The 72,089-nt window shown below is 44.3% G+C and overlaps 1 protein-coding gene across 3 annotated transcripts; it reads right to left on the reverse strand.

Annotated features, from left to right (window-relative positions):
- Positions 1–18,139: 18,139 nt before the first annotated feature.
- On the reverse strand, positions 18,140–53,124 carry LOC141106421 (uncharacterized). 3 transcript variants are annotated; one of them, XM_073597191.1, is made up of 6 exons: positions 53,027–53,124; positions 44,170–44,277; positions 43,067–43,240; positions 42,830–42,949; positions 27,334–27,367; positions 18,141–27,210 (listed from the first exon to the last, which is right to left on the reverse strand). In XM_073597191.1, exons 2-6 carry the CDS (start codon positions 44,269–44,271, stop codon positions 25,853–25,855), a joined length of 1,788 nt encoding a protein of 595 aa, XP_073453292.1. In that variant the 5' UTR covers positions 44,272–44,277; positions 53,027–53,124; the 3' UTR covers positions 18,141–25,852. The 3 variants fall into 3 exon arrangements, with proteins under 3 accessions (XP_073453295.1, XP_073453292.1, XP_073453294.1); XM_073597194.1 differs by lacking the exons at positions 44,170–44,277; positions 53,027–53,124 and adding an exon at positions 44,024–44,156 and having other exon boundaries at positions 18,140–27,210; XM_073597193.1 differs by lacking the exon at positions 27,334–27,367 and having other exon boundaries at positions 42,847–42,949.
- Positions 53,125–72,089: the final 18,965 nt, after the last annotated feature.

Below are 72,089 nucleotides of genomic sequence, written 5' to 3' on the forward strand. Positions count from 1 at the left end.
TTAAGCAGTATAATGGCAACAATTAATTGTCTAAATCAAAAAACATTCGTTCAGATATGGTGTCAGAGTTACAATCCACTGTTCCCAGGCTCTATGGAACTGTCTCAGATGAACCTCACAGTGAGCTAAAAGCACTGTTTAGCACTCCAGATCGGGAATCTGAGTCTTTACATCAGAGCTATTAGGATCTAAAAGACCTCTCCACTTTCTAAGAATCATCAATCTGGCGTAAACAGTAGATGGTCTACCATAGGGCTGAAAGTTATCCATTGCTATGCTGAATAGGGCTAATGCAGTATTTGGGTTTTGTCAGCCTGTGACCTCGGAGATGAGTGTGAAAATTCTGTTCCAGAAGCTTTTCAGGGGTGGGCATTCCCACAGTGTATGGATCAGAGTACCCACTCTGGGATCCACTCCAGCATAAATGGTCATTGGTGTTTGTGAATTTCACTAAACGTGCTGGGCTTAGATACCACCTGTGTAGTATTTTCTGGGATATTTCCCAATAGTTAATACATTTAGTAAATGTTGAGTTGTACTGTATAGCCTTCAGCCAGTGGGAGTCTGAGAATACAGAACCCAACTCTTGTTCCCATTTCATCATGGAGGTGGATTTCACAAACTAATTTTTAGCTTGTAGGAGATTATATAGAATGGAGATGCCCTTTGCTCTAGGGGAGGTGGAGGTACAGTATGACCAGGCTGTATGGGGTATCGTAAGAGAAGGGGTCAGATTATGACGTAGGTATGCTGAAATTTGCAGAAATGTAAAGTGGTCCAAGGAGACAATGTAAGTCTCTTTAATAGTATCAAGGGAGGGCAATTGGTCATTAGTCACTAGATCCTGAAGAGGGCTCAGGTTTAGAGGAAGATCTTTTTTGAGGGGCAGATTGGGTATTGGAGATCTGAAAATCTCCTGAACCGGTTTGATTTTAAGCTTACAGCGGAGCAAGCTGTCAACCACAATGAATACTTTCCTTTACACACCGAAGCTTGGTGTAGGAAGACCTAGGGGACTCATCATGGGCCTTTTTTGCTAGAATTGTTTTTTTTGACATGTTTTATAACTTCACAACATAAACTGCATTAAAGCGGAGTTCTGCTTGTAAAAAAAAATTAAAAGTCAGCAGCTACAAATACTGCAGCTGCTGACTTTTAATAATCGGACACTTACCTGTCCCAGGGTGCAGCGATGCGGGGGAACGAAGCCCTGCTCATCTCTGGCATTGTAACTGTGGGCGTCAGCTGGGCACCCACTGCGCATGCGCGAGCCATGCGCCGTGACTAGCCGGGCAATCATCTGGGACCTGTGACGTGTCCCAGATGATTGCCGAGAGGGAGGGGGGAGAGGTGATCTCCCTTCCGGTGCCGCGGTGCGCCAGGTGGAAGTGGAAGCTGGGATCCTCTAAAAAGAGGGTATTCGCTCCACCCAAAAAAATGACATGCCAAATGTGGCATGTCAGGTCGTCACCTCCCTTAAAGCGGTAGTTCCTTTTTTGGGTAGAACTCCGCTTTAAGCAGTTTTTAAGAGACCCTTTTTTTACAATATGGACTATTCTATCCAAACATTTATATAAAACTCAACATAACATGAACCCGTGCTTTGCTAATGCAGGACTCCCAAGAACAGAGGGAAAGGTGAGTATTAGATGCTGTAGGCCCAGATTTAATGTGAGCTTGTTGTTTTGCCCTTCATGAGCATAAGAGCAGGTTCACCATAAATCTATAATACCATAATAATTGCAACATTACAGTATGTGGGACACTCTGGGGCTAAGGGACGGGGAGATAGATACTTCTGCAAAGCACTTGACCTTTTTTGGAAGCACCATGGATGGCCACTCGAGCCACATGATCACCTCCTTTACAGGGCAGTGTTAAGAAAGTAAGTGATGTCAGCATACCAGTCAGACATGTGCAATTTTATAATGAATTGAAATGCTGATGAAATTTGCGTGATTCAGAGATTCTAATGTATCCAAATCACAAAAGTAACAAATTTCAACTCTTCCGAAATAAATAACAAAAACAATTCATTCGGATGACATGGTGCAATAGTTTGAGCTTTTTTGTTAATGTTTGAAGTATTGGAATTAACGAAATTACATAACGAATGATCCGAATTGATTTGGATCTATTTGTTTCCATTCTAGTGAGAGCATTGTGAATATTCAAATAAGATTCTTTTTGTATTGGGGTTAAAATTGAGAGCAATTGTTTAATTTGTATGTGCGTGGCCTACCCAACAAAGTCAGTTGGGAATGAGAACATTAATTCAACTTAATATTATAATGAATGAAAACAACTTCCAAAAATACAAACTGATTCGGAACAACAAATATGTACTCTCCTGAAATAACAAATCATTCTAACATAAGGATTATGACAAAACAAAATGATTTTACTTAATGAATGAAACTGAAACAAAGCATATTTTTTCATTGTGCACATCTCTAATACTATCACACAGGCATCAAAGAAGGACCTTAGGGGATGGAAGTTGCTTCAAGAACAGGGTTCCCCTGTTGCTACAGCCAGAGGAAAACTTGGCATCCAATTATTTACCCATAAGAGAAATGGAAAAAAAAAAAATTAAGGAAGGTGTATGCTTTAAAAGGACATGGAAAACTTAAAATCTTGCTCGCTCTGACTTATCTGTAACATTTGGGTTGAGGCTTCAGCGGGGCCCTAAATTGAATTGATTCACTTGCCTGAGTGAAGTGATATACTCCAGGTATGAATGGGGCATTTGACTTTCCCCCACCTTACAGTGCTGGGTGGTTGACCAACCAATAGCTAGGCTCCTCCACTGTTAAGCGAGTCCTCAGACCCGTGTAGGCTCCAGCTAACTCCTATGCCCTCTCAAGCTATTGGGAGGTTGGGTGTATGCAGGCTACTAGATGAGCATATACTTTGCAAGGGTGTGGCAGGTGCCTTCCGTGGCCTAAGGAACTCAAATAGTAAAGATCCTCACAAAGAAGGGACGGTAATACAACTCAGGTGATCATGTGAATGGAGAGAGCAAGCGTGGTCCTACTTATCATGGGGGGAGGTACAGTATGTGGGTGGGAGGGGGTGCTGGGTCAGGAAACTTTAATTTCATGTATATGGGCAAGGAACTACAATTCGAGTATGTACTGTATGTATTGCATTATTCCAGGTAACACTTATTTGTAGCAGATATGCTAAATCTGGATCAGGTCACTAAGGAAGAAATCCAAGGTTTTACAAAGGTACTTGCCTTTTAATTAATTAATTTATTTTTTCTTAATTTTCACACTTGGATGGCTCAGTGGTACGAGCACGATCTTCTTTTTTTTTTTCCTGCTTTATACTATTAAATATGTAACAGTATGTTCTTTGTACAACACAATGAATATGTTTCTTTTATACATTTGATGATGTAAAGCTATGTATAAATCTAAATATATATAAATATATATATATACACCTGTTGTTCAGTAGATCTGATCATGTGTATGACCCTTCATTAATAAAATGAGATTGATGTCCAAGAAGTATTTTGTGCCAGTCTTATGCATAAATGTGACTTGTCACACAGAGAAATCCAGTAGATGCCATTGCCAAGCTCCTGAAAATGTTAGTTGACTGACTTTGTGTGGTCTGATATGAATAAATTTAATTGAAAAAGACGTTTATGGATATTTGACAATATTATCTACACTATATGATCTAATGTGGACATCCCTTCAGATGATTGTGTCAGTGTTTCCAGCTACAGCATACAAAAGACATTTTAGACATTTATGAACATTGAACCGTGTGTGAACAATTTTGAGGAAGGACTTTTCTGTTCCAGCATGACTGTGTCCAAAGCCAGCTTTAAAAGCCATGGTTTTGGTGTGGAGGAGCTCAAGTGACCTGCACAGAGCTTAGACCTTATCCCTACCAAACACCTTTGGAATGAATTTGAATGCCACTTCTAAGCCAGGTCTTCTCATCCAACATCAGTACCTCACAAATGGTCCTTTTGGCTGAATGGGCACAAATTCAGACACACCAAAATCTTACGGAAAGCATTCTCAGAAGAATGTAGACCAGGGGTCACCAAACTTTCTAAAGAAAGGGCCAGTTTACTGTCCTTCAGACTTTAGAAGGGCCAGACTGTGCCCAGTGGGACTTAATGCCCAATCTTTGGTATTAGGAAGAAATAGTATCATTGGGAGGAATAGAGCCCTATTTTTGTTGTCCGTTGTCCATTCTGCCCTGTTGTAGGTGGCAGGAATAATGCCTCAAGGGCCGAATAAAGGTAAGCAAAGGGTCGCAGTTTGAAGACCATTGATGTAGACTATTATGAAGTACATAATTTGCAGCCATAACAACGTCTATGGTTTTGGAATAGGATGTTCCAACAAATTCATACAGGTTTAAGAGGGAGCTTAGGTGCCTTGCATTTTTTCACATGCTTGGTATTCCATATTTTCATTATGTTATTATAGTACCTATGCTAGTGGCTTCCTTCACTGCAGTCATTAACAACTGCTAAGATATAGAAGATGGACAGTAGCTAGTTTTTGTGCATTGAAGTATTGGTTGAACTAGATAGACTTGTACTTACATGGTTACATAGTTAGTCTGGTTGAAAAAAGACATTTCGTTAAGTTAGGCAGCCCAGCTCATTGCCTGAAAATTTCGGCCCTGCTGTTTTTGTGCGTGGGAGTAGAAAAAAAAAAAAGCACCCACACAACTGTCAAATTGGGAGCAGCAGCTGTCTGTACAGCCGCTGCGTCCCAGTTGACATGAATAGGATCACCTGCACAGGGATGCATGGAACACCTGTGCATCCCAGTGTGGGCAAACACATATCAATGAGGCTTAATAGTGCTTCCCAGCTTTGATGCCTGTGGCTGCAATCAAAACCTCCTGCATCGGTGTCAGTGGCTAACTAGAGGGTCTTCCTATAAGGATCCAGTCAGTGTTAGTGTCAGTAGTGTACATGAGGAAAGAACCAGGCGTCTTGCCCCAGCAAGCATAGAAATAATTCTATCTTGGACAGAACTTTACTCTACACTGATTACAGCTCACACCTGGGAATGCTTGATTTCACACGCTTGTTTTCAAGATTTTCCTGGTTATTCAACCTAGACACAGCGGCTGCTACTGGGCTCATCCCCTCCGTATATATCTTCTTTTAAATGGGGTTAAATTACCATCAACCCCAAACGCTAATCTAGTGTGCTGTCATTCCCAGGTGCTCTAATCAAACAGGTACACCTCAGGCGTTACCAAATTTTCTGCCTCCCGTGTCCGCCCGGGGTGAGACACCAGTTTGTGGTGTCTCAATAGCCGTCTTTGCACCCCCTCTGGGTCTTCACTGATGCTTTGGGTAATCCTCCTGAAGAAGCGACAGTTGTCGCGAAACTAGTCGAGGACCTGCTTCTACCCGCATCACTCTGCCCCCACCTACCTGATGGGTTTTAGAATATATCATTGTTAATGCGTTACTCCTTATAATAAATTTGTCACACTCTATTGTGTCTATTTTAATTTTTATATTTTTCTAATAAATGTATACTTTTTAAAAAAAATGTCCTTATGTGTTTCCTACTCACTGGGTACAGAGATAGTCCATTTTCAACACTGGTGTTACTGGGCAATAACAATGGAGTAGCCTAGTTAACCCCCCTTCTCCCTCATACTGATTACATCCCAGTCATGGAAAATTGGCAGGGAGACTTCCTCAGCTGGCAGCGCCTGGATCCAGGGGAGTGCTTCCTACATCAGGAGGTGTTCCAGGACCAGTGTCAAAGGAGAAGGACGCCGGATGTGGACCTCCTAGTTTCCAGGTTCAATACACTGGACAGGTTTATCAACAGGTACAGAGAAGCTCTAGTGGAAGCAGTACATGCTATGGTGGCTCTATGGGATCAGTACTGCCTTTCATTCTCTGAAACTCCTTCCTTATCTACTCCACAAGTTTGAGATGGAGGGTATTTTGGTGATCCTCAAAGCTCCATATTGGCCCACGCAGATGTGGTATTCTAGCCTGATCCTGGCATATATTCTATGGGCTTTTTTCAGATCGTCTGGACCTTTTGTTTTAAGGACCAAAGTTTACCATCCTGCTTTATGGTCACTTGTTTTAATAGCATGGCCCAAGCCCAAGCCTTGAGGGACAAGGGTATCTTTAAATTAGGGATTCCAACAATGTTAATAGTAGTAAGGAAGTCTAATCCTGCAAAGTCTACCATCGCGCATGGAAGATGTACTTTGCTTGGTGCAAGGAAAAAGATTAATTCTAGAAAATACTCTGTGGGATGAATCCTCACCCTTTTGTAGTCAGGATCAACAGTTGGTCCTTAGTATTATCATTAGCCAGAACTCTGCACTTATAAACGTGTTCCAAACAGTAATAAAAAACAAACAAATGGCACACAAGTAAATTAGATGCTAGGTATTGGAGAGGATGTGGATGAAATTGCACGAGTCCACTAGGAGTTAAGTTACTATACAGTGCCTTGAAAGAGTATTCATACCCCTTGAAATTTTCCACATTTTGTCATGTTACAACCAAATATTAAAACGTATTTTATTGGGATTTTATGTGAAAGACCAACACAAAGTGGCACATAATTGTGAAGTAGAAATAAAATTATAAATGGTTTTCAGATTTATTTATTTTTTTTTACAAATAAATATGTGAAAAGTGTGGCGTGCATTTGTATTCAGCCCCCTTTATTCTGATACCTCTAACTAATATCTAGTGGAACCAATTTCCTTCAGAAGTCACCTAATTAGTAAATAGAGTCCACCTGTGTGTAATTTAATCTCATTATAAATACAGTTGTTTTTTGTTCACTAAGGTTCTCTAACAAACTTCTGAGGGCTTCAAACCACATCATGGCGGCCAAGGAACACACCAGACAGGTCAGGGATAAAGTTGTGGAGAAGTTTAAAGCAGGGTTAGGTTATAAAAAAATATCTCAAGCTTTGAACATCTCACTGAGCACTGTTCAATCCATCATTCGAAAATGGAAAGATTATGGCACAACTGCAAACCTACCAAGACATGGTTGTCCACCTAAACTGACAGGCCGGGCAAGGAGAGCATTCATCAGAGAAGCAGTCAAAAGGCCCATGGTAACTCTGGAGGAGCTGCAGAGATCCACAGCTCAGGTGGGAGAATCTGTCCACAGGACAACTATTAGTCGTGCACTCCACAAATCTGGCCTTTATGGAAGAGTGGCAAGGAGAAAGTAATTGTTGAAAGAAAGCCATAAGAAGTCCCATTTGCAGTTTGCCATGTGAGGGACACATCAAACATGTGGAAGATGTCAGATGAGACCTAAATTAGCGTTTTGCTTTTAGGCCAAAAAGTTCATGTGTGGCGGAAAACTAACACTGAAAGACAAAAACAGAACAATTCATAGCTCGCCAACCAGTCTGCCATCCAACCAAATTAACCTGTCCAACAGTTGGATGACTGGTTGGTGAGTTAAGCTATGGAATGTTCTGTTTTTGTCTTTCATGCGTTTTCCCTTCCATGTGCTCCTTGCTGTGAAGGCCAGTTATAGGTGGGGGCAGGGGCCATTTGTTGTTACTGAAAACTAACACTGCACATCACCCCAAACACACCATCCCCATCGTGAAACATGGTGGTGACAGCATTATGTTGTGGGGATGCCTTTCTTCAGCAGAGGCAGGAAAGCTGGTCAAAGTTGATGTGAAGATGGATGGAGCCAAATACAGGGAAATCTTAAAAGAACACTAATGCCCCGTACACACGGTCGGATTTTCCGATGGACAATGTCCGATCGGAGCGTGTTGTCGGAAATTCCGACCGTGTGTGGGCGCCATCGGACATTTTCCATCGGATTTTCCGACACACAAAGTTGGACAGCAGGAGATAAAATTTTCCGACAACAAAATCCGATCGCGTCAATTCCGACCGTGTGTGGCCTGTTCCGACGCACAAAGTGCCACGCATGCTCAGAAGAAATTCCGACACGGGACAGCTCGTTCTGGTAAACGTAGCGTTCGGAATGGATACAGCACTTTCGTCACGCTGCAATGTTCAAAATGGTTTAATACAGCGCACTCTCTTCTTCTTTATAATGTGACAAGAATTAAGTAGTTTTGCTGCTCATATTCACACACACTTCTCACAAACTTATTTCGTTACTATTTATCAGGATTCCCTCAATATATTTTGATTTCTCACATCTGACAACAAAATTTTTTTTTTGTTTGGACTTTAATGTAGATTCTTTTTTTGTGTTTCTCTTTTTTATTTTTATTTTTTTTCGTGATTTTGATTTGTATTCCCGAAAATGTTTGTGTGTTTTTTGTGACAAGTTCCCACAACACCACTAATATGTTGTTCTATTTAATCTGTAGGAGATTGTTTGGTGTTGTTGTCCCTTGTTAATTTCACATTGTACTTTAGAAATGTACCTGAATCGTCACCAACAAACTGTCCTTTTTGGATGAAAACACACACAGGAGAGTAGAATTTACCCAAAAATATTTTATTAAGGGCTCACAACTAAACAAAGAGGGAGGCAACGCTGGAGAAACTGCAGAAGTGGGCGAAGCCTTGGACCCCCGGGGCAGACATCAACTATTTAAAAGCAAAATTGGTGGCCTGAGGAGTCCATATCATAAGGGAGGGCAGTCTGGTCCAGAAGTCCCAGAGATCCGGAAAGCAGCAGATGACATCTGTGTCCCCAGGCTGTGGTCATACGAGAGACTGCAGCTTCTGTCAGACCAGACTGAACCCAGGGCAATCACTCTCAGGTCTTCTTTCCACGCTTCCTTCCAGCCTTTGGCTGTGGTGGTGGAGTTGTGGCAGCAGGAGGAGGAGGAGGAGGATCGTCCCTCTCAATGACATCCGTCTTGTGTGTCAGTTCCCCACTCTCCCCCTTATGAAGGACTTTATAAATCAGGTCCTCAGAGATCTTGCGTTGACCCTCCTGCATGCCCTGCAACTTTGTGGCAGCCATGCAGGCAAAGGCCTCTTCAGAACTGGGGAAGGCTCGGAGGGACGCCGAAGCCTCCTGGATCAGCCTGTACGCTGAATCCTGCACGGGACTCGGAGTGGCCTTCCTGGCTCGTTTATATGGCAGGCGGAGGGGAGGGACCTGAGACTCAGTCAGGCTGCGACTTGTCCCTGGCTTCTCTTGGCTGACACTTAGCCCCGCCTCCTCCTGACTGACACTAATAATCCCCGCCTGCTCCTGACTGCCACATTCCACAACCTCCTCCTGGCTGAGGTCTTCCTGTGTATGAAAAAGGGACATAGTTTTAGTTTTTTATTCATCAATCACACACAATTTTCACCTCCTGACTGCTGCAAATTGAATGTTAACAAATATAACAGACTATCCTTCTGAGGCCAGCAGTTTTCATTCTTTTCCCAATTTTGGGTGCCCACTACTGTCTATTGATATGTAAAACAGCAATTAGTGATCAATAATAACATCTAATAAACATCATTTATTTATTGACCAGAAATCTGTAGAAGAATGCTATACCTGACTCCAGCTGGGCTCCTCCATTTCTTCCTGGCTGGAAGGCCCAGGTTGGACATCGGAAGCCTCAGCTGGGGTGGAAGGAAGAGTGGAAGGAAGAGTTGAGAGGGATTCCCTGACTTCAGTGTGGTCTGACAGAAATCGCAGTCTCTCATAGTACCACAGCCTGGGGACATAAACGTCATCTGCTGCAGCTCCGGATCTCTGGGAATCTGTGACCTTCTTGCGCTCCCTAAGATATGTGCTCCTCAGGCCACCAATTTTAGCTTTCAAATAAGGGATGGTTGCTGTGGGGACCACCGGCTTCACCAACTCCAGCAGTTTCTCCAGCGCTGTCTGCCTCTTCTGTTTGTGGTTATAGTGGGGGTGTCTCACTTGCCACAGACAGGGCAGCTCCCTGTACTTGTCTATGAACAGGGGCAGGAAATTGTGGTCGTTGAACCCATCCATTTTCTCTGTAAGACACAACACACGACAAAGCCTAATGTCAGGCCAAACTCCCCTAATCTTGTTACAATATAGGCTTCCATTTCGAAGCAGTATAGGCCCAAGTTTAGATCCTACCTTCGTTAGCACGATCGGCGTCTCCGATGCTCCTTCCTCCGCTCACAGATCGTACGTAAGACACGCGCGTTACGATTTATACACACTGCGCATGCGTATAACTCCGCCTGCCCCTGACGTTCTTTCTAGTCTATTCCCCGCCCCTTTTCGTTCGGCGCAGTGGGGGAAGAGCACATGGCGGATAGACAGCAGGATCATGCTAATTGTAGCAACGAGGAGGAGGAGGAAAGGCCAGAGCCTGAAACGTCCCGATCCAGAAGGAGATTAAAGGACTCAAATATGTCCTTTGGGGAGATGTTGGAGATGGTGGACATCCTGAAGAAAGCCGACTATGATGGAAAGTATGGGCCTTACCCCAACCCCAATGTCTGAAAGGCCAAGATCATGGCGAAAGTGGTCAGGAGTCTGCACCGGAAATTCGGGGTACGACGATCGAAAGATCAGCTCAGGAAGCGGTGGTCGGACCTGAAATTACGAGAACATGAGCAGTACAGAAAGATCCGGAGAGTGCTGCAAAAAAGTAAGTAGTTGTGTTGTGTTCCTATTCTTTATGTTTATTACGTTTGTGCTGCTCCATGTGCTTTTAGGAACTGTTTAAAATGGCAACTTTCATGTTCATGGGCACATTATTCGTTCGGATCACACATTGTTATTTCGGACGATAAAATACCATTGTTTAGGCCATATGCATTTGGCCACCATTTTGACGCCCTATACTTGTCTTCAAAGAATTGGATTGTGTAGATGGCTTTGTTACTAGAATGAAATGCAAACTAGATTGTGTGTAAGGAGAGGACACTGAGCAGCTGTTTTCACATCTGGACACTGGAGCACTAGTGTGGGACCCCAGAACACCATTTTTATTAGGGGGCCACACAGGTGCTCCAATGTATACTATATGGGGGGGATACATCTGTGAAGCTTTTACCAAACAGGTAAAGTATTGCAGCTTGACAAAGGACACTAAAAAAGCTACATGTTGGAACTCGGCTAAAATAGATAATTGTACCCCACTTCCAAGCAATGTTTCATCTTCATAGTTCTGACATTAAATATCTGTGTGCTAATTATACCATTTTTGTTTTACATAGGGGAGAAAAGACACGGAAGACACCCCTCATCCGAGGAGACCAGAGCCCCCCCCCCTCTGGAAGAAGGGGAAATCCCCCCAACACAAGATGAGCAGGAGGATGAAGACGTGGTGGAAGTAGTTACCACAACAGGTGAGTGTCTGCGACCACAGGCTCAGATAAGAGATGGATGGCGGCATTTTTTTTAGACCTAATTTATTTTGGGGTTCCTCTCTTTTTAGGTGATCGTGAGGTTGTGGATGAAGATCCTTTCACATCCGAAAGTGCCCAGATCCTGATCGGGGAGATCATGGGGTGTAATTTACAATTGGAAAACATCAAGCAAAACATCAATGATGTTATTCCAAAATATAAAAACATCATTGATGTTTTGGGGCGAGTTTAAAGCCCCTCCAAATCACTTTCTTCTTTTGTGTGCTACAATGTGCGAAATGTTTTTGTGATTTTTCCCAAAGCCAAATTTGGAGGATGCACACAGTGTGCCAACATGTGCTATCTGCCATCACGGGAGATCAATGGATGCGTTTTGGGGGTGCAACCCCTTCCTCAATAATAAAGTAGCGGTGAGGAAGGGCTTTCTCCCCCAAAACACGTCCCTTGATCCCCCGTGATGGCAGGTTGCACATGTTGACATTGTGAAATTTGGCTTTTCCAGGGGTGATTTCCCCCCATCTGAACGCAATATCAAACACAGTTCCTAAATACTTATGTCTGATATTGCCTTCCAGTTCTACCAAATGTGAACTTTGTAAGATCAAGATTTGTGTCTTTCTTGTGGGTTTTACACAGGCCTGTTTTCTATAAAATGCACATTTTGATTTTGGATAATGACACCACAAAAATTGTTATACAACAAACATGTTGGTTTGTCAGAAAAACCTTTGGTAAATGCACATGTGATTGTGCAGGTATTAAAAAGATTGTTCATCAAGAATGTGTGGATTATTGTCTCAACGCTACAACACTTTTGGGGTGATGTAATTGTTGTTTGATGAGAAAATGGGGGTTATTTCCTAAGGGGAAATCCACTTTGCACTACAAGTGCAGTTTCAGTGCAGTTGCAAGTGCACTTGTAGTGAAAAGTGTCTTTGCATTTAGTAAATAACAGCCAACAGTGCTTTGTATAAGGTTACACAATCACGACATTTTCTGCACTCCACACATTTCTGTCAGGGTCAGCTCAAACAAACACAAGCAGTAAATGTCCACAAAGAAGAGCCTGGGGGGAGATGCCTGTCGAGAACTTGAGGTCCTGCAAGCTTCTCCCTGTGGCCAAATACCGCAGGGTAGCGACCAACCTCTGCTCCGGAGTGATGGCTTGCCTCATGCAGGTATCCTGCCTGCTAATATAAGGGGTCAGCAAAGCCAACAAACGGTGAAACACGGGGTCCGTCATCCTGAGAAAGTTCCTGAAATCATCAGGATTATTCTCACGGATCTCACGGAGCAAAAGCATATGAGAGAACTGGTGACGCTGAAGCAACCAATTCTTGGTCCATGAACTCCTCCCCACCCTGTTCATGGACTGGACTTGTGTCAAGGTCAGGACCCCAACACCAAGCCCCCGCACAGCACGAACTGTACAAGGAGTACGCATACGAAACATGGCTAGAAAACGGTCGGCTGCTCAGAACGAAGTAACAGAACGCACTGAAGAACAGCAAGGCCTGTGAAGAGCGACCTGAAAAACAGCAACGAGCAGGCAAGATCACACAGAAAACTCTGATACGAACTGACTGCACGCACTGAAGAGCAGATACAAACCCACAAGCACAAACTGAACAGCAGAAAACGATCTGAAAGCCACGAGTCTGAAAAAGCGCGAATCGTCTCTCACCAAACTTTTACTAACACGAGATTAGCAAAAGGAGCCCAAAGGGTGCCGCGCTTGGTTCTGAACCGGCCTTTTCTAGTCTCGTCGTACGTGGTGTACGTGACCGCGTGGTTGTCGATCGGAAATTCCGACAACTTTGTGCGACCGTGTGTAAGCAAAACAAGTTTGAGCCAACATCCGTGGGAAAAAATCCTAGGATTTTGTTGTCGGAATGTCCGAACAAAGTCCGACCGTGTGTACGGGGCATAACTGTTGAGTCTGCAAAAGACTTGAAACTGGGGCAGAGGTTCAGCTTCCAGCAGGAAAACGACCCTAAACATATAGCAAGAGCTACAATGGAATGCTTTATATCAAAGCGTATTCATGTATTAGAATGGCCCAGTGAAAGTCCCGTCCTAAATCCAATTGAGAATCTGTGGTAAGACATGAAAATTGCTGTTCACAGACGCTCTCCATCCAATCTGACAGAGTTTGAGCTATTTTGCAAAAAAGAATGGGCACAAATTTCACTCTCTAGATGTGCAAAGCTGGCAGACATAAAAAGACTTGCAGCTATAATTGTAGAACCACCTTTCGCTGCAAAGTATTGAGTCAGGGGGGCTGAATACAAATGCATGCCACACTGTTCACATATTTATTTGTAAAAAATTTTGAAAACCATTTCATTTCACCAATCATTTTCCTTCCACTTCACAATTATGTGCCACTTTATGTTGGTCTAACACATAAAATCCCAATAAAATACATTTACGTTTTTGGTTGTAACATGACAAAATGTGGAAAATTTCAAGGGGTGTGAATACTTTTTCAAGGCACTGTACATTCAACAAACCGGCACAACTATGTGAATCCACATCACTCCCAGCTATGCCAATCTCACAATGGGAGTATGGTAGCTCCAATATATTTAGAACATTAATCCCTATGCTGCCAACATTGTTATGGCTGCTATATTGTATAGATGACATGGTCATTGTTTGTTTGGGACAATCTGTCTTCATCTGTAGTAGATTTTGTAGCCTGGTGCAATCAGAATAACTTTGGATTATCCTTCACCTTTGTGATGCCATGTGCCTTTTTTTGGCCTTGAATTTAGTCACTTGGAGGGTAGTATTGTAGCCAATAATTATTTTAAGCCCACATCTGGGAATACTTACAGTATATACTCAAGAATAGGCCGACCCGAATCTAAACCGAGCCACCTAATTTTACCACAAAAAACTGGGAAAGCTTATTGACTCGAGTATAAGCCTAGGGTTGGAAAATGCAGCAGCTACTGGGTAAACAATGCCCATTTGCAGCCTAACTGTGCCCATTTGCAGCCTCATTGTGTCCATTTGCAGCCTCACTGTGCCCATCTGCCGCCGTACCTTTGATTACTAAAACAGCGGGTGTCTCCTGCTGTGTTATGCAGTCTGTTCAGCCGTCCATTGTAAAAAAGCCCTGCCTCCTCCTTGTCTGTGATAGACGGAACACTGATACAGTTTCCCAGCACTGTATCAGTGTTCCTCTATCACGGACGAGGAGGAGGCGGGGCTTTGTTACAATGGATGGCTGCCGAACAGACTGCATAACACAGCGGGAGTCATCCGCTGTTTTAATAATCAAAGGTACGGCTGCTGTACGGCTCACTCGAGGGGGGGGGTTCAGCCTAAAAAATGGGCTGAAAAACTCGGCTTACACTCGAGTATATACGGTACATTATACAAGTTGCCATCATCCCAGACAAGTGCAAAACATCCTAAAAAGTCAATTCTGTAGGCTGAAGCAAAATTGCACTAGGGATTAAGGCTATATACAATATAGTTTTATTCCAAAAAATGAATGAGCTGAAAGAACAGCCTGCAGAATTAGTTGAAAAAGCTTACTCTTTTTTTTTTTTAATCTTATTTCACCTGTATGTGCAGGCTATAAAATTTTTGTCTGATGTGAACTCAACGTCTGATTTTCTGATGGTGAGTACAGAAATCCATCACACAAAAGTCGAAAGAACTTACAAACACGCATGCTCGGAATCAAGGAACGACTGGGAAGAGTTTGGTCTTGTAAACTACTGTTCGTAATCCAGAATTAACATTCGTGACGTGGCAATTGATTAAATGTCAAAATTCTCATCTTCTTTAATGGGATAATAATGAAGCTGCTTTGCTGGTGATACTGATGTAGTTATGCTAAACGTATTTTAAAAGGCATTTGTTTTGTATGATCTGAAAATCGTGAATCAAAGCTCACCAAACTTCTACTAACACGAAATTAGCAGAAGGGGCCCAAAAGGGTGGCCCTTGAGAAATGAACTTCCGCTTTATATTCCCATAGTACGTCACTACGTTCGTGTTTGTCAAACGACAATTTGAGGATAGTTAGTATGCTAGACAAAATCCTGCACACGCGCTTTTGACAAAAATCAGACGCTCGGTCGTCCAACAATCAAACCGTGTGTACGAGGCCTTAGTGTCATGCATATAGGCCATATGCAATAGTAGGCCTAAAGTTTCGTACAGAAAAGCCCCTAGCAAAGTTCTTGATTATACCTGGAAATACAGTTGAAATATCAACGTTCCAATGTAAAAAGAAAAAATGTCTAATTTGCAAACACGTTTCACTTGGTCAAAAATCCTTTGTGGGAAAGGACAAGACCATCCAATCCTTTCAGAACCTGTTCTTCAAAGTATGTCATCTATTGTCTCACATCCCCATATGTAGTCTTCTGTATGTAGGGAGAACCAGTAGGATCCTACACGCACACTTCAACGAACACTGGAGGTTTGTAGAAGATGGCAATACAAAACAATGTGGTTGATTTACTAAAATTGGAGAGTGCAAAATCTGGTGCAACTGTAGCCAATCCGCTTTTAACTTCAGCTTGTTCAATTAAGCTTTGACAAAAAAAAAAAAAAAACCTGGAAGTTGATTGGTTTCTATGTAGAGCTGCACCAGATTTTGCACTCTCCAGTTTTAGTAAATCAGGCCCAGTGTTCCTAGGCATTTTGCTGAATCACACAGGAATCATCTGATGGGTTTAAAGTGATGTTAAAGTCTTGGTTTTCCTTTCTTTACCACTTGCCTACCGGGCCCCTAAACCCCCTTCCTGCCCAGGCCAATTTTCAGCTTTCAGCGCTGTCACAATTTGAATGACAATTGCGCGGTCTTGCTACACTGTACCCAAATGAATTTTTTATCATTTTTTTTTCACACAAATAAAGCTTTCTTTTGGTGGTATTTAATCACTACTTGGATTTTTTTTTTTTTTTTTGCTAAACGAATAAAAAAAAAAGACCAAAAATTTTGAAAAAAACAAAAAACAAAACCTTTATTCATAGTTTGCAAACACGTGATTTTTCTCCTTCATTGATGTGCGCTGATGAGGATGCACTGATATGTGGCACTGATAAGGACTGATAGGTGGCACTGATAAGGACTGATAGGTGGCACTGGTGGGCACTGATTTGCACTGGTAAGTGGCACTGGTGGGCAATGGCAGGTGGCACTGGTGGGCACAGATGAGGCGGCGGCGGCTCTCCGTGTTTGGGACCGATGTCCCTCTGACAGAAGCCGGGGATCAGGTTTTTTTTTCTCCTCACGCTGTCAGTGTGAGGGAAAAAAATAGCCGACTACCAGCTGTTTACACCATGTGATCAGCTGTCATTGACTGACAGCTGATCACATGGTAAGGGGTCGGGATTAACCCCATTACTTTGATCTATGATCAGCCGAGTCTCACTGACTCGCTGATCACAGATCGTGCCCCGCAGGGGGCGCACAGGCAGCTCATGCACGGGAGGATGTACATGGACGCCCTCCCAGCAATTAAGGCCCATGCTGTAGCAGTCTTTCGGCAATAGCATGGGGGCAAAGGGGTTAAAATATAAAACATGTTATACTTACCTATTCTGTGCAGTGGTTTTGCATAGAGCAGCCCAGGATCCTCCTCTTCTCGGGTCCCCAGTCAACGCTCTTGGCCCCTCCATCCAACCAGCTTGCTCTGGGGCCAACCATGCAGGCTTACTCACTTGGCCCGTTAGTGGTTAAGTATGCATCTCTGTGCCATGCTGACAAGGGAGCAGCTTTTCTGATCAGGCTCAGGCTGAAAAACAAAGACTTTGCACACCTTTTGTTTTAATGCACCTGGAATGTATTTACCAAGTGTACAGTGAAGTGGCAATTGGGCTTTAATTAAAACTGATTAGCTAAGGGATTGATGAGGCTAATTGATGCGGTCAGGGAACAGTAAAACGGCATTGTTTCAGGACACGGGTGCCAGAGAAGTACAGTCAGTTGTTTAGAAAAGCATACCTTCTAAAATAAAGCAAACTGCATGGTGACATGGTGACTTTAAGGCTCTATGTTCTGCACATGGCTAGTAAGAGCTTGTGCTGTGACATCTCTATATAACGATTATTTCCCTTTCATCAAATTCTGCATTGTGTAGAGCAGGTTTTAACGTTGCTGGTTATGTAAATCCTTCAATGATGGATATTAGCATGTTTTACTGTAAATCATTCAGCCCGTGGCTGAATCTAGCCTGCCAGGCCATTTCATGTGGCCCTCGCACCTCTCCTACGACATCCCCCTTGTCTACACCCCCACCTTGTCTCAGCAGTCTGCAGCAGAGAGAACAGAACTCCTCTGCCAGATCCTGCACTTCTCCATGCAGTTGTGGAGAGGATTGTCTCTGCACCCCCCCCCCCCCCAGCAGTTGGCAGCAGAGAAGAGGACAGAACTACTACAGATCCTGTGCTCCTCTGTTGAGCAGCAGCATCCCCTCCCCTCCTCTCAGCATTCAGCTGATTCCAGCCCTCCTCTGGTCCTCCTCCAGACCCCATACCTTCTGCTTCCCAGCTCCGCTCCCAGCTTCTTCCCAGCAGCAGCACAAAGTAAGGGGGGTGCATTGTGATGTACGGGAGTGTGGGTGGCGCTTGACATCTGATGTAAGGGAGTGTGGGTGGCGCTTGACATCTGATGTAAGGGGGGGGGGGTGCCCTGAACATCTGCTCAAGCAGGTGCAAACCAGCACTGAGTCTTAAGTTATTAGTAAAACCAGTAATAATCGAATGTCGAGGCAATCATTTAATATGATAAAGAAGAATAGTTACATTTATATAGTCTTACAGATACAACTGGCCCTTTGAAGGAAACCATAATGCTGATGAGGCCCACGATGGAAATGAGTTTGACACCCCTGCTGTAGAGTAGAGGAAATTCTTGTTTCAATAAAAAATATAATTCTGAAAAATCATAAAAATGGTTTGTTTATTGAAATTGCAAAATGTATTAATACATGGTTCAGACACAATAACTTTTTTCTTACTAAACCACCTACCTCTACATCTGTTTAGTATTCACTACCGCGTGATTTTAGAAATTCAAACGGAAAAGGAAAAAAAAACTTGAACAAAACTAGAATTGAATCTATGACGTCTAAAAGGGTTTCTGCATACAGCTGCTACTTGTGTCTAATTTGTCTCTTATAGCTGGAGCACATTGTCTCTTAAAACCATATTCTGTGTGCAGATATTTGACATGATTGTTCTGCTTACTCATGATTAGATCTCAAAGATGACAGGCTGCTGAGAAAACCAATCACTAGGGGGGGAGAAGAGCTTCATCAGAAGAACCACGGAAACTCATCAGCAAACATACTGCACCACTTACAAAAGGAAAAAAAAATGTAGTAAAAAGAAAAATGCAGAGTTCAGGTGCGAGTGAATGAATCTACAGGCAAAGTCCACCCAAAAGTAAAAATAAAAATTATATTTAAGCACTTGAGTCCCGCAAAATGGCACCGGACATCAGTGGTTGTCTCCTGTCCCAGCTGGGGTGCAGGCTAGAACTGCTGACTATTAGTGATAGCTGGCATCCAGCACTAGGTTCAGGAGCTGAAACAATTTCGGGATAGCTGGCATCCAGCACTAGGTTCAGGAGCTGAAACAATTTCGGGATAGCTGGCATCCAGCACTAGGTTCAGGAGCTGAAACAATCAGGGATTTTTAGCAATCACAAACCCATGAAAAATTTGCAGTCGTGCAAAACTGTGCCCTTGTCAATTTGACTTGATCTTATCTAAAGCCCCATACACACTGCAGATTTTTGTCTTCAGATTTACCAAAACCATATAATATGAGGTCAAACCTTAAGAGTTTCAATTTGTATGCAATCAGGCAGCCCTTGCACTACATGGTTTTGGTAAAGCTGAAGACAAAAATATAATAGTGTGTATGGGGTCTTAAAGTAACACTAAATGTTATTCTTATTCTCCAAAAATAATCTATACACATCCACTACTAATTTTTTTTATAAAACCGTTCCTTAAAATGGTTTTCTGACACCTTGTAACATCCTCCACATGCTCCAGAACCTTTCACTTTCCCCCTCCCTTCCGTTTGTTTGGAACAAGCAGTGAAGAAAACGAATTTGGAGGATGCTGACAGCAATAGAAGGTACTTTTTGATTTGAGAACATACACTTGAATAGATTTTTTTAAATTAGTGTCATGATATGCTAACAGATTACACAAATCGGTATTGTTTTTCCAGGTAAATATCTTGGGGGATGATCAAAATATTTTCCTGTAATTATTCCCAATTCAGTTTTGACTTGCCTGTAAATTCCTGTTCTATAAGTATAGTACAGGACACAGAGCTTATATATATATATAGACCAGTGTTTCTTAACTCCAGTCCTCAAGGCTCCCCAACAGGTCATGTTTTAAGGATTTCCCTCAGATGAAACGGCTGTGGGAATTACTAAGGCAGTGAAACTGATCAAATCACCTGTGCAAAATAATGGAAAGCCTGAAATCATGACCTGTTGGGGCGCCTTGAGAACTGGAGTTGAGAAACACTGATATAGACCATGGGTTATATGCAAGCTACCTTCAGGTGATTGGACACTGGAAAAAAGAAACTGTTAGGACTGCCCCTAGCCCATTTTCGTTTAACCCCATCCATTCTGTGAGACTCCAATTTTCACACAAGCAATATGGAGTGACCACAGAAGGTGGGGGGCCTGTGTTCTGTACTGCACTCCAAGATAAGGAATTTACATAAGCCACATATCCCATTATGTTATTACAGTACAGGACACAGAGCTGGTATTTATAGACTATGAGATGTTCCAAAGTAATAAACTGAGGGGTGGGCAACAACATAGCAAACAGAGCTGCTAAAAGGCTCACAGAAAAAACAAGGGTGAAGAAACCCGAAAAAAACACTTAGATAACAGTTTGCAGCACCTTGCAGCCAAAACTACAGTGTGAACATCAATCTTGTAAAACCTGAAGAATTTGGAGACAAAGGACCAAATGGTGGCCTTGCAAATCTAGGGTATAGAATAGATGCTCAATGCTGGGAAGCCCGAGAGACTGCAACTGACTTGGTAGAATAAGCTCTAATAGGGAATGGAGGAACCTTTTTTTTTTTAAGGGCGTAGGCTCTGGACAAAGCCATATAATGCACCTGGCAATGGTGGAGCGGGATTCAGGTTGTTCTTTCCCAGAGTCCAATGCTAGGACACTCAGACTCAGTTTTGCAAACAGAAGCCGTGGCTTCCAGGTGGACCCTAAAACCACCCAGGCAGTGTAGGAAAATTTCCTCGGCATTGTAGAGTAGGACAGAAGTTAGGGGAGATGCTATCCTCATTGAAGTGGCCTTGAGCCCACCTTGGGAGACCTCACATGTAGGGTTGCCTTTCTTGTGACCATTAAATCTGTTAGAAAGTCTTGGTACCAAGACCACCAAGCATTTTTTACCCAAAGGGATATCCTAAACAGCTCATGGGGGGGGGGGGGGGGTTTATTCAGGGCCAGTTGCTTGAAAAAGTCTGATAAAATAAAGTCCGAAATAAGAACAAAGTATTCCCTTGGACTCAGTTGTCTGTCCTCACAGTGGGCAGGAGGTAGATTGTCTCACTCTGAGTAAGCTGGACTCAACTAAGTCAGAGTTAACCCTATCCTTCAGAACCTGGGTATCAATAGCGATGCCGGTAAAGCTAGCAACTGAGAAGCGGGGTGGAGTAGGGGGCCTTGCACCACTAAATCTGTTTTGAGTATGTTTCTGTACGACGTCTGTCTGGCCCGATTCAGTGTAATGAGGATCACCAGAACTCTTTCTGTCTTATTCTTTGACTGCTATGCAAGGCAAGATAAATATCTTGAAGGAAACAAGGAAAGGCATATATCAGCCTTTTAAAATTGTCTGTTGAACCTGGAGGCCAGGATGTCCACATCTGTTTCCCCCACCTTTGACATAGATTCTGGAGGACCTAGGGGTGAAGAGACCACTCCCTTGGGTCTAGGCGTTAGCAGCTGACATCACAGGATACAGGGCATTTTCATATTCATTACAATAGAGTCATGCTGCCATCCTCAGGTGAGTAGACACTGGCCAAAAAAAAGCAGTAATCCCCTCTCAGCGCAGTTTTGTAGCAAGCCACGGGCATAGGAAGAGGGGTGGGATCATACATCACAGGACACAGTGTATCTTCATATCCATTACAATAGAGATGTCCCAAAGCACTGAATATGTGAGAAGGGCAAAGCGGCAACAGGCCCCAACTCCAAAATAGGTTTGAACCTCAAACAGCAATTTGCAAGGCCCTCTGCCTGAAGGTTGTATCTGCAGAGGCCTGAACAAAGGGTATGAACTGAAGAGCAGGTGGCAGCTTGCAAACTTGAGCTACAGAAGGCTGATGTTGATCAGTCCAGGAAGCACCAACACTCCTGGTAGATTAGGCTGTTACAGGGAATGGCAGGACTCTTCCTTTAAGGCAGTGGTTCTCAACTTCTGTTCTCAGGACCCACTAACAGGCCAGGTTTGCAAGATAACTGAAATACATCACAGGTGATATATCATTTGCTGCTCAGTGATGGCAGTATTCTAGTCTGCATCTCCCCAAGGTAATACTTAAAATCTGGCCTGTTCGTGGGTCCTGAGGAGAGCAGTTGGGAACCACTGCAAGGCCACAAGCCCATGAAATAAGCTGACAAATCCATCTAAAAACAGTAGATTTTGATTACGCTTGCCCCATTGATGTTTTTTTTAGGTCGCATTGACCGACCGCACACAATGAAGGGAGTTCTGGTGTTTCAATTGTTAATTTGATTGCCTTCTAGAACTGAGAGCCGAGTCTTACTTCCTCTGAGAATCAGTTTCCCTGGACAGTTAGGGAGTTGTAAACCCCCCCAAGCCGTTAAGGCTTGCATCCCTTTTCACCACTTTCCAGGGCATGGGATGGAATGACTTTTCCAAGTCAAGGGCAGAGTTGGAGATCCACCAGGCCAGGGAAAGATTTGCCTAGCTAGATAGATGCATTAGATAGGTGCAATGTATCTGTTTGTTCTACGATGTGAGGATGTTGAGTTGAAGTGACTTGGAGTGAAACTGGGCAACTGCATCAAAGAATGCTACTTTTAGGCCTAAAAGCCTCATGCAGAGGCAAACTGGAGGTGGCTTTTGGATCTGAGGATCAATGTGTGGGACCTTAAAAAGGCAATATTTTCAGGAGGAAGGAAAATTTTGGCTAGGATTACATCCAAGATTAGACCCAGGTTTTCCAATTGGTATGAGGGCTGAAAGGCAGATTTTGGAAAGTTGATTAACAAGCAGGTTTGAAAGAACTAAATTGTCTTTTGGATGTTGGCAGACAAAGTTGTGGCTGAGGAGTCCTGCAGCAGAAGGTAGTTTAAGAAGCCTGTGACATGAATTCCCTGGGTCCACAAAAAAGCAAGAAGTGGGGACTTTTGCAAGCACTCAGGATGAAGAGGGGCGCATAAATAGTAGTGCTACAAATTCAAAGTGTTGGTCCCCCTCAGCAAAATTTAGATATTGTTGATGTGAGGGGTAGACAGGGATGTATAGACTGGAATCAAAAAACATACAGGAATCTGGTGCTAAAGTCTACAGTTGTCGATAACTCATATGATCTTTGGCCATGTAGTAGTCCACAGCTGCTATGAAAAACCACCCGGAGAAGTGGAAGATAGAATAATTGCAAACAAAAACAGTGCTTGGGGCTTAATACCATCTGTAATTGTAAGTGCCAAATAGTCATTCCAGGGCAGAATGATGCATTGTGGGATAGCAAGACAAAGTCAATTAAAAGTTCAATAAAGAGTATCTATTAAAAAAGCCATAAATCAATATTTGGTATTCCATAAAATCCATATGCTGATATGAAGTATAAAAGTGTGGTCAATACAGTTGTATATAAGCCATGCAAGCAAGCACAGTGTCATGGTTACCCCTCCGCTTGCTGTCCAGGCTTTGCATTTCCGTCCATTAGCGGCACCTTACCAGCGTCTTCCGACCATCTATCGACGTCACTTTCGGTGCATCACCTCTGGTGAATGCGGCCCGGCTCGAAATAATACGCCCTTTTCAGCCTCACCAATGATACAGCTTTCACATACCACACATGGGGGTTTTTCCTGGATTGCCGCTACATGGGTAAAGGGTTTGCTTGCCTGGTTTTATACAACTGTATTGACCACATTTTTATACTTCATATCAGCACATGGAATTTATGGAATACCAAATATTAATTTATGGATGTGTAATAGGTATTACCCTTGTCCCAAAGAAACAATGATGATTTTGCTGATTCGATATGGAATTTTTTGTTCACAAAGAAATCTGTTTAGAGATTTTAGGCAATATGTGGCAGATCCCCCCATTTGGTTTGGGGATTTGAATAAAAACTTCAGAATCTTTCCGCTAAAGGAACTGGTACAGCACTCCTTGTGACTGAAGTTTGTGTAACGCTGCCAGTAAATCTGCCTGTTTTTGAGTCAAAGCTGCCAGATTGGAGTGTAGAGGTAGAAATTCTATTTTGTACCCCTTTGAAATTACAGATTGGGCCCAGTGGTCTCAGATTCACACTGGCACAAATGCCAACTGACTTCTCCCACTCCTCCTTTTTAAATTTTGCCAGCCTATAAGTGCCCAGAGTGTCCATGCTTGTTTTGGCAGTGGAGAATTAGTTGCTTCTAGACAAAGACTAGTTTGCACCACATCGATCAGTGTGTTCACAGTATGGCGAAAATTGTGGAGAAGCCATAGCTTTCAGGCTCATAGAATGCAGGGGTTTGAAAATCCTCAGCAGCTTCTTATGCAATATCTGCATCACCATTACTTTCCTCTATTGCTTCCATGATGGGAGTAGTGTCATAACAGGACATTGCTTCAGGACAAGGGAACAGCTATCACCCTGAACAGTTCCAAATTTCCTGTAGGCAATCATCGGAATGCCCTTTGTTTCAGCTCCCTTGCACCTGTGATCCACCATTGTTAAAGTGAGGTGATTCCCCACGGGGTACTCACTGAATGGGATATGAAAGAATGGGGTTTGTGTGTCCGGAATGCAGGATCAGCAATAACCCATGCACTGACAGGGATCCCGTGACTGCATCTCTGTTGCAGAAGGCATCAGGAAAATTCACTATGCATGTTTTCCAACAGATATGGCGGGTGGAAGTGTGTCAGCTGTGAGGAATGCCACATCTACATCATCATCCTAAGACTAAGTCTGGATGGTGAAAAAAAAGTTTAACATTTTTGGCACCATAGGCAATTTTAGAGGAATCAGGAGTTATTCACGTTATTACGTTACTCCATGTTCTTCTTGTCTCTATCTATGTATTCTGCATTAACCACTGTGAAGTGTCTATTAGCCAGGAGCCAGTCCAAAATACAGGGAAACCCTGTCTTACCTCATCCACATCAGTGGGCCTGTTAGGGGTCCAAGCTTCGAGTACCATGGTGGGCAAACACCCGAAGGGGTTTTCAGGAAACCATGGAGATGAAACTGGACCTATATAGCTTCCTGCAGCCAACCACACACATTGCACTTTTCGCCAGGGTGCGCGTGTAACGCAGGATCTAGTGGCCGCAGCACACATTGAGGTCTGGGTACAGTCCTCAAGCTATAACACTGAGGGTTACCAAACAGGAAACTGCTGGATAGCCTAGGACAATACGGAGTCAGATCTTGGTAAAAGTGTCAGAAGAAAAAAGTAATGATTGAAAGAACTTTTAGGAGAAGAGGTCCATCACCTAGGGACACTAGCACAAAAACAGTCTCATGGAATGGGTGGGGTTATATAAGCATGTAATAGGAGCGGCTCTAGCAAGTTTTTTGCCAGTGTCCAATCGCCCAAAGCCTACTGTCCTGTACCATACAGTTAAGAATGCATTTTTTCTTATTTCTCACAATTTCTTCCCTATAAAACCGAGTAAACAAAAATATCAGTATCCAAACCTGCTACAAAATTAAAGCCCTATCTGTCCCAAAAGAAAATACATGATATGTTGGGCTAGACTACAAATGATAGAAGGTATAAGGTGCGGAGCGGAGACATCTCTGGATGGGAAACAACACAGACTCATTGGGATTAGGGAGCGAAAGGCCCCAGAACTTAAGTGGTTATGTGAACTGAACGCTTAGTTCTGGCCAATATATTTTACTGGCTTCTGTGGCCAAATCAGCCAGAGTCTAAACCTCTGGAACTCTTCTCTTCAGCAAAGTAATTTCATTCTTCTTCCTGCATGTTGCAGGAGTGGGACCCCTTTGTAAACAAAACATGAATTTGATGAGCAGAGCTAGGAACTCAGCTACAGAGATCCCCATTATAAAGTTCCCAATGGGGCAGACACTGCTGGGTGATCCAACCTTTTCTATCAGGGAGGCACAAGACATGAGCCTTTAGCACCAAAACCCCCCAAAAAAACAATAAATAAAAATAAAAAAAGCTGGGTGCTATTTTTTCTTTTTATGTCAAACTGGATATCTGGCTCCCAGGATCTGCCCAGAACTGACTCAGTTAAGGTATGGACATGGAAGTTGTTTAAAAGGGTACTTTGCCTGATATGCCTCAGTGTTCATGCTGATGCTTGGGATGCCGCAAAAGCCATACTTGCTCGAAACCTGGCTTGTGCTTCTTCTCTAATATGGAGCCTTTCGTGTTTCAGAAGGCCGAGCTTTCGTGTAAAAGTCTTGCCGCAATCAGCGCAGGAGAAGGGCTTCACCCCTGAATGCGTACGTTGATGCCTAAGCAAGTTGGCTCGTCTTGTAAACCCCTCCCCGCACTCTGTACACTGAAACGGCTTGTCGCCCAGATGAACCAGCTCATGTGTCCGAAGGTCAGCTTTAGTTTTGAAGCAACGGCCACAGTCAAAGCATGTAAACACTTTACCATCTGCATGGATCTTCTGGTGGGTGCTAAAGGCTGAGCGTTGAGAAAAACATTTGCCGCAGTCAGGGCAAGTGAAAGGTTTCTCGCCAGTATGAAGCCTCATGTGCTCGATGAGGCCAAGGCTCCGTTTAAAATACTTATCGCATATGGAACACTGGAACTGCTTATCCTCTGTGTGGACAGTTTGGTGAGATACAAGGTTTCCTTTGCTTCTAAAGCCTTTACCACACTTCAAGCAAACAAAAGGTTTTTCCCCAGTATGGATTCTACGATGGATATCCAAGGCAGCCTGCTGGGAGAAGTATCGGCCACACTCGTCGCACATCAGCACTTTATCCCCTGGAGGAACTCTAGGAGGTCTCTCAGCTGATTCATCCCCGCTAGCGATTTTCTTGATGACGACTTTGCTGTTAATGGTGAAGGCTTCTGTTGCGTCCCGGTTGGAATTTTTAGGCAGGTACAAAAAACCTTCCCGCAGGGCCTCCTTTGTCCACTTCTTTGGTTTCTGAGGACCGGTTGCAAGTATAGAACATTTGATGCATTTAACTGGCTTCGATCCTTTTGAACTCTCAGGTTTGGCTGCAAAAGCTTCGCCGCAAACGCTGCAGGTCACCACTGCCAGTTTGTCGCCAATGACCGTGGTGCCATCTTCAGAGATGAAAACTGTTTGAAAGTTATCTTCGTCAATATCATGCTGATCATCATTGCTGTCAACCGATTTGGATTTCGTTTCTGTAGGCCAGCTTTCAGATGTAACAGAATCCTCTTGTGCATCAAAGTCAGAAGCTTGGTCATCCTCATCTTCCTCTTCCTCATCTTCATCTTCGTCCTCTTCCTCTTCTTCTTCTTCCTCCTCCTCCTCCTCATCCTTTATAGAAATGGATACACATTCAAGTGGCTCGGTAGACGCATCGATAAGTTGAACTACGTGTAGTTTATCTTCAGATTTCACATGAGAGCTTTCTTTAATGACACTTTGATGTTTTGTGGTTTCGTCAGAAGCTTCATTTCCCAAGCTGTCTCTTTCTTGACTTTCAACCTCATCTGTTCAAAATATAGCAAATTACATTGAGTTAAAATGGACCTGTCATTTTTACAAATCCTAACTTAACCATTGTTTACGCTGGCTGTGTATATAACAGTTGTACAGTTTCCTTCTATATTCACCTTTTTTCCAGAGTCTGCACGACGTTTCCATCATCTAGGCAGATAGAAACAGTCAGTAACCATAACGAGGAAGGAGTTTTTTTTTTCTCACTACGGGCCCCTAATTAACTGTGAATGTCCATATTTTCCTTCTGTTATACACATATTGGGGTTGATTTACCAAAACTGGAGAGTGCAAAATCTGGTGCAGCTGAGCATGGTAACCAATCGGCTTCGGGGGGGGGGAGATAGTAGTACTATAATGAAGCACCAGTAATGGTAGAAGCCTACTTTTTTTTATATGAGGAAATTAAAGATTATGTGCAAAAAGAAAAGGCCACAATGATGTGAAAGTATTGAGGGATAAGTTTGACTGCAAAGTTGAAATAACTTTTTCCCATGAATAGTACTCGGCTGATGTGGCAAAAAAAAAAAAAAAAAAAGAAAAAAATCGGCTTCTAACTTCAGCTTGTTCAAATAAGCTTTGCCGAAAAAAACAGAAGCTGATTGGTTTCTATGCAGAGCTGCACCAGATTTTGCACTCTCCAGTTTTAGTAAATCAGCCCCCATTGCCATCTTGTAGAGCCGCGTGTACAGCAAACTATTACAAAGCATTTGCAAAGCTTCAGAAAGCTCCAAGCAGATTTTCTGAAAGCTTTAAGGCACCCTTCAGCTCCACTTTGGGTAATTCAAAAAATATATTCATGATATCTCTCCAATACATGCACATTTGAATGAATGAATGAATAACTTGTATAGCGCTACATATGCAAACTAAATGGCCTCATTTGCCCATGTTTTGTCTCTTTAAAAACACTGCACATACACAAAAATAGAAGTGTGGATGTGTTCTGTACTTCTAACATACTTCCTGTTCTAGGGTGACAATGCTGCTATAAATACTGTACAGATACAGTACAGCAAGAAACCATTTGTCACCTTCGGACAATGTTGTGTGCAAATAAAGGGAAAAAAAAAGTATGAAAAAAAAAAAAAATAAATAAATAACGTAGTCACCACATCTAAGGCCTGGTAAGCTGCAATATATACATTTTTTCTTTGGTTACTGGGTAAGCTGCAATATCCACTTGACCTCTGAAAGGTTTACCCCCCTTCACGACCAGGCCTTTTTTTTTGCTATTTGGCACTGCGTACTTAAACTGACAATTGTGCAGTCATGCAACACTGTACAGAAATGAAATTTATATCATTTATTTTTTTTTGCCCACAAATAGAGCTTTCTTTTGGTGCTATTTGATCACCACTGGGTTTTTTTTTTTTTTGCGCTATAAACGAAAAAAGACCGAAAATTTTAAAAAACAAACAATATTTTTTACTTTCTGCTATAAAACATATCCAATAAAAAAAAATGTAAAAAATGTCTTCATGAGTTTAGGCCAATATGTATTCTGCTACATATTTCTGGTAAAAAAAAAATCCCAATAAGCGTGTATTGATTGGTTTACACAAACGTTATAGCGTCTACAAACTATGGGAAATATACTGGATTTTTTTTTAATACTAGTAATGGCAGAGATCAGCAACTTATAGTGGGACTGTGATAGTATGGCGGGCAGTCTGACACTAATGGGGCATACACACGGTCGGACTTTTCGACCGGACTTGTCTTAAGGACGCCGACGGACCAAATCCGGCGGACAATCCGATCGTGTGTGGGCTTCACCGGACCTTCAGCGGACTTTTCCATTGGCAAATCTGATGGACTTTAGATTTGGAACTTGCTTCAAATCTTTACGTCGTAACTCCGCCGGACCCAGAAATCCGCTCGTCTGTATGCTAGTCCGACGGGCAAAAACTGACGCTAGGGCAGCTATTGGCTACTGGCTATCAACTTCCTTATTTTAGTCCGGTGTACGTCATCACGTACGAATCCGTCAGACTTTGGTGTGATTGTGTGTAGGCAAGTCCGGTCGTTAGAAAGTCCGTCGGAAGTCCGTCGAAAGTACGCTGGAAAGTCTGTCGGACCAGTCCGGTCGAAAAGTCAGCCTGTGTGTATGCGGCATTACTGACACTTTGTGGGAACCAGTGACACGAATACAGTGATCAGTGCTAAAAATATGCACTGTCACTGTACTAATGAAACTGTCTGGAAAGGGGTTACCATATAGGGCGATCAAAGGGTTAAATATGTGCCTAACTATGTGTAATGTGTGCTGCTTTTACTAAGGGATGTAATGGTTTCTCTGCAGGGAAACAAAAACCGCCACATCCCCACTGACGGGACACACTTTTTCCACATTTTGTTATGTTACAGCCTTATTGCAAAACGGATTAAATTCATTATTTTCCTCAAAATTCTACAAACAATATCCCATAATGACAACGTGAAAGAAGTTTGTTTGAAATCTTAGGAAGAAATGAGAAAATTAAAAATAACAAAGGATAAAAAAAATCCCATGTAGATAAGTATTCACAGCCTTTGCTCAATACTTTGTTGAAGCACCTGTGGCACCAATTACAGCCTCAAGTCTTTTGGAGTATGATGCTGCAAGCATGGCACACCTATTTTTGGGCAGTTTCTCCCATTCTTCTTTGCAGGACCTCTCAAGCTCCATCAGGTTGGATGGGGAGCGTCGGTGCACAGCCATTTTCAGATCTCTCCAGAGATGTTCTATCGGGTTCAAGTCTGGGCTCTGACTGGGCCACTCAAGGACATTCACAGAGTTGTCCCATAGCCACTCCTTTGTTATCTTGGCTGTGTGTTTAGGGTCGTTGTCCTGTTGGAAGATGAACATTTGCCCCAGTCTGAGGTCCAGAGCTCTCAAGAGCAAGTTTTCATCAAGGATGTTTCTGTACATTGTTGCATCCATCTTTCCCTCGATCCTGACTAGTCTCCCAGTTCCTACCTCTGAAAACATCCCTACAGCATAATGCTGCCACCACCATACTTCACTGTAAAGCTGGTATTGGCCAGGTGATCTCTGTATTATCAGACCAGAGAATTTTGTTTCTTGTGGTCTAAGAATCCTTCAAGTGCTTTTTGGCAAACTCCAGGTGGGCTGTCATGTGCCTTTTACTGAGGAGTGGCTTCCGTCTGGCCACTCTACCATACAGGCCTGATTGGTGGAGTGCTGCAGAGACAGTTGTTCTTCTGGAAGGTTCTCTTCTCTCCACAGAGAAAGCTGGAGCTCTGTCATAGTGACTATAGGGTTCTTGGTCACCTCCCTGACTAAGGCCCTTCTCCCTTGACCGCTCAGTTTGGCTGGTCGGCCTACTCTAGGAAGAATCCTGGTGGTTCCAAACTTCTGCCATTCCTGGATGATGGAGGCCACTGTGCTCATTGGGACCTTCAATGCTGCAGAAATTTTTCTGTACCCTTCCCCAGATCTGCGCCTCGATACAATTCTGTCTCGGAGGTCTACAGGCAATTCCTTGGACTTCATAGCCTGGTTTGTGCTCTGACATGCACTATTAACTGTGGGACTTTATATAGACAGGTGTGCGCCTTTCCAAATCATGACCAATCAACTGAATTTACCACAGGTGGACCACAATCAAGTTGTAGAAACATCTCAAGGATGATCAGTGGAAACAGGATGTACCTGAGCTCAATTTTGAATATCACAGCAAAGGCTGTGAATACTTATTTACATGGGATTTTGTTGTTTTTTATTTTTAATAAATTTGCAAAGATTTCAAACAAACTTCTTTCACGTTGTCATTATGGAGTATTGCTTGTAGAATTTTGAGGAAATAATGAGTTTAATCCATTTTGAAATAAAGGCTCCATGCACACTGGAGCACAAAAAAGCTTTTTCTGGATGCCAGATTACTGGCAGAAAATGCTGGTTGAAAACCGCGTTCTTAACAGCGTTTTGTACTAGCGTTTATGAACGCTTATGAGTGTTTTTTAGCATTAGCGTTTATGGGCGTTTTTAATAAAAATACAGAGAGGACACTCCAAAAATCCCACAATGCATTCCCAAATTCCCACAATGCATTGAAAAAATAGAATGCCGAACGCGCGTTTATGAGCGTTTAGCGTTTTTGTGGTCAGAAAAACGGCACTTTGAACGCGATTTTATGGCGTTCAGAGAACAGCCCATAAATTCCACTGCTGATAAAAGCTAAAAAACAGTGGAGTTTATGGGCTGTTAAAAAAAAAAAACGCCCAAACTCCAAAAAAAAGGCCGTTTATGAGCTTCAGTGTGCATGGAGCCCAAGGCTGTAACAGAACAAAATGTGGAAAAAGCGAAGAGCTGTGAATGCTTTCCGGATGCACTGTAGATAGGAAGGTATTATGATAGTGAGAGTCCCTGCCTCAGGAATAAAAGGTTTAAAAAACACACAGTTTGCATGTCTGCTGACTGCAGGCCTACAGAGCATTTATTTTGAGAAAAGAAATCTGCTCTGGCAGCTTTCTCCGGATTTTGCTATTTCCGGATGGGGCTCTGTAGTTTGGGGATTCCTAAGAGTCTTGGGCGGGAATCTCCAACCCTGTGCCCCGGTATTGTGGACAGTCTGTGCCCAGGTGCACACAGCCCGTATAATGATGGGCAGGCGAGAGCAGTAGATGGTGGAAGGTGGAGTGTGAGCAGCTTGCTGCTGTTGGTTAAAGACAGACCCCTGTCAGGAAATCTGTCTGCCCTGTGGAAGACTGCAGCCCGTGTAAGGGGGGATTCTATGTCCAGGGACCGGCAAAGGCTGACCAGCTTTGAGAGTCTAGGAGACTAAGGAAGCCAGTGACACCAGCGGGCTGGAAGGAATCGAGGAGTCTGTTGGGAGCCATCAGAGTAACTGCAGACAAGAGAGAGCCAGGTGGCTCGGTATGTTTTTCGTTTATATGTGCTGAATGAAGTTGAAACCCCTGCATGGGAATCTTGAATGGACTTATGTTTTTTCCTTTTAATAAACAAGGGCTATTGGGCCCTTAAAGATAACACCTGTGAAACGTGGACTCACTGCACAAAAAGAGCATCTACCACTGAGCTAAACCAATATCATAAGTGGTTGTCAGATGAGGGCATACAGACTGAAATCTGGGTCTCGGCTCCAGTGGTGAGTCGTGTCAGGAACTGCTGCTAGCGGTGTGTGGCAGCCAGGCGAACAGCATTGCGGAGGAGTTCATTTGATGGACTGTGTTAAATGCAGGCGGTGTACCTGTGGAAGTGAGCTCAGAAGATGTCTCCACCTGGGAGACAGTGAATGAATGGTTCACGTAGAACCAAAATAAAGAGTAAGGCGCAGTGCAAGGGGCTGAGATCTTGGCCGCTGACTATATGTAAGCTACGCTACCTACAGAGGAGGTTGGGGACTTCCTTGTAAAACTTGAAAAAGTTGCTGTAAAGAGAAAATGGCCTAGGGACCGGTAGCTAGAATTGCTGCAACCCTTACTACTGATGGGAGTTCCGGTCAATTTACCATTTGATGGATTGGGACCAGGATGACTACCACCAATTTAAAAAAGAAATCCTTCTTAGAGGAGCAATCCAGCGTATCATTGTCCCCTAGCAATGCTTCCAGGTGGGAGAGGTGTCACCGAAAGGCCAAGGTACAGAACTATCAGTAAAACGCAAAGTTTTGTGTCATGGCCGCTTGGGGAAAGTGGTCAGCCCAGAAAGGAGGGCATAACAGTCTGCATCCTGCATGAGGTATAGCCAACCAGCTTTGGAGTGCACGTCGGCTGTTACCCCTAGCAACAGTGCTCTGGTGTTACCTGCAGGGGGTGTCAGTGGGTCCAGAAAGGTTGCAGTGTTGCTCCATGACCACATGGGGGCGTCAGCCTGTGAGACACATCACACTCAAGTGAAGGCTATGACAACCCCAATGAATTGGGAATGTGTCCAGCAGGGATATCCGCAGTACAGGTGAACGTAGACTTGCTACAGTGTGCTACCTGGAGTAGTGGGGAGGCACAGGGTAAAGTCAAACTGGCAGCAGGGCTAAAGACTGAAAGGGACATGGGGACTCTGCACATGCCTGCTATAATTCAGCAGATGGCTGGGGAAGTTAAACTAGGGGTGACCAAAACAGTCCTGGTGCCATGTTCCCTAGTGATAGGTGCTGGAGATGCCCAAGAAAACCTCCCAGGAGCCCACAGTCATGAAGCGGAGTGTTTCTCAGGTCAGTTTTGGAGATGCCCAAGTAGGAAAGAGTACCCCTTTAAATAGAGGGGGCGCTATGAAGAGTGGTTCACAGGCTGTGGTGGGTAATAGACAACCCACAAAAGCAGCAGTTATGTATACAGGTAATGAGTCAGAAGGACTGGTTAAGGGCGCATGCATGGCAGCTGTGTTGTCCACAGCCCAACAGCTGGAAAATATTAAGGGCAAAAATGGAAGTGTGACATGTTATGATCTGCAGCGGCTCACTGATGCTGTGGCAGGAGGGATAAGTCACGTACATCTGACAGTGAACCAGGATGTGATGACAGTTGCCTCCAGGCTTTGAATGTCTCAACTTCCCCTGCGTCAGCAGATGAGCCCCTCCACGTCCTTGATAATGGAAAAGTCCCTAGAAAGGTCTTGTATTTAGACGTGGAGCGCATTAAGATGACTAATGTACTGTTGGAAAATGCCTGAAGTCATAAAAACACATTTGACTGCGGTGGAGACACCCAAGTGTATAGCAAAGTGGTACTGCGTTGTACCAATGGGTGGAGCCAGGTGGGTAACCTTGATCAAAAAGGGAATTGGTGGGACCAATGCTTATTAACCACTTCAATACTGGGCACTTCCACCTCCTTCCTGCCCAGGCCATTTTTCAGCTTTCAGCGCTGTTGCACTTTGAATGACAATTGCGCGGTCATGCAACACTGTACCAAAATTAATTTTTAATAATTTTCTTCACAAAAATAGAGCTTTCTTTTAGTGGTATTTCATCACTGCTGTTTTTTTAATGTTTCACTAAAGAAAAAAGACCAAAACGTAAAAAAAAAAAAAAAAAATGTTGTCTTAGTTTCTGTCGGTAAATTTTGTAGGCGGCACTTATTGGCACTGATAGACGGCATGGATAGGCAGCACTGATGGGCACTAAAAGGCAGCACTGACTGGCATCAGTAATGGGCATCGATGGGTGTCACCGATGGGCACTGCTGGGGCCTTACTGTAATCAGGACACGGATTACCTGCCCTGGTCTCCCCTGGGAGGAGATGCCGCTGGTCATCTCTTCTCACCACACACTCTGTCAGTGTAAGGCAAGGAGGGCTGGTTACCGGCACTTTCACATTTTACATGTGGCCGGCTGTAATTGGACACAGCCAATCACATGGTTAAAGAGCCGCGTCATCGGCTCTTTACAGAGATCGGGGTCACGCTGTGTCCTATGAAGTGGCGTTCTGGGGCGCCGTCATATGACGTTCTCCCAGAACGAGAACCGCACCGCTCCTCCGTCATTTGATGGTGGGTGGGTGGCAAGTGGTTAAAGGTTTGGCACAGGATCTCCCGATTCCCTCCCGAGGAGAGTGCTTCCATTTACTGATTGATATAGAAGGCACTCAGAACTGCGACATCAGAAGTCTCTCCTCCTGGTGTGGTGACTAGGAACATGATGCTGTCTGAGGTGCAGCGGAGCAGACTTCTCCTGTCTTCATAGCCTTGTTTTGGCCAGCAGCTTCTCCTGAGAGAGGGAGAGGGCAGACTTTGGAAGTACGTTATGTTTGTTAGAAACTGTAAGGGCTCATTTACACTTCAGCTTCAACCCAAATTAAAGCGCCTACTGCTTCAAAATGCTTTTATGATGTGTTTTTGATGCTTCGGTGGTGCTTCGATGAAGCTTTCATGACGCTTCGGTGAGGCTTCAATGATGCTTCCGTGATGTTCTTTTGAAGCTTTGTTGAAGCTTGGCAGGTGCACTGTGTGTATGGATATCTCATACCTGCAATTTCTTCAAAGCGAAGCTAAAACTGAATTAAAGCCTCTCAAAAGCTTTAGGTGCTTTTAAGCGAGCTTTGTTATAGACTTCTATGGGGGGCTTTAAAGCACCACTAAAGCTACATGGGGTATCATTTTTGAAGCGAAGCCGAAGCAAATCAAACCCAAGGTGTAAACTGGACTGTAATCTAACCATTTTATTTCGTGACGGTGGCTTAGACTAGTGTTCAGAGAGCTTTAACCACTTCCAGCCCACGGACGTCATATGACGTCCTGGGCTTTGGGCGGGTATATCTGAATGATGCCTGTAGTTACAGACATCATTCAGATATTGCCGGTTTCAGCCGGCGAATCTCTACACCATAGGAATGATCATAGCGGCCGTTCCGCCGCTTGATTGTTCCTATGGGAGGCGAGAGGGGACGTCCCCCCCCTCCCGCCACCCTCCGATGCTTGCTCCGACTCACCGTTACGATCGGTGAGGCGGAGAGTGGATCCGCCGGCGCCGGATGTAGATCATAGAGATCATGGTCGCCGGAGTCTCTATGATCGTCGGAGGCCGGGCGCGATGTTATGACGTCACGCCCGGCCTCTCCATTCAAAATAATGGCGCCACTTCGGCTGGGAAGCGGCAATCGTTTTATTTTTTTTTTTTTAATTCAGGCTTCCCAGCCTAGTGGTGAGATATGGAGTCTTACTGACCCCATATCTCACTATTAAGAGCACCTGACATGTCATATTGCTATTACAAGAGATGTTTACATTCCTTGTAATAGGAATAAAAGTGATCAATTTTTTTTTTTTTTCAAAAAAGTGTCAAAATAAAAAAAATAAAATATAATTAACAATAAAAAAAAATAAAATTTTTTTAAAGCGCCGCTGTCCCCATGTGCTCGCACGCAGAAGCGAACGCATACGTAAGTCCCGCCCACATATGAAAACGGTGTTCAAACCATACATGTGAGGTAACGCCGCGAACGTTGGAGCGAGAGCAATAATTTTGGCCCTAGACTTCCTCTGTAACTCAAAACATGTAACCAGTAAAAAAATTTCAAGCGTTGCCTATGGGGATTTTTAAGTACCGAACATTGGCGCCATTCCACGAGCGTGTGCAATTTTGAAGCGTGACATGTTAGGTATCTATTTACTCGGCGTAACTTCATCTTTCACAAAATGCAAAAACATTGGGCTAACTTTACTGTTTTTTTTTTTTTTTTAAACACAAAACAGTTTTTTTCCCCAAAAAAAACGTTCGAAAAATTCCTGCGCAAATACTGTGTGAGATAAAAAGTTGCAACAACCGCCATTGTATTCTCCAGGGTCTTTGCCAAAAAAACATATATAATGTTTGGGGGTTCTATGTAATTTTCTAGCAAAAAAATGATGATTTTTACATGTAGGAGAGAAATGTCAGAGTAAGCGTAAACTAGTCCTAAGGACTAGTATTTTTTTCATTTATATGGGCTGAATGAATCATTTTATATGGGTCGACCGATATCGCTTTTTTTTTTTTTTTTTTTTAAGGGCCGATACTGGTTTATCAGCTGCCTTTCAGACTGATATCAGGTGCCGATGTTCTGTAGATTTAAGGTTTTTTTTTTTTACACTGTCCCTTTTTTATCACTTTTATTGCTGTGACAAGGAATGTAAACATCCGTTGTGACAGCAATAGGCAGTGACAGGTACTCTTTATGGAGGGATTTGCACTTAAAAGTATTCAAAATGCCAAGATCAGCGTTTTTGAACATGTAATATATTTTAAAACTGGTGCCTTTTAGGACGCCAGTAATCTGGAAGTGATGTCATGACATTGCTTTCGGGTTACTACAGCCGAGACACGAACAAAACAATCAGCTTTGTTCGGGTACCCGGCCAGCCAGCGGACCTGCTGGCTGGTCGCTCGGGCCTCCCGGTGGAATGGGAGACCCGGGCAGAGCGGCGGGAGGGGGAGATGTCCCCTCCCACTTCTTGTGATAACGGCCGAGCGGCTGCTTAGCCGCATTGGTGGTTGTTACAAGAAAGCCGACTGTCCGCTCTAAAGAATGGTACCGGGGTGATGCCTGCAGCTGCAAGCATCACCCCGGTACAACCACTTGAAGCAATATCGGTACGTTTCTGACCGATACCGATTCTTCTTCTTCTTCAAAAAAAGTGAATATCGGCCACACAGATAATCGGTTGACCCCTAGTTGAAACCCCTGCATGGGAATCCTAGATGGACCCCCTTTTTTTTTTTTTTTCTTTTAATAAACGTGGGCTACCAGGCGCTTAACGATAACGTCTGTGTGACATGGACTCGCTGCAGAAACACCCCCCAATATCACACTATATTATATTTACTTGTTTAAAAACTTTTTATTTCTTCAGCTGGTTTCTGGCCTAAGCCAAAATCAAATCATACATCCCAAGAGTCTTCATGTGCAATTTTTTGTTTCTTTCATCCGGATGAGGTGTTTTTTCAGCTAAGCACACCTTCCTGTCTGCATGTTTGAGCTAAGGGCAGATGGATTCCAAGAAGTAAATGCTATTTGAATCATCTGCCCTTACTCAAGATGGACATGGCTAGTAATTAGTAGGGGGGGCATTTTTCTAGGTCATTTTTCAACAAACAAAAAAGCATGGAGACATGGATGGATAAGTGAGTTTGCTTTGAACATTAAAAATAAATGAAATAGTGTTTTCAGTGCTTAGATAGATAGTTACGTCCAGCTTTAAGTGCTGCACCACTTTTTTTTTTTTTTTTTAATGGGAGGCCATAGTTATACTAGAACTACTATTAAAAACTTGTTAAAAACCTGCTTGAGCTGAGGGGTGCTTTAAAGGATGTACACACAACCTGAAGCCCATTTGCACAAGGCCTAACAGCTACTGTCATGACACTATATACACAGGAGAAGTTGTGAGGTGTGTTATCTAGTTAGCTTCTTTCATTAATAGTGGGCTGCATATAGTTCCTATACAGATTATGCACTCCCCTAAAACTTGTATATTTTTTTAATGGTAAAATAAATAAATCCAATATGATTTATAATACAAGGATCAACAATAATTTACTCATTCATAATAAAGTGCAAACAGCACAGTTCTACTTCTCCTTCTCTCTCCCGGCTAAGTCAAAGTAACCCTGTCCTGTGGGGTGAGGTTAAAACCAATCCAGACTGTAAAAGAAGCAGCTTAAAGGAGAAGTATAGCCAAAGCTCATTTTGGCTGTACTTCTCCTGTGGTCCAGGGTCCACGTCATCATGACAATGGAAGCCGGGGATCTGGACCAACACCCAGCTCAGCCTCTCAGCTTGCCGCTGAGAGCCTGAGCCGGACGCTGCACCCCCTCCACAGCCCAGTGCTCAAGGAGGGAGCAGAGCTGAGAGCTGTGACTGACAGCCTGCAGTTCTCTGCTCATGGAGCTGTCAGAACCGAGCGATTGGCAGTATTCCATCGCTCGGTTCTCAGTGCAGAGGTACCGGGGGGACAGCTGCAGCATCAGACCGATGCTGCTTCCACCTAGGTAAGTATGATTGGGGAAAAAACGCCAACCTCATACTTCTCTTTTAAGGCCTCATGCACACTGATGTTCCTAAAATGATGTTTTTGGGGGCTTTTGGCATTTTTTTGCCTAATCCCCTGAATGCACCTCAATAAAAGACTATGAGGGTGATTTACTAAAACTAGAGATTTCAAAATCTGGTGCAGCTCTGCATAGAAACCAATCAGCTTCCAGATTTTAGGCCGGGTTCACACTGGTACGACACGACAGTCATACAACTGTGAATCCGACTTTGCCCTGCAACAACGGACAAACTTCCAGCCAACTTAAATGAACGGGACCTGTCTTTGATCCATTCTTACCAGACCCTTTAAGTTTGGTATGAATCTTGAGGAGGGACCCCACGCCGTTTTTTTCTTTTAAATTTGGAGAGGGTTTTCCCTTCAAGATCATCAGAGCACAAGTCGCATGCCACAAGTTGGATCAGTTAAGACGATGATCCGACTTGCATTCAAATCAATGGGCAGAAGTCGTGTCCAAGTCGGACCAAAGTAGTGCAGGAACCTTTTTCAAAGTTGGACCGACTTGTGTCGGACCAGTTAGGATGGCTCTCATAGGGAATCAATGATTTATACACATCATGCAAAATGTGACCCCAAAGTTGGAGCGTATGTCGCACCGGTGTTAACCAGCCCTTAGCCCTCGTTCACACTAAACGCAGGTTTGAAATCATGCGATTTCAAATCCACATTTCAGTGAGAGTTCGGAGGTGATTTGAAAGAGATCTGTGCAGGTTCATGCACAGATGTCTATTGAAATCGCCAAAAGTAGTGCAGGAACTACTTTTGTAAATCGGTGGGGTGCCGCAAAGTCAGGGTTGCATCGATTGGGACAGTGCCGTTGCCAGCAATATGCTGCGATCTGACATGTCAAATTTCGTCGATGTTAATGGGGGGGCTTACAAAGCTTAATTGAACAAGCTGAAGTTAGAAGACAATTGGCTACCATGCAGAGCTGCACTAAATTCTGAGTGCTCCAGCTTTAGTAAATCAACCCCCTATGTTTTCATGCACACATAGGGCTTTCAGAGTAGTTTAGGACCAGTCAAAGCTCCTTCTCCTGAATGCAGAAGAATTGAGTTTAAGAGAGGAGCTTTTGGGCATAAAAAATGCCAAACGCTGTTAAATGTGCCTAAGCGCTAGGCGTGTTTAGCACTTAAGAATTTTAATGGCCAGAATAAATTAAAATTCTGGTCAATGAAACAAACACCCAAACTTAAAATGCTACTAAACTCTGCTAAACGCGCCTAAACTGGTTTAGTTTGAAAAAACACAGCTTAACCCCTTGGCGCCGGCTGCTGCCAGCCCTTTAGGGGGTTTGCTATGCCGGGATAGCCACGTGACCACCGTGATTGGCTCTCATGGCAGTCACATGATGGGAAAAGCTGCCAATTACTGTGCAGGGAACGCGCACGTTCTCAGCACAGCACTGTCGGCGCTATTGCGCGCAAATATGCGGCCGCTCGGCATCAAGGCCCAGCCGCGAAGAGAGGCCGCATATTTGCGCGTGCTTGGGGACAAGAGGTTAAGTGAGTTTAAGTGCTGATTTTTTTTTCTGTCAGGAGAAACAGCATTTTCAATAAACCAGTGTGCATGAGGCCTTATGCTTCTTTTTCAGTCTTATAAAGCTTTAGATCAAGGGTCTCAAACTGGCGGCCCTCCAGCTGTTGCAAAACTACAAGTCCCATGAGGCATTGCTAGGATGACAGTTACAAGAATGACTCCCACAGGCAGAGGCATGATGGGATTTGTAGTTTTGCAACAGCTAGAGGGCCGCCAGTTTGAGACCCCTGCTTTAGATGCTCCTGCCAACTGACCCTTCCAGGTGGGTCTGGTCTTGCATCCCTTGCTAAGAGCAGTGGTCCCCTGCTGTTAACCCCTACTCCTCTACTGAGTCTCTTACTGAAGGACAGATCTGCAAAAGGAATTATGTGCCTAGCAGGATGAAATGCTACCCAACACCTTTGGAGGTATCAGTCACCAGGAGCTGTTCATGCCAGCCCCCCAGCATACAGCCCCCTACCCAGCAACAGGGTTACTTTAAACAAGCACATAAGTAGATTTGGATGTTCTTTGATGCACTTTGTACTAATTACTACTGTATATAATATTTCAATATGCCACTCAATTTGCTAAAGCTACATGATGTTCCCTGTACTTCTGGAGCTGCCATATGTAAACTCAATGCAAAGTTTAAAGTGCATCTTTCCTAAAAGAAATGCAGGGGCTGCCATCGCTAATCTCTTTCTGAAAACACCAACTGCCTAGCTGTTATAAAGAGAACGCACCGCTCCAGGCTGACCATGGGTGCAATCAGGTACTAGGTGCACACCTCGGCTCACCACCGTCCACAGCAAATAGGATATCAAACGAAATGGTAGCACACTGGAATCTTGGATTTCTTGATGGATACTTTATTGTCAAAGACAGACAAATGACAGGGAATGCAGTTTCACAAGATTGTACCTTGCTTGATCACAACGACCTAGCAAGATACAATCTTGTGAAACGCGTTAACTGCATTCCCTGTCATTTGTCTGGCTCTGACAATAAAGTATCCATCAAGCAATCCAAGATTCCAGTGCGCTACCATTTTGTTTGCTATCCTATTTTCCTAGCTGTTATGCTGACCCCATGGCTTTAATATCTTCTACATTTTTTAGAAGAGGTCACCAGTGGCAGCCAATATGTTTCTCTTATGATAGGTTCAATTTGTGCAAGGAAGCTCCACCTTAACACCATCCTTGAACAGTTATCCTCCTGTGTGGCTAAAATCATGTGACCGATAACTTGGCATCTGACTACAAGCCCATCAACGCATAGATGCCAGAGACGCAGCTTCTTTAGGGCTCGTTTACACTTGCTTCAAAATGTGGCGTTGGACATGTTTTTTTTTTTTTAAAGCACTCTGAATGCCAATCAAAGCCCCTGTCACTAAATAAAATGGTAAGCTGACAGTTCTGTTCACACATTGTTTGCTTTGCTTCACAAATTATACCCCATGTCACTTTCTTTGTGCTTCAAAATGTCTCCAAAGCCTCCCTAGAAGTCTATGAAAATGCTCGTTAACAGCACCTGCAGTTTTTGAGGGGCTTTTATTCAGCATTTGCTTTGCTTTGAAGATATTGCAGGTATGAGATATCCCAGGATGCACTGGGAAACCTACAAGCAAACCAGAAAGATGTCGTCAGCAGTCACTTCCGGTCATGTGTCTATAATCTGGGAGTGTCTGGTGCAGACGTCACATCTGGTGTGGAGCAGCAGGAAGGTGAGCGGGGTCCGGAGTGGAGCAACTAGGAGACGGCACATGTAGTGTACGATATATAGAGAAAGGTGACTGGAGAGTGAGGACTGAGGATCAGCAGAGCTGGGGGACCGCAGCAGGAGAAAATAGCAGTTGTCACACAAGATGCGCAGCGTGGAAGCAATATAGAAGGAGGTGAGCGGAGACCGGAGGGAGGATCAGAAAACCAAAGGATCAGCAGAGATGAGTTACTACTGAGCGGGGGATCTGCCGAATGAGGGTACTTATTAGCTGGGGATCTGCTGGACAGGGGTTTTAATGAGCTGGAGTTCTACTGGGCCCCTTTAAAACAAATAGAAAATCAACAGTCAACACACACAGGGCATTTGAAAAGGTGAAAAGCAAATGTAAACGAGCCCTTGGAAAAGGTAAGCCTTTAGGCTGCTTTTCACTGTTAACATCACCGGGAAAACTGTGCTGATTCTGGCAGGTAGTATAAAAACAAATGCAAGTAGACTTTAGCACACTCCTATCACTGATATCGGTCAACATGACATTTAATGAACTGGTGCAGATTGTATAAAACAGCTTGTCAGGCTACAATGTGCTACAGAAAACTGGCGACCAATTAAACACAGGATGCCGACTCACTGTGACCAAAACTAAAGGCCTTAATGATTACGCCCGCTATGTGGCAAAACGCATTTGAGGGTCCTCTCCTGTGGGTGGAGAGCAGAGCTGAAACCATCATACACTACCTGGTTTTGTTTTGGTCACAGTGAGTCGGGGTCCTGTGTGCGATCGGTTGACATTTTTCTGAAGACTTTTGCACAGTTGAAATACTTTCTAGGCTGCGTTAGCAGTTGAGTGATTATGTTTTCTGTAGGAAACACGCACAGTGCTTAAGCCCATACCCGAGGATTCCTCAGACTGTTGATCCTCTAGGTCCTTGGAGGGTTGGTCTTCATCCATTATGACATCACTGTAGAGGTCTTTGTGTTCTTCTAAATACTCCCACTGCTCAATGTAGAAAAAAAAAAATCATGTATTGATGCCTTTCAGGAAGCTGACACACACAATGACACAGGTACATCATCTGCTGGATATTATCCCACAATTCCCAGCGGGGCTCACCTCTTCTGTCAGAAGCTCAATGATCTTGTTAGTAACTTCCAGGATCTTCTTGCCGTTGCTTCTTTTTGATATGAGGGATCGAGGTGGACACTCTGTGATACTCAATCCTACAGACACAGAGGGATTCTTGCTGTCTGAGCCTTCTTCCCTAAATTTCTTGACAACTGTGTAGTCCTATATAATAGAGGAAATCCATCATCATAAAGCAAATGTGTTCAGTTTAGTGAGAATAATAAGGTCATCTTCAAAAATCCTTCTCACCTCTTTGGTCAGGTCTGTGTTTTGTTTAGGTCTAGTATACACCAGTGTTGCTGTATGAAGGGCGATCCACATTCAGTCCGCTCACGAAAGAGCATTTGACAGGCAGTAAGGAAGCATTGTGTCACCCACTCACTGCCTGCTTTAACCCCTTGAACCCTGCACTAACACGCATCGCATGTGGTTGCAGGGTGTTCAATAAGTTGTGTTCAGCCCTTGGTACTACCTGCTAAAAGTGACAGCAGGGATCGTTTTTGCCACACAACAAAACACTGTGCCCGGGGCATATGTTTTCCCCCCTTTGCTGCTTCTGCACCATAAGGGGGAGAAAATAGGGGCTGATAAAAGTGTGGCTTGTTTGCAAGGGTAAATGAGGCCTAAAAGAGATGAGTGATGTCATGTGACCTCCCAGAATAGTCCGCACCTCCCCAAGTCAGGTCTGGTCTGTGTTTTGATATCCTGTGAAACTTCCAGAATCCTCACCTCTCTGGTCAGAGTCTGTTTTATAAAAAGGCGATAAGTGTGATGTCACGTGACCTCCCAGAATCCTCCTCTCCTCTGTCAGGTCTGTTTTAATAAAGATAAAAGCAATGTCATATGACCTGCCCCCTAGAATCCTTTTCACATCTCCGCTAAGGTCTGTGTTTTATTATTAAAGATAACAGTGATGTCATGCAATCCTCCCAGAATCCTTCTCACCTTTCTGGTCAGGTCGGTGTTCTATTATTAGAGATAGCAGTGATGTCATGTGATCTCCTAGAATCCTCCTCACCTCTCCGGTCAGGTCTGTGTTTTATTAATAGAGATAAGAGTGATGTCATGTGACCTCCCAGAATCCTCCTCACCTCTCCGGTCAGCAGGTAGATGATCTCCAGGGTGAGCTTCAATATCCTCTCAGTCACATGACTCTGGTCCTTGTCCATCCTCAGTGCTGAGCCGTTAGTCATGATCTCCTGTAAGATAATATATATAAATATGATAAACTACACCAAGGATAAGCAATTAGTGGACCTCCAGCTGTTGCAGAACTACAAGTGCCATGAGGCATAGCAAGACTCTGACAGCCACAAGCATGACACCTAGAGGCAGAGGCATGATGGGACTTGTAGTTTTGCAACAGCTGGAGGTCCGATAACTGCATATCCCTGAACTACACCAAGCTACAGTTGTAGGGGAAAAAGTGTCACATATGGTCACTGTAAACCTACTTCCCAAAACTGGCATCTGATAATATCCAGGAGTACTGCTGCTTTTCTAAAGGATAATGAGTAAATTCTGGCATCATATATATTTATCTCAAGTACAGTGTAACAGTAGTGTCAATGCCATGACCTGCCCAGGGCTGAGCAATGTGTATTGCATGTGCTTCTCCAAGCTAAAACACTTGCATTGTCCCTCTCCATAGTGTACATTGGACGGCCTTTGGAGACATACTGAGGCTGAAATGTCAAAATACGTGAGATGTTCCACCAGAGCCTGCTTTAATACTGAGCTGACACTTGCCAACTGGTAGCTGAAATGAGGCTTGCAGCAAAAGTATCTTCTGCTGGGTAGGAAGAGGAGTCACACTTTTTTTTGTTTAATATCTGTTTATTTAATGAAATAACAAACAGAATAAACAAGAGATAATACAAGCACATCGTGTAGATACATGTACGGGTACAAGTTCAAGCAAATATTACCCGTGGACCATCAGGGACGGAAGACTCAAAAAAAGCGAGGTGCAACCATAATATAGAACCTGGGTCCGGGTAGGTATTTGAAAAATTATTTACAATCAAATATTAAAGTAGGTAGAAAGAGTTTTTAAAAGAAGAGGAAAAAGGGGGAAAGAGACGAGATGGCGGAGAGGGGAAGGGAAAAGGTGGGGCGCTGGTAACCGATGGAGTGATCTAATCTTCACAAGCAAAAAATCTCAATTAACAGCAGTAGAGTAATTATCATACAGAAGAGTTAGGAGACAACATTTGGCTGTATAACTTCAAGGGTTACAAACATGATATCTTTGTAGTAAGAGGTAGTTTTGAATTTGAACCAGTGGGCCCATATTTTGGTGTGATGCCTATCCTTACCTCTAGTAATATGGGTGAGTTCCTCCAAGAGACTGATCTCATCTACCTTTTGTAGACAGCTTTTCATAGAGGGAACTGTAGGTTGGACCCATAACTTGGGTATGAGGGCCTTAGCTGTATTCAAGAGATAGAGGGGTGAGGGAACGTTTATAAGGGCCAACTGGAAGGAGTATTGTCCATAGGTCAAAGGCGAGAGAGAGACCCACTATCTGATTTATGAGGTTAAGTATATCTGCCCAATAAGGTGGATTCGAGGACTGTCCCAGGGTCACACATTTGAGATGATTGATTATGTCCAGTCTGACGTTTCCATCTATATTCTATTATTAACTGGGTGCCTAAACAGCTGACAAATGACGAACTTGAGGGGGCAGATGTTCAAATACAAAAAGATCCCCAGTGCAGGATGGTAAGCGGTCCTAATTTCACTGCTGACATTCACCTTTTCTTGCTTGAATGCTCAGTTTTCAACCACTCCTCTCCCTTAAGCCGGCCATAGATGGTTGGAATTTTGGCCGATTCAGCAAAGACCGTTTGAGATTCCATCCATGTATAGGTAGGATGATTGTCGATTGATGGATCAACTTGGGTACACGATTCTTTTCTCCTCCCTCTACAGCATGTCCGATTTATAAAATGCGATTGTCAGCCGCTATAGCAGCTAGCAATAATCGCTGTGTTCTCCCAGCAGGGATGTCAGAAACGCAATAGCTCTGCGGGAGGTATTCCTCCATCAACACTGACTAGAACATCCCAGCTGGGTTTTAATTCTACAGATTATAAAATCTAAGCCATGCAACACCGTGGCTGCATTTCTGGTTTGAACCAGAGCTAGAGGGTCTTATACCGATGCTATGCCTTAAGAAACCAGAAGAGCTCCTCAAACTCTGACACACAAGGGGATGTACTTATGTCACTAGGACGGATCATCTGCTGTTATACCTTTACTGCACTTATTGCCTCGTTCTCTCCTGTGCATACTGCCGGCTAAATGTCAGGAATTATAGCATATGGAGTATATAAAACATATAAGCTAGAAGCTGATCAGCTCACCAACCCCCCCCGTTACTTAAATGTTGCTTTTAGATGGACTAGTCAGTTACCGTTACAATAGAGTCCAGAAGAAAGGGATGGCTGCCTCAGTTTCTCCTCCTTCTTCCTTTTTTATTTTTTGGAGTATGGAGTGAGCCCTACAGGAGATAATCCAGCAAAATATCTACTAGAAAATCTTTCTCGTGTCTGAACAGTGTTTATAAACACTGTCCAATACTTGGTTTTGTTGACAGCAGAATCTACAGCTTGGTGTATTTATACAGAAACTTCCAACTAACATTTTGGCATCCAGTAATTGCCAACAAGTGCATGAAAAAAAAAAGTGGGAAGGAGAAGCAGGGCAAAAGGACAGGTCGGATTTCACATGCCTTGTGCCTGTTGAAGTTTTTCTGGGCACATGTAGCATGCCCAGTGTCCACCTGGCTAAAACAGAATCTCAGCTGTCCTGTCACTTTTTAAATAAAATGTATGGGTAAGCTTGGTCTCACCTGTAGGAGTAAACCAAGCGTAACCTGGGTAAAAAAAAAAAAAATGTATAAACGTAACTATTTTCAGCCTGCTGCAGACTGCTCACGTGATCTCCAGTGTCAGCCAGCGGCAGCTGCAGGGGAGATGAGAGAGCGCTCAATCTCTGGGAATTCCTGAGGGTAGTGATGCCACCCATAGACTCCCGTGTCCCAGCCATTGTCGCCTCTCCTTCGTCTCCCCTGCTGCCACCACTGGCTGACACACGGGATCACATGACTGGACCAGAGCAGCCTGAATACAGGTAAGTGTATACGTCTTCTTTAAACAGGTTAGCCAGAATAGGTGTTAGGAGGGGGAGGGAGCATTGTTATGATTGGTAGAAGGACTTCTATCCAGCCAATCGACAAAAGTGCCCAAATCTGGATTGAAATTCAGCTGGTCCTCGCTGAACTGGACCAATTTCGATCCATGTATGGTTGGCTTTAGTGTAAATGTCAATTAGTGTCAGAGTGGTAGTGAAAAGTGGTAGTAAAATCGACACAGAAAAGAAAAACACTTTAACCCTTGCAAGTTAGAGCAGAACTTCACCCAAAAGGGTAAGTTCCGCTTGTTTTCATCCAATTCCCCCCCCCTACTTCTCCACTGCCATATTTGGAACTTTTTTTTTGGGGGGGGGGGAGGTACCTGGTTTTGACAGGTACCCGCTCCCCACAATCTCTGCAGAAGTTCACCTTCCCCGTAGCAGCACAGCAAGTCCAGAAGACAGTGGGACCATTCACAAAGTGGAGCGCGGCTGGCGCATGCAAAGTAGGAAACCAGCTGTGAAGCCGGAAAGCTCCACTGCTGGTTTCCCTTACCTTAGATGCCGACGCCTACACCCCAACCTGACTGAAGATTCAGCTCGGGTGAAGACATCGCTGGATCCCTGGACAGGTAAGTGTCCTTATATTAAAAGTCAGCCGCTGCTGACTTTTCGTTTTTTTGGGGGGAGACTGGAGCTCCGCTTTACGCATCGCATACTAGCACATTATGAAAAACCTACTTTACAACAAAGACCTCCCGCTGTCAGGGCTTCCATCTTCACCTTGTCTTCTTCTTTCCATGTTCGTGGGCTCCAGCTGTTTGAATGTCCGAACCGCAATGAAGTCACTAGCGCACATGAGCCATGCACTCTGAAGAGCGCATGCGCCGGTGACGTCACCAGCTGCAAAAATAGTGATTATTCCTAAAACCTGCAGGTAAACTTTATTATAAGCTCACCTGTCACCAAGCGGTGTTTACTACCACTTTAATATCAGTTAGTGGCAGTGTTAGAAGCAGAGCTAGGAAATAGAAAACTTTTATTTTTTTATATTTTTTTTGTGTTTGTGTGAGTGTTAGGCAAGCCATGGTTTTTGATGATGGCATAGATGATGAGCCCGGGGTTGCTGGAAAGAAAATCACTGAAATTGGAGCTCGACCCAAAAGGGGAAGGGGAAGCTCGCCTTGTTTTCTTCCTGTCAAAACCAGGTATCTGCTCCCACTTCCGGGTAAGATCACTGCAATTGTTGTTCCGCAATCTACGTAATTTCCGGCCCCTCCTCCTCCAGCCCCCCCCCCTACTGCCTTCTGGGAGACACACAGGTCCCAGAAGACAGAGGGACCAATCAGAAAGCATTGCGCATGAGAAGTAGGAAGCGGGCTGTGAAGCCGCAATGCTTCACTTCCTGTTTCCCTTAGTAAAGATGCTTACACCCGGAGCCGAGGGACGGATCGGCTTGGGGTGCCGACATTGCAGACTCCCTGGACAGGTAAGTGTCCTTATAAAAGTCAGCAGCTACACTGTTTGTAGCTGCTGACTTTTATTTATTTTTTTTCCCCCAGGCTGGAACGTCTCTTTAACTCTCCCATCAACACAGTCAGTTGAAGGGGAACCCCCCCGCAGCTCTATTGTGTTCTGCCGGCAGAATACAATCATTACTGCTAAAGCTGCCGGCAGTAATCGCACGCAGAAAATCTAACAGGCCGGTTGTACTAAAGCCAATCGATCGATGGACTGACTTCAGAATAACCAGCCTGCCCATAGATGGATTGAATCTCAGCAGGTTTCAGCTGAACCGGCTGAGACTGGATTAATCTATGGCCGACTTTAACCATTTGACCTCCGGAAGATTTTACCACTTTCATGACCAGGGCTTTTTTTTTTTTTGCTATTCGGCACCGTGTTTCTTTAACCATTTGCCTACTGGGCACTTTCACCCCCTTCCTGCCCAGGCCAATTTTCAGCTTTCAGCGCTGTCATACTTTGAATGACAATTGCACGGTCATGCTACACTGTACTCAAATAAAATTTTTATCATTTTTTTTTTCTTTTTGCTAAAATTAAACAAAGACCAAAAAAATAAATAAATAAAAATATTTCTTAGTTTGTCAGTAGATTTTGTAAAATAGCAATTTTTATTTTTTTATTTTTCCTCCTTTTAGTGATGTGCGCTGATGAGGCTGCACTGATGAGTCGGAACTAATATGCTGCACTGATGGGCGGCACTGATGGGCGCTGACTGGCATCACTAATGGGCTCTGACTGGTGTCACTGATGAGCACTGCTGGGGCTGTACTGTAATCTGGGCACTGGTGATCAGGTCTCCCCTGCGAGGAGATTCCGCTTATCGGCACTCAGTGAGCTGATAAACGGCACTTCCTTGTTTACATGTGACTGGTTGTGATTGGACACAGCCAATCACATGGGTAATGAGCTGCGCCATCTGCTCTTTACCGAGATCGGGGTTGCGCCATGTCCTGGGAACACAGCGTGGCCGCGATCGCTGCGCTGTGTACCGCTTCTGGAGCGCCATCATATGACGTCATCCCAGAACGAGAATGCCACTCCGCCGCCATCATTTTACTATACAGCGGGCGCCAAGTTATCAATTGGTAATTGTGCCACCATGCAACACTGTACCTAAACAAAGTTTTATATAACGTTTTCACACAAACAGATCTTTCTTTTGGTAATATTTGATCAGCACCGGGTTTTGTATTTTTTACAATATAAACAAAATACGGCAGAAAATGTTGACATTTTTTACTTTCTGCTCTAAATCGTATCCACCAAAAAAACTTAATTTCTTCATAAATTTTGGCCAAAATGTATTCTGCTGCATGTTTTTGATAAAAATCCCAATAAGTGTTTATTGATTGGTTTGCGTGAAAGGTATTAGCGTCCACAAACTATGGTATATATCAGCATTCTCTAAAGTGCAGCCCTTTGTTTGTCTTTGTCCGTCAGGCCTTGGGGCACAATTCCATCCACTGACACCAACAATGGGGCACAATTCCATCCACTGACACCAACAATGGGGCACAATTCCATCCACTGACACCAACAATGGGGCACAATTCCATCCACTGACACCAACAATGGGGCACAATTCCATCCACTGACACCAACAATGGGGCACAATTCCATCCACTGACACCAACAATGGGGCACAGTTCTTTCCATTGACGCCAACAATGGGGCACAGTTCTTTTCATTGACACCAACAATGGGGCACAGTTCTTTTCATTGACACCAACAATGGGCCACAGTTCTTTTCATTGACACCAACAATGGGGCACAAGTCTTTTCATTGACACCAACAATGGGGCACAAGTCTTTTTATGGACACCAACAATGGGGCACAATTCTTTTCATTGACGCCAACAATGGGGCACTAGTCCTCCCACTTAAACCAAGATGGGGCATTGTTTACTACCACTCAACGCCAGGACATTTTCTACTCCCTCTGGCCCTAGTCTGGCTCCCCCTAAAGTCTGAAGGGCAGTAAACTGGCCCTTTTATTTAAAAAGTTTGGAGACTTCTGAGATATATATGTATATATATATATATATATATATATATATATATAGTGTGTGTGTGTGTGTGTATATATATATATATATATACACTGGAATTCTCATTTATTTTATACTACTAATGGCGGCGATCAGTGACTTATAACAGGACTGCACTAATGCAGTGATAATACTTCACTGTCACTGTACTAATAACAGTGGCTGGGAAGGGGTTAACATCTAGGGCTATCAAAAGGTTAAAAGTGTGCCTACCTATGTGTAATGTGTGTAAACTGTGCTGTTTTTACTAACTGATCTCTAAGTTTCTCATCAACAGAGATTGTTCCCTGTGTACACAGCTCTGTGTTGAATGTCAACACAGAGCCCTGGGCTGTGATAATACACAGCTGATCAGCAGATCCCGACCGTAAATCATTGGCCAGACCTTGGTGATAGGCTCCCGCCGTGTCCAATCACAGTGGGGGGCTCGCATCCTAAACCCGGAAGTATCAGTAGACGTTTGCCTACAGCCACACAGCGGGAAAGCCCATGCAAGGGTCCAACGGCCGCAATGTCCGCCAGCCACCCGCGATCACTCCTCGGAGAGGCAGAACGGGGGATCTGCCTATGTAAACAAAGCAGATCCCCGTTCTGACAGGGGAGTACCGTGTGATCGTCTGTTCCTAGTGATCAGGAATAAGGATGAGCTCCGGCGTGTTCACACAGCCCACATGCAGAGCCCACCAGGAAGTCAGCACCGCGCTAATCACAGGCAGTGAGACATTTTCCCGATGTGCGGCTACAGAGATCGGGAAATGTCTCACTGCCTGTGATTAGCGCGGCGCAGCGCCGACTTCCTGGTGGGCTCTGCACGTGGAGTGTGCGAACACGCCGGAGCTCATCCTTAATCAGGAACAGCGATCGCTCTCTACTCCCAGTCAGTCCCCTCCCCCCCACAGTTAGAAACACCTCCCAGGGAACACTTAACCCCTTGATGGCCCCCTAGTGTTAACCCCTTCCCTGACAGTGACATGTATACAGTAATCAGTGGATATTTTTAGCTCTGATGTCACTGGTCCCAAAAAAGTGTCAAAAGTGTCCGAACTGTCTGCCGCAATGTCGCAGTCCCACTAAAAATCACTGATCACCGCCAAGAAAAAAAAATCATAAAAATGCCATAAAACCCATAGTTTGTAGACGCTATAACTTTTGCGCAAACCAATCAATATAAGCTTATTGCAATCTTCTTTTTTTTTTTTTTTTTTTTTTATTGGATGTGTTTTATAGCAAAAATTAATAGTTTTTTTTATAACTTGTCGCTCTTTTTTTGTTTATAGCGCAAAAAATAAAAACCGCAGAGGTGATCAAATATCACCGAAAGAACGCTCTATTTGTGGGGGAAAAAAAAGGACATTGATGTCATTTGGGTACAACATCGCACGCAATTGTCAGTTAAAATAACGCAGTGCCGTATCGCAAAAAAATATTTCCCAGTCATTAAGGGGGTAAATCTTTCCGGGGCTGAAGTGGTTAAAAAAACCTATAATAATAAACTATTACATTGGAGGTATTGGAATTTCCTTTTCAAATTTTCCTTTTTGAGAACATAACGAATACGAATGCATCCGAATTTACGAATTATTTGACGCAATGAATACCGCATCTAAACAAAGGGAACGAATACGAACGCATTCCTGAAGATACAAATGATTTGAAGTAACGAATGCCAATCGTGACCAATGATCGGATAAACGAGAAAAAAAAAAATTTGGTGGTGCGCGTCTAGATGATATGTACAGTTATGCTAACACGGGTCAAAGTTTGCGCGGTACGGTTTGTTATGAAGGGGTTAAGGGTATACTCCCCTAAGGAGGGAATCATTGGGCAAATCAGTGCCAGGAGGAACCAATAAAAGGCAGAGCCATTGTGTGGGGGGAACCCTTTTCCCAGCACACCCTCACTATGGTGGTCTTGGAGGGGTTAACAAACAGGCACACTGCAGTCCCGGGGGGGGGGGATAGAAATGATAGAGGAACCCAATGAAGGTTGCCCCACTACCTGGAGGAGCAGCTAAGAAACCATATTCTCCACCCTCAACCAGCACCAGCCGCCATGTAGGAACCTTATTAAGGGTGGAACAACACCAGGAGGAACCAATATGAAAAGGCTCCCTCCACCCGCCGCACAATGTCTCACTCGGGGAGCTATATTCAGGGCGCACAGCACCCCAGCGCCGTCCCAGAGCTGGGCGCCCCCACTCCCCATCCTCCCGCGGGAGATGCACATTACTCACATGAAGCTCGGGATGCCCGTAGAACGTCTAGTCCTCCCGACGTCACAATGCCCGCTGTGTGACGTCACCGGCCGGAAATGGCGGCCCTGCTGCATCCTGGGACTTGTAGTCTAGAGCCGAATCCCTTCTCAGCTCAGGGTTGAGGGTGTGAGGAGAGCCCAGAGGGTGGAGGGGGCACAGAGTGCTGTGAGGAGGTCATTATCACCCAACCTGGGTTACATATGTGGAGCACTAGGCAATTTTTTGCTTCCACAGGCAGCTTATATAAGCTCACTATTCAGAGGACTCGCACCCCTTTCACGGCCACGTTCGTGCTAAAGCCCCGCTTATTTTAAAGGTGTTTTAGCGCCCTTTAAGTGACGCTTTTCGGCTGCTAACGGGGCGATTTTAACTCCAAAGAAGCGGTTAAAAGCGCCCGTGTTGCGGCTCTTTGGAAGCGCTGCCCATTATTATCAAGGGGCAGGGCGTTTTGGGAGCACTAAACACAGCGCGCCCCAAAGATGCTGCTTTTTTTTGGGGGGGGGGGGTGGCCATGCACCCACATCCACCCTCACCTCCCGGTCAGTCGGCCCCAAACTTACTCCATCAAGCGGGCAGCGTTTCCCTCCGGGCGACGGCTTCTCATGCGTCTCCTCGCGGCAGCCGTACGTCTCCTCCTCCTAGGTGGCCAATAGGATCGCCTGTCCTTTTTTTTGGTGTCCTTGGCGGCCGTGTCAGAGTAATGGCGCATACACATGAGCAGACTTTTTCGACCGAACTGGTCTAACGGACTTTCCGATGGACTTTCTAACATACGGACTTGTCTACACACGATCACACCAAAGTCCGATGGATTCATACGTGATGACGTACACCGGACTAAAATAAGGAAGTTCATAGCCAGTAGCCAATAGCTGCCCTAGAGTCGGTTTTTGTCCGTCGGACTAGCATACAGACGAGCGGATTTTTTCGACCAGACTCGAGTCCGGCGGAAAAATTTGAAACATGTTCCAAATCTAAAGTCCGTCTGATTTTTGACCGAAAAAGTCAGCTGCAGGTCCGATGGAGCGGATCAGATTGTCCGTCGGACCAGTCCGGCCGAAAAGTCCGCCCATGTGTACGCGGCCTAAGCCCCATTTTGGTGGTGTTCCTTAGGCTCTATTCACACAATGCGTTTTTTTTTTTTTTTTTTTTCATGCTTTTTGCAGAAACGCAGGACATTGTGTTTTTAACATGGGTTCCTATGGTACACGTTCACATCAATGCATTTTTGTGCCTCTGCGTATTTGGAAAGGGTTAGGGACTTTTTTAAACGCAATACAATAACGCAATAACATTTTTTTTTTCAATAGCCTTCAATGGAGAAGCTGCAGAAAAGCATGTAGTACGTTTTTTACCATGTTTTTACGTTTTTTTAACCGCTTCCTGACCACCTTACGCAGATATACTGCGTCAGAAGGGCACGTACAGGCAGATTAACGTACCTGTACGTTGCCCTTTAAGAGGCGGCTTGCAGGCGCGCGCCCGCCTGGAGCTCCATGAGTGTGATCGCGGGTCCCACGGACTGGATGTCCGCGGGGATGCCCGCGATCGTCTCACGGAGAGGAGGAACAGGGAAATGCTGATATAAACAAGCATCTCCCCGTTCTGCCCAGTGACAGGACACTGATCACAGCTCTCTGTAATCGGGAGCGGTGATCAGTGATGTGGCACACATAGCCCCCCCCCCCCACAGTTAGAATCACTTCCTAGGACACACTTAACCCCTACAGCGCCACCTAGTGGTTAACCCCTTCACTGCCAGTCACATTTACACAGTAATCAACGCATTTTTATTTGCACTGTATAAATGTGAATGGTCCCAAAATCACATCAAAAATGTCCGATCTGTCCGCCATAATGTCACAGTCACGATAAAAATCGCAGATTGATGCCTTTACTAGTAAAAAAACAAAAAAAATTATTAATAAAAATGCCATAAAACTATCCCCTATTTTGTAGACGCTATAACTTTAGCGCAACCAATCAATAACCGCTTATTGCGATATTTTTTTTTTTTTTTTTTAATGTAGAAGAATACGTATCGGCCTAAACTGAGGAAAAAACATTTTTTTATATATTTTTTGGGGATATTTATTATAGCAAAAAGTAAAAAATAATGTGTTTTTTTTTTTTTTCAAAATTGTCGCTATTTTTTTTGTTTATAGCGCAAAAAATAAAAACCACAGAGGTTATCAAATGCCACCAAAAGAAAGCTCTATTTGTGGGGAAAAAAGGACGTCAATTTTGTTTGGGAGCCACGTCGCACGACCGCACAATTGTCAGTTAAAGCGACGCAGTGCTGAATCGCAAAAAGTGCTCTGGTCTTTGGCCAGCCAAATAGTCCGGGGCTTAAGTGGTTAAATCTGCCCAACGACAAATTAAAAAAAAAAACATAAAAAAAAAAAAAGCAAAATGCAAATCGCGGCAAAATCTCAGTAAAAAAAACTACAGAAAGCACTGCAGAAACGCTCAAAAGCAACATGCATAGATGTGAATTGAGCCTAAAAGTGGAAAGGCCCTATATCATTGGTGTCAGTGGGGATAAAAAAAGCCCCATCGTTGGTGTCAGTGGGAGAAAAAAAATTTGTAGCTGTTGCCTGCAAAAAAGCCAAATATCATTAATATCAGTGGGAGAAAAATAAGCCGTATATTGTTGATGTCAGTGAGAGTAAAATGGGCCTCATATCACTGGTGTCTCTGGGAGTAAAATAAGACCCATATCAGTGTCAGTAGGAGGAAATAAGCACAATATTGGTGTTCATAGATGTGAATGATCCCCAAAGGACTTGGAAGTAAAATAAGCCACATCATAGTTGGAATAAAAATGATCTTTTTATACCAATATAATGCTGTGCTGTCCAAAAAAATATGGTAATCGTACTAGATCCTAATATTACTGACTGCAGTTAAATAGTGGTGGTGAGATATTCTATTCCTATAGAAAAAATCTAGTGACCATGATAAAGCAATCTTATGCGATTACAAGTTGCGATCATTAAAAATTGTAATCCTATGCGATCCTCCCAATGACAACCTGTGTAGCATACACACCTCTATATACACATGTTGCATTCATATGCAATAGAGAAATATGCAACCTTGTGCGATAAATGCGATAATTGCAGTGACAACCTGTAATTTACATAAATCTATATAAAAGTGCATCAATATACAATAATCAATTTGTATCAATTTCAGATAAAGTGAACCGTGTTTAAAGTAATCTTGTGACAAACTAAAAGGGAGAGAGGAGAGGAGCCGCCGCCGCCGCCGCCGCCTGGTTTATCAGAGCACCGGGGAACATACCAGCTTTCATTTCAATAGCTGTGTGTTCCCCGCCGCGCACCGTCATATACAGCCCCTCCCCCTTGTACGGGGAACTTTGATAGACAGATCACCCGTCCAAGGATTGGACGGGTGATCTGTCTATCTGTCAGGGCTGGCTCAGCCCTTCCTTCTCTGAGCTGGCCGCTCAGCTGTCGGCTAATTGCCAGCTCCCATCTCTCTCCACAGTTAACTAGCTGTTGTGGATCTGCTCGTCAGTCCTGCCTACTTAAAGATCTCCAGCTCACTTCATTCCTGCCTTCGCCTTGGTCACATCACAAGAAACCATCTCCTGCGTTCCTGTTTAAAGACTGGCTTTGCTGACATCCCTTCTGGCTCCTTATCCTGCTTGCTGTTCCTCTACTTGGATCCCTGACTTCTGGCCTGGTTGATTACCCGATATGGTTACTGAACTCTGGCTTGGTTGACTACCCGATCTGGTTACTGGACTCTGGCTATACTTTGACTAGGCTTACTCTATTTACCTTTTTATTTTTATTAATAAACAAGTGTGATTTTACTGTACTTCTGTCTTGGTCTGGTTCATGGTTTCTGACACTATCAAAGTGCCCGGACAAAGAGGAAGGGCTGTATATGACGGATCGCGGCGGGGAACACACAGCTATTAAAATGAAAACTGTTATGTTCCCCGGCGCTCTGATAAACCAGGTGGCGGCTCTCCTCGCCACACTCGCCAGCCCTCAAAATCCACTCACAAAATGCGAGCAGGCAAGTGGAATGAGGGCTGTATATAATATGTTGGACAATTTCTAGAGACAGTCTAACACATCCACATCCCTAGTAAGTATAAAAGAATTTGGAGAGAGCGTACCACTCCTTCATAAGGTGGTGGGATTTTTAAAGATGTGTTAAAGACTGTCACCAAGGTAAGCACAATACAGAAATAGTTTTCGTAATATGTTGAATTTATTACAAGGAGTAACCAGGATAAAATTTACAATAATGACATTAGGCCACAAAAAGTAGACCAACAATCAATACAACAGTAACATTTGGTCACAACCATTTAACCATAGTTGATACTCAATACACAGGATGAGGCAGATGCTTGTATATGCAGATAGCCGACGCGTTTCGCAGACTTCTTATCTGCTTCTTCAAGTCAACTTGGTATGCATCTATAACATTGTGTAAATTATAAGAGATGCCATTAATATTGATAACAATTTATTATATTCACATTAGTAAAGAATTGTACAATAGATATAAGTGCTCACCCAACTTGTGGTATTTATACCTCAACAATCGCAGCACCAAAAGAGACCGAAGATGGTACACCCCACAATAATAGGGCAGTGAAGCCAGATTCACCAGCCCGGTCTGATGGACGTTGGACCATATAAGAAGCTCAAAATAAAAGGGCCAACGGTCGTCTAGAAATACCAAACAAAATTTGTTCAAGAGAGTGTATATGTGTGTGTGTATGTGTGTGTATGTATGTATATATAATATATATTCTCTCCTCTCTACATAACCATGACAAATTATGTATAAATAACATGCCTACATATATAGGTAATAAAGCCTAGGCAGACATAGATGTCCGATATATATAATACTATGATAGGAATAACCATCCTCGGTTGAGTAGCCATAGATATTATACTTTAAGTGTACCTAAAACCTAGGGGAAACTGCCATAATAGTATATTTACTGGATATATGTTTAAGCCCTATCATTGGTTTGAGTGGGGATAGAATAAGCTCCATCACTGGTGTGAGTTGGGAGCGAATAAGCTTCATCATTGATGTGAGTAGGGAGAGAATAAGCTACATCATTATAAATATAAAAAAAAACAAAAAAGGGTAAAAGCTGCGCTCAGATATCAAAAAGCAAAAAATGAAGAAAAAGAGAAACACAAGCTGCCAGCACCCTAAAAGTCCAGTATCTGACTCCTAAGTATATAGGTAAACAAAAAAGTGCAGCGCTAAAATATATATAAAGCATATAGGATATTGGCAAGAGTGAAATCCCACCATGTGACTTTGACATAAATCAGTGAACATAAATTGTCAAAATAAAAAATCAAAATGATAAACAAACAGCATAAATTACAAATGCATGTGAAAAAAAATATAGAAAATAATCTGAAAAAAGATCTGAAAAAAAGTCCAAACAGGGATATTTAATCCACAAGTAGATATAAAGCACCCATCCAGGAGAAATGTGAAAAAAATGCCAGTAGATGATCCACCATGAAGTGAGTATGTAGAATCTGCTTACCGGACGGCGATGACTGCTATTACGGCAGTTTCGCCCAGCATAGGGATTAAGGTCTCCCAAAACCAAGGGTGCAATGCAAGACCAGCAGCTTTAACAGTCGGTCGTTACCGGAAACATAAAACAGAATACTCCCATAGCGTAAAACCGTATGATAAAAGGGGGTTTTTATTAAAATGAAGGAATCACACTTACAATTTTGTAGAAAACATGAAGCGTGGGGGGCGTGGCTGACGGTTGATGGAGAAAGACGTGCACCAGGGGAGCTCCACAAAGGCCGACTCTATCCACGGCCATCCAGTGGAATCCAGCGGCAGGGGAATCTCTAAATCTCCCCTAGTCATCCCCAGACTTCACTGGCATTGTTTCCAGCGGGGATAGCAGAAGGCAGCAAGACGATTGGGGGCTCTCAGGTCCGCAAACGGGCCTACCACTGCTCAGGAGCCCGTCGCCATCTTGAGGCCTACTGTGCCTCCTGCATCCCCGGTCCCCGGTACCGCAATCCCCGGACGGAGGGGCAGCAAATCACCATCCTGGAAACCGGACATCCCAGGGAGGGTGCAGGGGCGCGAGGGGGCCCAAGCGGACGTTGGAGGAGCCACGGGGGCCGCTCCGGGAGGCCCGCGGCCGCCGCCATCTTGCGGCCTACTAGTCGGAACGGAGCCTCCAGGACCAGGTACCGCGATCCCCGGGTGGAGGGACAGTGAATTGCCACACACAGACGCCAGACATCCCTGGGAGAGTGCTGCATAGTGAGGGGGCAGACGTGAGAGGCACCACAGAGGCCGATCCGGGAGGCCTGCGGCCGCCACCGACTTGCGGCCTGTCAACCCAGACGGAGCCTCCAGGACCAGGTACTTTATTTTATTGTAGCGGCGCCGCTTCCCCTGTGCCATAATTGGGTCCTCTTGCCACCCCCCTCCTACCACTATCTGGGCATCTGGGCTCCTGACTTACCCTGCCAGTCCCCCCCTTACTACTCTCAAGGAAGCTGGGTACTGAAGGTGACAGAATATGGATGGCTAAGAACGCATATCCCTGAGCCCCGTGCCATCCCGACAGCAACAGGCTATTTTCGTAGCGCAGCACACCCGAGACTTCCATGGCAGCTGCTAGCTCACACTCCACTGAGTTCACTGACCCGCAACAAGGCACCATACAGAGATATCTGCTTAGAACGGCACCGACTGATCCTCGGACCCCTAAAGACAAGATGGCGCCCGGCCGTACTGCGGGGAAGACCAAGCCTCCCCCTGCCGCCTCTGCAGCACTCTGCACGGTAGAAGACAACAATGAGAGATTCCAGGATCCCAGGGGAGAGCCGTCAGCCTCTTCTGTGAGGTCAGTCACACCACCTGACACACACACTGGGGCATCTCAGACAGGCACACTTCACTTACAAGGAGAGTCCACCAGATCAGAAGCTACAGCCCTCCTCTCAGCCTTCAGAATGGATTTTGAATCATGGGCTAGCAAAATGGAAGATTCTTTGCATGTGGAACTAAATGCTCTGCGACAAAAAGTCACAGCTAATGAGGAAGCAGTGTCAGTTTTAACCACTGCTCAAGATGACCATGAGGCACGTATAACAGCACTAGAATCCTCATCAGCGACGCACCTCCGTCGCCTACGCCAGCAGCAACTCCGCATAGATGACTGCGAAAATCGCAGTCGCAGAAATAACATCAGACTGCAAGGTATACCTGAGGCAACATCTGGAACAGAGCTGAAGCCCACTGTCATAACCATCCTCAATAAAGTGTTGGGAAGAGAGGCAGCATCACCAATTGAACTGGACCGTGTTCACAGGGTGGGAGGGCCGGGGGGGGCACGTGATGGTCGCCCCCGAGATGTTCTTTGTCGGGTCCACTACTACACCTTAAAGGAGGAGATCATGCGAAAGGCATGGAACATGGGTTCTGTGGATTTCTTTGGAGCCTCTATTCACCTGTTCCCTGACTTATCCCGAAATACGCTGTATATGAGACGAGTGGTGCGCCCTTTGCTTGACCTTGTACGACAAGCCGGGGCTTCCTACACATGGGGACACCCCTTCAGCATCAAAGTGACCAGGGGAGACAGCAGGTTCACGCTATCGGATCCAGATCAACTGCCTGACTTTTTCCTTTTTATTGAGCAGGAACCGGTAGATATTTTGAATTGGTTAGATCCTCCTGAAGATCGATCACGACAGATGGGACTTGGCCCACTCCCGCAACGCCGTAGACGCCCTAGGTCTAGATCAATCTCTTCGGGTCCCGAGATAAGAAGACCTACCTCTCCAGAAGTTTGATATGGAAACTCAATGGAAAATGCTGTCTTGATCCATCTTACTTTGCATTTGGCCTAACTGAGAGATCCCGGTAGTCTTGCTACACTCTGAGTGGCATGCTATGTTCTTTGATATGTTGACTGTGACTTCCCCCTCTAAATTCCGAGATCTCTGGTGGGTATGGTAAGAGCTTATGTAAGAACAGGACTCAAAACTACTGGCTCTCTCCCTGCTCTTTGCCGATTTACTACTTGGCTGGGGTTTGGGAGAGACCATAAAACATGTTCTCTCTGTGACAATCTTTGTGACAGGCGTCAATGGGGGCCATCTACAGTTGGGACTTAGTCTACTCCCACAGCGCCGCAGACAACCTAGGTCTAGGTCAATCTCTTCTGGCCCAGGGATGAGACGACCTACTGCTTCAGAAGATTAAACCAGAAGTTGGTAGGAGACGGACAGCTGGGGTTGTTTTGCAAAGTTATCCCTATTTCTGAGCTATACTTTTCTACCCTAAAGCCCAAGACTCCCGGAAAACTTGGTAAAAGACGTAGTGAAAACAGGGGTCAGACCTGTTGGCTCTTTCCCTGCTCTTTGCCAATCTATTATATGGCTGGGGTTCGGAAAAGAACATAGCCTATGATCACCTTGGGATTCTCACTATGAAGGGTGTCAGGTACTGCTACAATACACCACCGTTTTTTTTCTATAAAATGTTCTGCTTTATGTCAGATTGTTCCCTCCCACCCCCTTTCTCTGTGGGGTGCGGTGGGGGGTGTGTGGCGGGAGTGGGGGATGCTACTCCGGAGGGAGGTTCGGCCTCCGGTCTGCATTAATCTCCACCTTAGGAGAATGTAAGTTTAAAAGGCGCCACGTAGGGTGCCTCCCCGGGTGGATCCCCCGCTCTCCCTGTTCCCCCTATGCGCATACTATAGTTTTGACTAAACGATTTCTCTACAAGTGGGAGCCGATGTCATTGAAATTTATTTTCTGTATAACCCCAGGTTAAACACTTATAACTACTGTTTATATTTAGTTGAGTGTTCTCATCTGTTCTCGTTAAGCTGCCTTATGCTTCACATATGTTTACCATGTTTTGTGTGCCACATACACTATTTACATGCCTGATCCGCTGTCGGGATCGCGGCTCAGGTTCACCTATTTCGACCTCCCCCCCACAGTAGGACAGGCACGGTTTGTGCCTAAAGCGTGATATCTCACGCAGTGGTTTGCGTCAGCAAACACATTAGTTTACTGGACACACTTTTTAGGTGTCCTTTCATTTACACCTTATTTTTTTGCATTATTCTCATAACCTCATCTTTCCTTACTTCCCTTTCTTCTCCCTCTCTCTTCTTTTTCTCCCACTGCCGTATTCCACCCCTTCTCCCCACCTTACCCCGAACTGCTTTACGTACTTCTCTTTTATATCCTTCTCTCCTAAACGACTTCTAGCGCTCCAGCATGACTCACACGGTGACTATATGCCCCCAACTGAAACTCTGCTCATACAATGTAAACGGGCTGAACATCGCCTCGAAACGCGGGCAAATACTATATCAGATGCACAAAAGACGAGTCAACGTGCTTTTGTTACAGGAGACCCACTTCCATTCCGAATCCACCCCTTCCTGCTCCAGTAGATACTATAATAGATGGATCCACAGTACCAATCCAGCACAAAAATCTAAGGGAGTATCCATTGCGTTTCATAAAACACTCCCTATTGAATTGCTCGATCATATGACAGACCCACAGGGCAGATACGTTTTTGTGAAAATCTCTCTGTGGGGGACTAAATTTACAATAGCTAATCTATACTTACCGAACACACACCAGGTCCCATCGGCATTGCGATATTTAAAGATCTTGGCGGGTTTTGCAGAGGGTAAGCTCATACTCGGGGGGGACTTCAATATTCCGCTGGATCCACTTTTGGATTCATCGACATCCCGTTCCTCCATATCCTTTCCTAGAATACGGGCCCTAAAACGTGCAATCTACAATATGCATCTTGTAGACGTATGGCGGATACTGTACCCAGAATCACGAAACTACACACACTTTTCCAACGTTCACCGATCATACAGTCGCTTAGATTATTTCTTAGTCGACCACGGCTGCTTAGACTGGTCCCCAAATTGTGAAATAGACCCCATGGTGTGGTCTGACCACTCCCCTATATTTCTGACACTTACAGTACCCTCTACCCCAATAAAAGAATGGACATGGAGGTTAAATGACTCGCTTCTGACTGAGCCAGGGTTCGATACTCGGATAGCAGAGACTATTTCAAACTTTTTTACAGACCACGCCTCTGATGACACCTCACCACCCATTCAATGGGAGGCATTAAAGGCGGTTTTACGGGGTAGTTTTATCCAAATGGGTGCCCGCATGAAAAAAGACCGCTCAGCTGCGATAGCCACGGCGGTACACAAACTCAGGACACTAGAGACTACCCATAAACGCTCCCCGACTGTGGAGGTGCTTGCGGAGGTCTCTTCCGCTCGCTCTCAACTTAGGGAATTATATGAGGCTTCCGCCCGTACCTTTGCAGACAAACTAGCTTTTCACCAATACAAATTCCGGGATAAGTGTGGTAGATCATTAGCTCGCACCCTACATACCAAACAACCTAACACCTTTATACCCCACATACGGGACAATTCTGGGAAAGCCGTCTCGTCGCCTTCTGAGATGGGACAAGTTTTCCGGGACTTCTATCAATCCCTCTATAACATACCTACAACAAGCCCCACTGAGCCCCCCTACACTAGAGCAGACGCACAAGCCTCATATATCACACAAAATGCATTGCCCACTCTAGACGACGAAACAATAGAGGAACTTGAAGCTCCGATATCGGAAGACGAGGTAGCCCGCGCCATTGCAACTACCCCATCTGGCAAAAGTCCGGGCCCTGATGGCTTCACCCCGAAATTTTATAAACAATTTGCTCCCCTCCTCACCCCCTTCTTAACAAAAGTGTTTAACTCAATCTCTGAGCGATCAGTATTCCCGCCGCAAACTCTAGAGGCACATATCACCCTCATCCCAAAACCCGACAAAGACCTGACTATATGTACTAATTACCGACCCATTTCGCTGATAGGGGTAGATTTGAAAGTGTATGCGAAGGTGCTAGCAAATAGACTACAACCGTTGCTACCCCGATTAATACACTTAGACCAAGTGGGCTTTGTGAGTGGACGAGAGGCACGAGATAACACCCTGAAAACTCTTCTCATTGCGGACTACGCTCGAACCCACAATATCCCATTATGTCTTCTCACGGTGGACGTGGAAAAGGCCTTCGACCGCGTCGACTGGCAATTTCTTCGCCTATCATTGCAACAACTGGGTCTAGGCCAAAACATGCTCTCCAGAATAATGTCGCTCTATACCTCTCCCTCCGCTAGGATTAGACTAAACGGATCTCTAGCGCCAAAATTCACTATTCGCAATGGAACGCGACAGGGGTGCCCCTTGTCTCCCATTCTCTATGTTCTTGTAATGGAACACCTAGCCATCGCCCTTAGAAACAACCCGGCTGTCCACGGTGTTAGTATAGGCCCCATACATACTAAACTTGCCTTATTTGCAGATGACTTGCTCATATTTGTAACCCAACCGCTAGTCTCCTTACCCTCCATTATGCAGGAGTTTCAGAGATATGGAGATGTTAGTAACTTTAAAGTTAATCATAGTAAGTCAGAAATACTCAATATTTCACTCCCAGAAGCAGCTCTCCAACAGCTCGCGTCTACCTTCCCTTTTAAGACAAACTCCACATCTATTCGTTATTTAGGAATTCAAATCCCAACAGACGCTTCCCAATTATTCACCAGCAACTTTACCCCACTACTTCTTAGAACACAAGCGGATCTGACCACATACGCATCTAAACAGCTTTCCTGGTTGGGAAGGGTGAATGTTTTAAAGATGGATGTCCTCCCCCGATTCCTTTATCTTTTCCAAACCATTCCTATCCACATTTCCACCCCGTTTTTCAAAAGGCTTCGTCAGATTTTTTCTAAATTCATATGGCAGGGAAACCGCCCCAGGATAAAGTACGACACAATGATTCTCCCAAAGGCCCGGGGAGGAGCGGGGGTCCCGGATGCCTCTTTCTACCATAAGGCAGCAGTACTCACACGTATTGTGGATTGGTTTCATCACCCTTCCTCCAAGCTCTGGGTTCAATTGGAGAAACATCTCAATGGGGCTGATCTTTGCGCCCTGCCGTGGATACCTGCGGCTCGGCGGGGGGATGGTGCCCTCTCTACTGCCCTTACTCGCCAGACTCTTCAGATATGGGACCGACTGCTATTAACGAGTAAATTATCTAAACCTCGAGGTCCAATGACTCCTCTGTTTGGGACTCCGGCTTTCCCTCCAGCGGAGAATAGGGAGAAATTTGGACCCTGGAATAGGGATAGTCATCGACGTTTAGCACAGGTATTACGCGCTGACCCATCTCTGAGACCAGACATACCCCCCCAGACGGGTCCGGGGCCCCCAACCATGTGGCTACAAAGGGGTCAATTAATGTCATATATACGTACTTTCTCCCCCATTTCAGAAATCCTGGATGACAGACTTTGACGAGCTGCTCTTACAAACAGACCCGCCAACACATGTAGTATCACTGTTATATTCCCTTCTATTGAACGTATCTAACCCTGACTATCCAACATACACGCAGAAATGGGAAACAGATCTACAGCATTCCATCTCCCCTACTGATTGGCAAAAAAGCTTTATCTTAACGCATAGGATCTCTTTGGCAACTAAGACCCAAGAAAAAGGGTTTAAGCTATTGACAAGGTGGTACAGATGCCCGGTAACTATTCAACGGTTTAACCCTTCTCTGTCAGGTATCTGCTGGAGATGCCTGTCTTCTAGTGGAACAATGCTCCACATCTGGTGGGCATGCCCTCCAATTCGGAAACTTTGGCAAAAGGTCTTTGATCTATACAGCAAGCTGATGGCGACCTCAATTAAGCCCACACCAGAGATAGCCCTACTATCTATGCTTCCGGGCCCACTCAAGCTGATTAAAAAAGACATACTGCGCCATTTCTTGGCCGCAGTCAGGACAGTAATTCCCAGACACTGGAGAACAATAAACGTGCCTTCCTTGGGTGATTGGGCTGTTGAAGTGGATCGGATAAGAGATCTGGAGCGCCTGCTGGCACAGGAAGTGGGAAGGGAAGAACAGTTTTCCATCACTTGGACCTCATGGTCGATGTTTCGTTATTCCGATGACTTCCCCATATGGGTCAGGGACGCCCCATCTTTACCCGCCGAGTAGCCATGCTGGGGTGCTTCCCATTTCTGTTGTCACCCCTCATCTGTCTACATACTATCATTCTTATCCCTCTTTCTCTGTCTTCTTTTCTCTATGTACTGAACCAGACACACAAATATATAAACAAAGAACATATACCTAGAATTGCTCAATAACATGATTATTTATAATAAGTGATTAAATGATCCCTACGACGTTCCAGCCTGATTAGAAGGAACCTCCAGATAAAACAAACACGCGAAATCACAAAGGGAGATATAGGATGATTCACCTACATATGTCATTCTATTTCTACATTAAAATCCTCTACATACAATATGATAACATGGTATTTCTTTAGAAGCTGTATACTAAAGCTTATATTTATATGTGTATAGAGTGAAGGGTTCCCTTATTGTTTTATAGATATTGTATACAATATTATACTGTAATGTACTCTATTTTTTTTCTGTTCTGCCCTTATATTGAAATAAACTAAGATTGAAAAGAAAACATGAAGCGTAAGGGATATCAAACAAAGCGGCGGTGTCTCCGTGTGCCGCGAATCACTTCCTGTACTCGTAAGCCCATCCGAGAACGTGATGACGTCACCGTCGTAAGCTCCTCCCTGCGCGTTTCGTCACGATAGGACGTCGTCTGGGGATTGATATCCCTTACGCTTCATGTTTTCTACAAAATTGTAAGTGTGATTCCTTCATTTTAATAAAACCCCCCTTTTATCATACGGTTTTATGCTATGGGAGTATTCTGTTTTATGTTTCCGGTAACGACCGACTGTTAAAGCTGCTGGTCCTGCATTGCACCCTTGGTTTTGGGAGACCTTAATCCCTATGTTGGGCGAGACTGCCGTAATAGCAGTCATCGCCGTCCGGTAAGCAGATTCTACATACTCACTTCATGGTGGATCATCTACTGGCATTTTTTTCACATTTCTCCTGGATGGGTGCTTTATATCTACTTGTGGATTAAATATCCCTGTTTGGACTTTTTTTCAGATCTTTTTTCAGATTATTTTCTATATTTTTTTCACATGCATTTGTAATTTATGCTGTTTGTTTATCATTTTGATTTTTTATTTTGACAATTTATGTTCACTGATTTATGTCAAAGTCACATGGTGGGATTTCACTCTTGCTAATATCCTATATGCTTTATATATATTTTAGCGCTGCACTTTTTTGTTTACCTAAGCTACATCATTGCTGTGAGTGGGGAAAGAATAATACTCATCATTGGAGTGAGTGGGGAGAGAATAAGCTCCATCATTGGTGTGAGTGGGGAGAGAAATAGCTCCATCATTGATGTGAGTGGGGAGAGAATAAGCTCCATCATTGATATGAGCTGGGACTGGGGTTTTGTCCTTCACAACCTATCAATGTATCTGAAACCATTAAGGATTTGTACTTGTTTGCATGTAGATTGACTTATAAAATTTATTTTTGACTCCGATCGTAATCAGAAAAGATTGGAAAAAGATCTTACAGAACAAATTAAACATTTCACCATGGATGAGTTCAGAGCACTTAGGGACCTTATGCTCCTCTATGAAGAGTCTTCTGGTGATTCCTCGACTTCCTCTGCTGAGACTATCACTCAGAACACGACAAGCGTTACCAAAACGGACACGCGGTTCAAATCGAAGTCCCATCATTTTCCTGATTTACCAACCTGTCCCAATGTATGGGCCTTCCTACAGCTCACCATTCGAGATCTTAAATCCCCATCATGGTCCAAACCCGATTCAAACCTAACCTTAGAGCAAACTGAGGCTCTGAAGTCACTACGTTCTTGCAAAGATATTGTAATCAAGCCTTCTGATAAGGGTGGGAACATTGTCATCATGTCCCACCCTCAATATCAGAAGATGTGTTTGAACATTTTGAGGAATAATGATTGGTACTGTCGTATAAGTAGTGATTCAATTTCTCTCTGTTGAGGAATTATGATCCCTCTGCATTGAGACCTATTCCAAGGGCTTGATAGATCTAAAAACCTTTGATTATCTTAACCCAAAACACACTGGTCTGGCTACATTTTATGCCCTTCCTAAAGTGCACAAGAATCTCTCCAGTCCTCCAGGAAGACCCAATATCTCTGCCATTGAATCCCTTACAGAAAAATCTAGTAGATGCGTTGATTCTGTGTTGATTCATTTTACCTTTTATGGGTCAGATGTATCTACAAAAACAGGGAGTCGTGATGGGCACTTGTTGTGCCCCATCATATGCAAACTTATATTTGGGTGGTTGGGAAAGATGGATATTTTCAGATGAGCAATTTGACAGGTGGTTGAACAAAGTACTTTACTGATTTCATTACATTGATGACCTGCTCATTATTTGGACAGGATCCAGGGATGAATTACGATCCTTCTTGGATATTTTGAATACCAATGACTTTAATTTGAGATTTACCCATACCTTTAGTTCTAATAGGATTGCTTTTCTTGACCTTACCATCATGATCAATGATAAGGGTGACTTGACTACTGATCTGTATCGAAAACCGAGTTCTGGTAATACAATTTTACATGCGGCTTGCGCCCATCCGGCGCCTCTTATTCGCAGTATACTGTATGCTCAATATCTGCGTCTACGCAGAAATTGCTCGACAAATGATGACTTCACTAATCAGGCTGATCTCTTGAGGAACAGACTGTTGGCTAGAGGTTGTTCTAGATCAATTCTAAGGAAGGCTTTTAATAAAGCCAGATGCAGGTCAAGATCAGACCTTTTATACAAGTCCTCCTCCAAGATCTCTGCTCATACGGTCAAATTCATCACACGTTTTTCCGTCCATTAATTATGTCTGCGAGCCTCGATGTCTCGCCATTGGCATCTTCTAGCGGAAGATCAGACCCTGTCCAAATATGTGCGCTCAACTCCCGAACTAGTGTTCAGACGAGCGACTTCTCTGCGAGATACTCTTACATCGAGTCATTACTTGATGACCCCAGACCATTCTTCTAGATTAGTCTCAGGAACTTATCGATGTGGGGAATGCAGCCGTTGCCCTTGGGTTACTGAGGGTGGAGGTATCTGTTTACCCAGTGGACAATGGCATCAATCCCGTTGTCACGCTGATTGTTCTACCCGAGGTGTCATTTATTTAATAACTTGCAGATGCCACGCTTTTTATATTGGAAAGCCTATTCACGAATTTGGCCAGAGAATTCAAGATCATATCTACTGTTCAGGATCTGGACAGATTGTTACCTCGGTCACCAGACATATTGGCCTGAATCACAGGTTTGATAATGGTGTAGTGTCTTTTTTTGTACTCAAGGTTGTTCCTCCCAATCCTCGAGGAGGTGACTGGGACAACATGATTCTAAGAGCCGAAACTTTGTGGATAGAGAGACTATCAGCCACCCACTATCCTGGAATCAACAAGATGAATTTGTACAAACCCTTTTTGTAGGTATGAGTTCACCTCATTGGGTTGTACTATTTGGGTTTTGGTGTCTTTTTACTGAGTAGTCCACTTTGTGGGGTTTTTGTGGTCATTCTGTTTAAACGTTCCGTCTGCTCTTTTTTTCCATTTAATCCTTTTCAATCATTTCTGTTAATCTCCCCCTGGTTGTTGATCGGATGTTTTACATTCTATTGCTTGATTATAAAATTGCCAAATATGTATTTTTCCACATGTATTGAAGTTCTATGGGCATTAGCTTACCACTATGTATTTGTATACTATCCTAAGTGTTGATATATTTATCTATTTTTTTGGTTTACTTTGTCCCCCCTGTAATGCATCCCCATGTTGAGCTGGCCGGCTGTTGCAATATCGTCTATTTTCTGTGGGGGGTCTTTGAATTTTTTCTGGGCGAGTGTGTGTGATCTTTCTGTCCCCTGCCGTGCTTTGTCCATCCACCGGGTGGTGGTTTTGGATGTTGGCCGCCTTTAGGACAGACGACCGGCAGTCCCGGGAGAGATCTTCTCTCCCTGGGTCTATTTGCCGTTTTTGTGGTACTGCGCACGCTCTTCGTATATATATATATATATATATATATATATATATATATATATATATTCTTTTTCCTACAGCTTTTCCTTCTTTGTATGAGGCTCTTTGTTCCATTTCTGAGAGGTCTGCCTTCCCTAACCTCACTGACATATATGCCATATCGCCCTCTGTTTTTCGGGCCCTCTGTTTTTCCGCGTCCTCTGTTGCCCTCTGCTTTTCCGCGCTCTCTGTTTTTCCCTCCTGTTTATCCCTCCGTTTTATCCTCGTCCTATGCTCTTCCCTCTGTTTTTCCACGCCCTCTGTTTTTTCCCTCTGTTTTTCCGCGCCCTCTGTTGCCCTCTGTTTTTTCCGCGCCCTCTGTTTTTCCGCACCCTCTGTTTTTCCCTCTGCTTTACCGCGCCCTCTGTTTTTCCCTCTGTTGCCCTCTGCTTTACCGCGCCCTCTGTTTTCTCTCTGCTTTTCCACGCCCTCTGTTGCCCTCTGCTCTTCCACGCCCCCTGTTTTTCCGCGCCCTCTGTTTTTCCCTCCTGTCTTTCCACACCCTCTGCTCTTCCCTCTGTTTCTTCCACGCCCTCTGCTCCTCCCTCTGTTTTTTCCGCGCCCTCTGCTCCTCCCTCTGTTTTTCCCGCGCCCTCTGTTTTTCCCGCGTCCTCTGTTTTTTCCGCGCCCTCTGTTTTTCCCGCGTCCTCTGTTTTTCCGCACCCTCTCTGTTTTGTTTGCCCTCTCTGTTTTGTTTTGTTTGCCCTCTCCGTCTGGGCGGTGTGCCACTACTTATATTGGCATGGAGTCCCTGAAAACCCGCCCCTTATGACATCACCGCCAATCATGCCCTGAGCAGTGATGTCATAAGAGGCGGGCCTCCGAGGACACCGCCCCATGCCACCATAAGTAGTCACACACAGTGAACCCACCATTAAGGCGGGAGAGAGCGTCGAGTCAACATAGGAAGAACAGCGGAAAAGGCAGCGGAGAAGACCTCGCAAAAGAGCGAGAAGACCTTGAAAAAGAGCGAGAAGATATCGGAGAAGACCTCGCAAAAGAGCGAGAAGATAGCGGAGAAGACAGTGGACAGAGGGAGAAGAACTGGTGAGGGCCAGAAGACATCAGCAGAGGAGGCAGAAGAGCCCCGGAGAGGGGAGATGATGTCGGATGAGACCCCGGAGCTGCCTAATAAATTACTTTAAAAACTTGTATTGTGTTTTTTATTTTTAACACTTTTCTTTTTTAAGAGAATGGGTAGGGATATAATGTACCCCATACTTATTCACATAGGGTGGGGGGGGGGCAGGGATCTGGGGACCCCCTTGTTAAAGGGGCCTTTCAGATCCCGATAAGCTCCCCGCCCGTAGGCGCCGACAACCAACGGCCAGGGTTGTCTGGAAGAGGCCTTTGTCCTCATCAACATGGGGACAAGGTGCTTTGGAGGTGGGGTGGCACAGGGCCTCCCTGCCCCAAAGCACCCACCTCCCATGTTGAGGGCATGCGGCCTGGTACGGTTCAGTAGGGGGGGGCGGTGGCACTTGCTGGTCCCCACCCCCTTTCCTAACCTGCCAGGCTGTGTGCTCGGATAAGGGTCTGGTATGGATTTTAGGGGGACCCCCACGTTGTTTTTTCGGTGTGGAGGTTCCTCCTTAAAACCCCTACCAGACCAAAGGGCCTGGTATGCTCTTGGAGGAGGAACCCATGCCATTTTTAAAAAATTTGGCATGGAGTTTCCTCTAAAGATTCATAGCAGACACAGTGCCTGGTACTGTCGGGGATCAAAGTCAGATCCCTGTTCATTGAAGTCGGACTTCAAATCAGAGGGCAAAGTTGGATCCAAAAAGGTACGACTATCGTGTTGTACTAGTGTGAACCCGGCCTCTCTTTCTAAAAATAAAATCATCTTTATTTTTTTTTTTACTTTTTTTTTTTTTGTAAAAATCTT

This window comes from Aquarana catesbeiana, linkage group LG08, assembly GCF_042186555.1.
Source record: "Aquarana catesbeiana isolate 2022-GZ linkage group LG08, ASM4218655v1, whole genome shotgun sequence".
In the NCBI taxonomy this organism is placed as follows: domain Eukaryota; kingdom Metazoa; phylum Chordata; class Amphibia; order Anura; family Ranidae; genus Aquarana; species Aquarana catesbeiana.

What these genes read in the sequence shown, in the direction of transcription:
- LOC141106421 (XM_073597191.1), bottom strand. Translation starts at nt 44,271, where the DNA reads ATGACTAACGGCTCAGCACTGAGGATGGACAAGGACCAGAGTCATGTG. An exon ending in TCTACCTGCTGACCGGAGAG is followed by an intron (nt 43,241 to 44,169) that starts GTGAGGAGGATT and finishes TCTATTATATAG; the next exon opens with GACTACACAGTTGTCAAGAA. An exon ending in TTGAGCTTCTGACAGAAGAG is followed by an intron (nt 42,950 to 43,066) that starts GTGAGCCCCGCT and finishes TACATTGAGCAG; the next exon opens with TGGGAGTATTTAGAAGAACA.